The sequence below is a fragment of the Talpa europaea genome, assembly GCF_964194135.1.
Source record: "Talpa europaea genome assembly, chromosome: 16".
In the NCBI taxonomy this organism is placed as follows: domain Eukaryota; kingdom Metazoa; phylum Chordata; class Mammalia; order Eulipotyphla; family Talpidae; genus Talpa; species Talpa europaea.
In genome coordinates this window covers 49,932,969-49,993,916 of record NC_140084.1, presented here as the reverse complement: position 1 = coordinate 49,993,916, position 60,948 = coordinate 49,932,969, and the positions used below count along the sequence as shown (strand labels likewise).

Here is a 60,948-nt window from a genome sequence, read left to right as displayed (position 1 = left end):
TGCTCGTGTGTCAGCCACTCTCAGGGGTGTGCGTCTACCTCTCGGCCCCCTGTGCCTCCCCCGCCCCAGGCTGCTGTGTGTATCTTCTCTCGCTGATGGGTCTTTTGTGCTTCCCCTTCTCTCTGCCGCCATCTCCCCCCCCCCCCCGTCTCTTCATGGTTTTTTTTTTTCTATGTACAGTCACTTCCCACCTCCGCAGCCCCTTCATCTTCCAAGCCTAGAAGAAAACATCCAAACACTTCAGCATCAGCATCCCAAATTTATTCTCCAGCAGCGGTGGCCAGTGGGAGATGTAGAGAGTAGAGAAGAAGGGAGAGGGAGTCCCCAGAGGGGTGGCAGGCAGGGGTGGGTGGGGATGAGGGTCTGAGCAGGACTGAGCCATGCACCTGCAGGCGAGCAGGGATGGGTTTATGATGGGGAAGTCTAGACCAAAAGCTGATTGAGAACAGTTGGGGAAAGAGTCCTCCAGATCTCCCAGGAACCCCAGAGCCTAGAGGGGGGGGGGCACTGGAGCAGGAGGCACAGCCCCCCACTTGCTCCAGAATGTAGTGGAGGTGGGAGGGGCCTCAAAGTTGGGTAGGGGGCTGGTTCTGGAAACCCAGTCTGGAACAGCCTACCCCACAAGACTATTTCCCAGAAAGGAAAAAAAGAGAGAGGCATTGAATCTACCAAGACGGAGTCTAGAACCCCATGGGGCTGGGATGGAGGAGGTGGTTCTGGCACCTGGTGGAGTAGAGTCCAGAACCCTGAGGTGGATGAGACTATTCAGCACAGCAGAATCCAGAACACGGGAAGGCTCTAGACACTGTATGGAGTTTAGAATGCCAAGAGCGCTTGGGTGGGCATCTAGCACCCACAGGGCAGAGGCCAGACTATTGGGGAGCAAGATAGAGAATCAGAAAGGGGTGGCAGTGGGGTTAAACCGGTGTGGCGGCGGGGGCGATGGCGACACCTAGCGGCTGCAGGTGAGATTACATGACTGGCACAGGCACTGGGCTGATGGGGCTGCGGGCGTCTGGGTGCACGAAATCGGGGTTCACGTAGGTGAAGCCTTGGAAATCCGCCTGGTCGATGCTAGCAAGAACTAGGCGATCTGGGGGCGTCAGTGCAGGCGCTGCCCGCGTGAAAAACTTGTCGAAATTCTCGCCGCTGCGGCCACACTGTGGAAAATACCCAGAGGACAACCTGAGAAGTTCTGCCCCCTCCTTGGGTGTCCATCTATGTACCCCGTATTCACCTCCTGTCTCCTTTGGGCCTCTGCACATCCCTCATAACCTTTGCCTCTCCCTTTAGGGGGTCTCCCCACAAGGAACCCCAGGCCACCTCCACATGCAGGTACTGGAGCTCACTGCCCCTGCCCCCCCACCCCGAACTAAAGGGCGAGAAAGGTGACTGACCGGGCGGGGTCTGAATGGAGGCGCAATCTCCAGCCGCTCCAGACGTTCCCAGTCGATCCAGCGGAAAAAGCCATGGGCACGAATGGTGGGTTCCCCGTCGGGCCCTGAGCCCAGGCGCTTTGCTGGGTGCTTGGTTAGGAACTGTGGAAAACACAGAGAAAGACGGACAGACGGACAGAATCCCAGACAGGGAGGCCCAGAGAATGAGAAAAAGAAAGACAAGGATAGAGAGACACCCACAAAGAGATCCAGAGAGGAAAAGACAGCAAGGGGGAGCAGGGGTGGGGGCAGGAGAAATTAGAAAGGGAAGGTGAAAGAGGTGAATACGGAGATGGGACAAGAGGGAGCCACACCCAGAGAGCAAGGGGCAGAGAAAGGGAGAGACCAGGACAGAGAAACCCAGACAGAGTGGAGGAGGACAGAGGGGAACACCAGAGGGGGATGGAGAGAGGTTGAGACCAGAAGAGGGGAACAGAGATTGAGTGAAGGAAAGAGACCCAGAGAAAGTAGGAGATGGAGGAGATTTGGGGGGGGGGGGTGTGCAGAGACCCAAAAAGAGAAGAGAATGAAGACCCAGCAGACAAACCCCCAGGGAGAAGCAAAAGAACAGATAAGAAGCAGAGATCAGAACAAAGAGCCCCCAAAAAAGAGGAGGAGAGAGATCCGGAGAGAGAAGGGCAAGACAGAGTGTGAGTGTATGTGTTTGGGCGTTGGGGGGAGGGGTAACATAGAGGCAGGGGACAGAGGTTCAGATTGTGGACAGAGATCCCAAAGGACACAGAGGACAGGCAGAGACACAGAAAGCCCCCATCATATAAATGTAGATGGAGGCACATGGACGAGACAGCAGCCCACAGAGACAGGAGCTAGAGGCAGACTGTGCTAACATCTCTTGAAAGCTGCTAGACTAGGCTCTTTCTCCTGAGTTAACCCCCAAAGAGGAAACTGAGGCTCCCAGAGTTTCAGAGACTCATCCAAGAAAAGTGGCAGAAGTTAGGCTCACTGGGCCCACCCTGTTTTGGGGAGACAGGCCCTAGCCTTCCTGCACTTCCCTGAGTAGTGGGAAAAGGAAAATGGGAGAGGGCCTCCCTGGTGGCGCAAGGGGTTAAGACGCAACTTATGAAGCTGTCCGCAGCCAGTGCAGCACAAGTTCGATCCCCAGCCAGGGAGACACCCACATGGCGCAGCAGACCTCTCCTGACTTGCCCGCTGCTCCCCCCAGCAGTGTATTTCAGTAGATATGCCTGTTCTGTTCCCTGCTCTGTCTCTGGTGAATCCTCTCACCCTCCACACCTCTGGCCTGTACCCCAGTTTTCTATGCATAAATAAATAAATTTAAAAAAAAAAAAAAGAAAATGGGAGAAGAGCAGCAGGGGCATATGCCGGCCCCAGCATGAGACAAGCTTTTCCAGCAGATGGAAGGAATGGGCACTTGCTCTAATGTGCACAGAGACACCACATGGGCTGTCCTGGAAGGGAGCAATGGGGTGCATTGGAGAATCTGGGAGTCGGGGGCTCTCACCCCCTTGCAGATGGCCACGGCTTCCCGGGACAGTGACTTGGGGTAGGTGACGGTTTGTTCCATGATGGCCTGAAACAGTTCTTCTTCATCCTCCCCATCAAAGGGGGGCTAGGAAGGAGAGGGTGATTAGTCAGAGACTTGGCAAGCTACCTGTTGACACCTTCCACACCCTCATCACCCACCATGAAATGAACACCCCCCCCCCCACTAACCACAGAGGAGAGTTTTATCTGTCTCCCTCTCAGATGCCCTCCTTTCTTATCTCAGATGCTTCAGCTCTCTGTACCTCTTTGCCGGCCTGTCTCTACCTGAGGTGTAAATCAGCAGGGTGTTAATGAGGCAATATGTCATTTAAATAGAAGAGAGGAAAAGCTGCAGGGGAAAACTGTAAAAGCATTTTCCCTGGTTGAATCAGTAGTCTCCAGTCTTTGGGGTTAGGGAAAGCAACCCAAGGCAAGGTTTCTTAATCTTTGGGAACTGAGGAGCTGGGTATACAATAGACGGGGTCTCTGATCTTGCTTGGGAATAATGCATCATCTTCATCTCTTAAAGTCTCTAAGTGGACATTTTCTTCAATTAAAAATATAGGCAACCCGCTCCACAGTAGCACTTGTGACTTTATTGCCAGCAGAAATCACAGATATTTTCTTATTGTATTAGAGATGCAGATACCTTAATATATCAGTAATCTCCACTTCAAAATTGCTGACAGACCTTCCTATTTACCTCCAATTACTGTTAAAACATATTATTTAATTCACTAATCATAAATCTCCTATATGTCCACCTCCCAATGTTTAATATTTTAGGCAACTCTATACCTTTCAATTAAACATATTTAATTGACATTTGTTACTTTTGGAAGTTTTAATAACCATACTCCAGTATGATCTATTTCTCCTTAAATCTTACCATTTTATTTGTGAATTTAAAAACTTTAAGGGGGGGGTCCCTAAACCTCACCAAATTACTACTGGGACCCATGGCACAAAACAAAGTTGCAGATCACCTGACCGGTGGGCAGAGAATGCTTCAGGACCAAGGACAGCGCTAGACGGGCCAGCGCTTCCCGGCAGATTAGCCCTACCTTCCTGATCTGCTCCATATCACAGATGGGACCCCATTCCTTGTTGCCTTTAGACAAGCCAGTTTCCCCCCCGCCCCGGCTTCCCTTACCTGTCCTGCCAACATCTCATACAGCAGGACTCCAAAGGACCACCAGTCCACAGACTTCCCGTAGGGCTGGTAGGCAATGATCTGTCAGGAACAAGGGATGAGAGGCAAAGAATCAGGATTTGTGCTCTAAGAAGCCCAGGACGCCTCTAGCCTTACACCCTGGACACCCTACCCACTGTGCTTTCAGCACAGACTCTTCCAACTCAGAATCCTTGGCCAGAGTTTCATCCTTTGGAAAATGTTGAAAACAAACTTTACTTACTTAGAGCATCTCGTGGTTGAAATCAAGAGACTATCTAAGGGTCAAGTCACATGCTCCCCTGTTCTTGAATATTTAGGTACCTGGACCCAGTCCTTACAATATCAGGTGCATAGGGCTAAATAGCAGAGACCAGAGCATCTTGAATCTGGATGCATTTCAGATTCATCTAGGAGGTTGTTTAAAAATAGATGTTCCCAGCCCTGAAGAATTTCAGCCTCAATAGGCAGGAATATGTGTGTGTTTCAAATTTTTCCCAGGTGGTTTTGATTTCCAGCTAGGTTTTGTAACCACTGACATTGATTCCTTGGACCCTAGCATTGAATCACCTGGGAAGAGCAAGGATGGCACCACCAATACCACCTCCTCTAACTGAGAAAAGTCAGGACACGCTCTCTACCCACTTATTTACGTTCAGATCATTAGCTCCACCCCCTTAACAAAAGCAGAGAACACTCCACCCACTTGCAAGAGTCAGGAGACAGCCTCCACACACTTAGTGTTCTAGGGAGACAGCCCCACGCATGCAGAGTACACTGGAAATCGCTCCACTCTGCACCCCATCCTAGAATAGTCCAGTATCAGGCTCTGAGCTCTAGAATCCTTATTAATTGGTCCTGCCCACTTTGCCTATTTAGAGACCTAGCTCCCCCCACACACACACTTAGAATGCTAGGCGCACAGGCCTCTGCCCAGCCAGAAAGCCCACGCTAGATCGCCCACCATGCACGTAAAGACCCCAGGACCAGCCCCCCAGTTACTAGAGATACACAGAATACTAGACAACCAACCACAGTCACTCAGCGAACATGGAAAGCACCAAGGGCATCGGAATCCAGGTTACCTCGGGGGCTATGTAGTCTGGGGTGCCGCAGAAGGTGCGGGTGGTGGTCCCGGGGAAGACGTTCTCCTTACACATGCCAAAGTCAGTGATTTTGATGTGCCCTTCTGCATCCAGCATCACATTGTCCAGTTTCAGGTCCCTAGGACAGGGCAGGGGAGTGGGGGCAGAGGTTGCAGAAAGGGTTGAGTTCAGCCAGTTTGAGCTGTGAGTTTGAATCCCTTCCCCTCTAGGTGACCAACAGGTCCACGGCTGCTCACCGGTAGATGATGCCCTGATTGTGAAGGAAGAAGAGGCCGATGGCGATTTCGGCTGCGTAGAAACTGGAAGAGAGTGGGGGGGGAAGTCAGAGGTCAGTGGTTGGATCCCTCCCCCGCTTTCCCCGTCATAGTCCCTCGCACCCCCCTCCCACGCCACCAACCCCTCTCCTGGCTGGGACTCACGCTGCGTGGGGCTCCTTAAACTTGCCCAACTGCTGAATGTGGTACATCAAGTCGCCCCCGGTGACATACTCCATCACAAAATACAGGCGATCCTGGGGAGGAGTGGGCAGGGCTTAGAGGCGAGGACATGCCCACCAGGGAGTGGGACCCCCTTGGGACACACGTGGGGGGCTCCAGATTCACCCAGTCAGAAATCCAGAGGCCTGGTCACGCCTACGGGGAGGCCCTGGCGATTCTAGGCCGGCCACTCTGAATCTTCCTCCATCCCATCCCCACACACTGAATTATCAGCTGGTTCGGTTCTGCGCCCTCAGCATTGAAGACTGAGACCCTTCACTCATTAAAAATCCTGGGGATAGGAGGCCTCCCTGGTGGCGCAGGGGTTAGGACGCAACCTACGAAGCTATCCGCAGCCTCTGCAGCACAAGTTCGATCCCCGGCCAGGGAGCTGCCCACATGGCGCGGCAGACCTCTCCTGCCTCGCCCGCTGCTCCCCTCAGCACTGGATTTCAGTCAGTCTGCCTGTTCTGTTCCCCACTCTCTCGCTGGTGAATCCTCTCACCCCCCCACACCTCTGGCCTGTACCCCAGTTCTTGTTCGTATAAATAAATAAATCTTGGGCCTCCCCTGGTGGCGCAGCGGTTGAGCGCTGGGCTGCCCGCAGACTCTGCCACGCCGGTTCGATCCCCGGCCGCCAGCGAGGGTCCCACAAAAAAAAAAAGAAAGAAAGAAAGAAAGAAAGTCCTGGGGATACAACTTCTTCCACACCCACCCACTCATACATGCAATTCTGGTCATCAAACCAAAGCCGCCCTCGACAACAATAATTTATTTTAACCTGGGGAGCTGGCTGTGCCCTTTTGGAAGTGGAGACACAGCCTCTCAACCCCCTCAGGGTTCTGACTCCTGTCCCATCCCACAATCCTGGGGAAACGCCCCATTTCTCATGAGTCCTACACTCAGAAGCCAAGAGTGAGCACCTCGGAGCTCAACTGTAGGCATTCCCACTCACAGCCATTCTCCACACGCCTTCTTATACTCAAAATCCTTTACTCAAAAAACACCCACTCAAGGGCCTCCCTGGTGGCGCAAGGGGTTAAGCACCACACTATGAAGCAATCCGCAGCCTCTGCAGCACGAGTTTGATCCCCGGCCAGGGAGAAACCCACATGGCGCAGCAGACCTCTCCTGACTCGCCCGCTGCTCCCCTCAGCAGCGTATTTCAGTCAGTCTGCCTGTTCTGTTCCCCACTCTGTCTCTGGGGAATCCTCTCATCCCCCCACACCTCTGGTCTGTACCCCAGTTCTTGTATGCATAAATAAATAAATCTTAAAAAAAAAAACCCACTCAAGACCAAGCTCACTCAGGCCACGCCCACCGAGGGGCCTAGCCTTCAGGCCACGCCCCTGCAGTGCACCTGCATGCTGACCACACCCACCGAGGGGCCCAGCCTTCCGGCCACGCCCCTGCAGCGCACCTGCATGCTGGCCGCGCCCACCGAGCGCCCAGGCCCGCCCATGCCCAGGCTGAGCGCATAAGAGTCTCAGACTTTTTGCCTTGAGCGGAGACCCCTGAAGCTGAGCCCTGGCCTATCCACGCGACATGAGGCAGGACTCTGGAGTCCGCCTCAGTTTCCTCCTTCCTTACCGGGGTCTGGAAGGTGGAGTGGAGCTGGGTGAGAAAGTGGGGCCTGCCTCCCGGGCCTCGGCCCCCCAGGGCCAGCACGCGTTTCTCCACCAGGGTACAGTCCACGTCGTCATCCTGGACGATCACGTCTTTCTTCAGGATCTTGATGGCGTAGAGCTCGTCGGAGCCCCTGCGCTCGGCCAGCATCACCTACGGATTCAGGCGCACGGAGAAACAGAACCCTAGGACTTTCCTTTCTCTCGGGGCACCGGGCTTCCCCACTTTGCCAACCCCTGCCTCTGGGTGGTTCTCCCCAGAGACCCTGGGGCCTTGGTAGCCTGGTGCTGAGCCTGGCCCTGGCCATCTTCTCCAAGGGTCAGAAATAGGACCTTCCCCACACTGCTTCCACGCCCCCCCCAGAGCCCCAGAATCCAACCTTCCCAAAGCTGCCTTTTCCTAGAACCATGAGGAAACTGAAGTCAGAGATGTGCAGCCGTCCAGGGCCGGCCCCGAAGAAGCAGCGCTTGGAGTCGGTGGGACTAGGGGATGGGGAGGGGATTGGAGAAGACGAGGGGCCCATCCGGACCCGCTGCGAGAGAAATGAGAGAAGGGGGAGTTGTCAGACCCCAGACAGGAATAAGGCGACGCCCCTGAGAGGGAATATCCAAGAATGAAAGGCTTGGGGAGAAACGGACAGGGAAAACCACTGTCCCCACCCCTGCTCCTTGGTTCAACAACCTTCTCCGATTTACAGAGCCAAGAGGGTTTATTTACTTGGCCAACACTTAGCTAGCTACTCTCTGACCTTGTCTTTGAAAAATCCACCTCCCTTTAGAGAAGAAGAAACTGGCACAGAGATGTTAATTAACTATCCCAAAGTCAGTGAAAAGTGCGTGAAAAGCAGAGCCAGGAAAAAAAAAAATGCAAAAAGTTCAATTCCAGGGTCTCCGTGCTCCAAATTGCTAAGCTGGAATTCCTGAGAATGTTCCCCCACCCCCAGACTTTATGTTCCCTTAAATCTGAGGTGCAGTCTGAGAATCTGCATCTGTTAGGAATTCCTGGATGACGCTCACTTGGCTTTAAGTTCCAGGCCTTTGCTGTGTCCTCAGGAGGGCGTCCTGTGATACCGCCCCTAGGGGACTTGCTGGGCTAGCGTCCACACTTGTACGTGATGGCTACCCTTTCTAAGGCATGCTCTACTGAGGGGTCAATTTAAAAATAAATAAACTGGGTCATGTGTCCCCTGTGCCCCTACACCTAAGTCCTCAAACAGCCCTGCATTAAGATTTTATTCCATATGGTTTGCAAAACCAGGCACAAATGGACCCTGCAGGTTGCTGTCCTGCCTCCCTCCATGGTCCAGTCATCCTGATCTAGACACCCTGCCCTCCCTCCTGCCCCAGGGCCCTTGACGTGCTCCTCCTCGCTGGAAAGCTCACCCCTCCAATTTCCTCCTAGTCCCCAGCTCCTCATGCTTTAGACCTTGACTCCAGAGTCACCTCATAGACGCTTTCTTAACCAGGTCAGTTGCCTCTCTCACTGCCCCCTGCCACCACTGAGAGCTCCATTGTCACTCTTTTCTTAGTCATCTACATCTATTTGATTGCTGTGAGTTCCCTAAGGCTGGGGTCTGTTTTGTTCTCTGAAACACAGTAATGGTGCATGGGGAAGAGCTGGGGCTTAATGGGTTTTTATCAAACGCTGCAATCTTGTGGAGAAAAGCAGTCTCGCCACCTGGATACAGATTCCATATCCTCAACTACAAGGCAGGGATAATAGCAGTAGCTCCCACATAGGGACCTGGCGAAGATGAAATAAATTAGCATGCACAGTGCTTCGGACAGTTTCCAGAGCGCAGCGTGATAAGGGCCATTTCTGTTTGCTTTTCTTCTAGACACATACTGAGTGCTGGGCTAGCGCTGTGTCATTAATACTTGTAGATGAAGGAATTCATCAATGACATCCATGAAGAATGGCAAGAAAATGAAGGCACTATCATTGAGCGCTGGGTTGCGAAGCTGCCCGCAGCCTCTGCAGCACCAGTTCGATCCCTGGCCGCCGGCGAGGGTCCCACATGGTGCGCAGACCTCTCCTGCCGCCCGCTGCTCCCCTCAGCAGTGTCCTTCGGTCCATCTGCCTGCTCTGTTCCCCGCTCTGGCTCTGGTGAATTCTCTCACCCTCCCGCACTTCTGACTGTACCCAGTGCTTGTATAAATAAATAAATAAATCTTTAAAAAAAAAAAAAAGGCACTATCATGTGCATCTATTTTGTTTTGTTTTGTTTTCTTGGAAAACATAATCCCTAGTTTCCAAAGGAGCCTGTTAAGCCCCAAAAGATTGCGGGTGCAAGACAACACCCCAGCTTCTCAATAGTGGACATTTCAGGACCAGCCACCAGCAGCCATGCTGTTACTCAAAAACACTCCACATCAGACACCTAATCCTATGGTCCCCCCCTTCCTGCCTCCAGATCTTTACCCACTGTCTTCCAGGTCTTCGCGGCCAAGCCTCTGTCGGGTAAGAGCTCAGGAATGTCACCTCTGCTGCAGAAGTGGTGAAAAACTGGGCAAAAGGCTATACCTCTGCACCTGAATTTCCTCCCTGCGTATCCCAGCTCCAAGCAGCCAGCTCTCATTCAAAACAGCCACCTCAGGGATTTGGTGGTATGTAGGTGCTTGAGCCGGCAGCGAGACCCCTGAAATGTTTTGTTTTTTCTCTCTCCGGCAAACGCTCCTGAGGACGCCAAACTGGGCCTGAAAACCCCAGTGCGCGTTTCTGCATTCTTCTTCCTTTCCTGGAGAAAGGAAGCCCACTGGTGTTTGCTTACTCCTGGCGATTCCTCAGCTGGTCCCTGTCCTTGGGGTTGCGAAGGTCACCGCCCTGGATAGCCTCCAAGTTGGGGGCTAAAGGCTCCTGTGGCCCCCGCAATGCCTGTAAGGCCTCCACTCTTGTGGAAATTCCCTGCTGAGATGACTTGTGTTTCCAGGTTCTGTGTGACACAGACCTGAGCTACTTAAAGCCGGAGACTGTGTCTCCACCCTTCCTGTCTCCCCACTGTCACCCAGCAGCTGGCAGGAACACAGATCTCATCAAGAGGGTGTGCAGCGGACCGAGGGCTGGGAGAAGAGGGCTGCTGGCTACCAAGGGTGCCCAGCTCTCCCTGGGGTCTTCGCTGTCGCCCTCTTCCTCCTTCCACCAGTGCCCTCTACCCTCCCTCTCTGCCCACAGGCGGTCATCTAGCTCAAATCTAAATCACCTCAGGTACCCTTGATGTCCTCCCATCTTACTTGGTCTGAAAGTCAAATTCCTTCCAAGCAGTCAAGGTACCCTCTGACATCACCTGCTTCTTACCCTTCGGCCTCCCTGTCCTCCACGCTGTGCTGCAGAAACCCCTGCCCAGCTCCTACCCCAGGGCCTTTGCACTTGCATCTGACAGTGATCTTCACAGGCTCGTCCATGCGAGGGGGACAGTGGCTGCACCACCCAGCCCAGGAGAGCGGAGGCCCCATGTGGGATTACACCCTAGACTTTGCCTGCTGAGGAAATGGCCTCAGGATGCGTTTCAGCACTGATGGGATGCCTGTCTGCATTAGCATTTACTTCATTCTCTGATTTTCTTCCACTTCCTCTGACTGTAAGTCCCAGGAGAGCAGGGATTTTTTTTTTTTCCTGTCTTGCCTGCTGTTGTATCCTCTGTGGCTTAAACCACGCCTTGCACATGGAGGGAGCTCAACAAATTGGTTTTTGAAAGAATAAGTTAGCGAGAGAGCTTTTCTTCCTAGGGTCTGGAGTCTGGCTTCCCTCCCCTTTGCCAGGGACTTGCTGTACTCCCTCCAGGACTGGCCCCCCTAGGAAGCTGCCTCCCATTCCCCCAGAAGGAGCTAGGGGCTTTGGGACTCCCTGCAGCCTGATGTTATCTCCATTATCCAACACGTTTCTTAGGCGATGTTATCTCCATTATCCAACACATTTCTTAGGCGTGAGTGTCTCTAGCTATAATTTTCTCCTACATGGAAAGAGGAGCTCCCCAGGGAATGGCCTGGTTCTGCTCCCAGAACAGGGCTTGGCTTAGGTAACGCTTCAGAAATAGGTGAGAACATGAGTTGCAGAAAGTCCAGGGAGATAAATAGACAGGACAACGCAAGGATCCATTCAGGTGTCACCTCCTAAGTGGAGTCCTCCCTGATGCCTTCCCCCGAGCGATTAGCACCTCCTCTATTCCTCTTCTTCGGTGCCCTGGGCTACTTCTAATAGAACACATCATCCTGGCATTTAAGAATCTGGAACTGTGTCCCTACTTTGGGGAGTTGCTTGAGGCTCCAACCCCAGTTGGAGCTATAGGGCTACTGAGCAAGCACAAGAACCACGGCAAACAAGTGCGTGGAAATAGAGACAGAGCAGGGGATGGAGAGGTGCAGAGGGAGAAACAGACCACAGGGACAAAACTCTCCATTCACAGCCTCTACTTACCTCATACAGTTCCAGGGGGTAGTTACAGGCCTGGGGAGGGGAAAGGCAGAGTCAGAGCCCCCAAAGAGATAGCAGCTTGCCCTAGAGTGTGGGGTGAGAGGCCCCAAAACTCCCAAGCCATGAGATGGGTAGGAATTACAATTTCCATCAAACCCTAGGGCAGGAGGCCCTTAGAAAAGGAGGCGCAGGAACCTTCCTGGTGGCACAAGGGGTAAAATCTCAGCAGTCTGAAGCTATCGCCAACCACTATGGCCTGAATTCAATCCCTGGCCAGGGAGCTGACCCACATGGCACAGCAGACCTCTCTCCTGTCTCCCCGCTGCTCCCCTCAGCAGTGGATTTCAGTCAACCCACCTGTTCTGCTCCCCACTCTGTCTCCTGTGAATCCTCTCACCCCACACCTCTGACCTACATCCCAGCTCTTGTATGCATAAATAAAATAAATCTTTAATAAAAGAAAAGGAGGCGAAGTAGCTGCAGGGTCTCTCAGGAATGGTAACTCCAGGCCCAGTGGGCACTGAGGAGGCTGAGGACCTGGCCAGCCCTGAACTGGGGGCGCTAGGGACTCTCCCAGTGGGCAGCCACACTCTGGGTACCTCAAACTTCTGGAGGAGGCTGCAGTTGTCAGCATCAGCCACCGGCACATTGTAATACTCGCCCTCCTCCTGGTTCAGTAACTTGTACCTGACACGCAGACAGAGAGCAGAGCGGGGAGGGGCACCCAGCGGGACAGGCAGAGACAAGGAGGGAGGAGAGAGACACCAAGAAGGACACAGAGATGGAGAGAGAAAGAGTGAGATAAGGAGAGGGAGGCGCAGGGAGGTAGTAAGAAAGATGGTCGCCTGAGGGGAGACCACACGCAGACACAGAGTGGGGTACCAGGCCCCGCCACTCACCAGCCATCCACAGGTGCCTTCAGCAGCTCCGAGACCCCAAAGGACATGGCACCCATGAAGTCGTTGCGGGAGGTCCTGTCCCAGTCCCATACCTCCACGCTGAGCCGGCGCTCCACGTCCCCGGGCTTCAGGTTGCTGCAGGCGGGATGAATGGGTCAGGGCCCCAGCTCCCGGCGTCCCCCTTGTGTTGGAGGAGGCGTGCAGGCCCTGCGGGCTGGGCCTGTGTCTCCCCACCTCTGACCTTCCTGAAGGGGGGCTCTCTCCCCATGTCAGGGCCTAAGTAGACTTGGACAGCTTTCTCCCTCCCTCTATCCCTGGCCTTTCCCTCCACAGCTCTCTTCTCCCTCTGGGTCTCTGTCCTGCTATCTCTGCACCACTTGGCTTCTTTTTCTCTCCCTCCCATCCGTCCACCCACCATCACCGCCACCATCCTTCTGCCTGCATCCCTCCACCATTCCATCTGAGTCTCTCTGGCTTTGTTCCTCTTCTGAGGAACAAGCTCTTTCTCTCTCTCTGTCTCTCTCTCCCCACCCCCAATCTGTCTTCCTCTAAAGTGAGTCCCTCATTCACTCCATCCCCTTTACCCACCATTCACTTCTGCCCAGAGGACGCCTCTGTCCTAACACCTGTTCTCTAGGGCCTTGTGGGTCATGGGACCCTCAGATCATTCTCTCTCAGTCATCAAGGTCCGCCCTGGCCCTGGACTCACAACACAAAGGTCTCGTTCCACACAGGGTTTAGCGTGGCTTTCACAGTCCGGGTCTTCTGCTTTGTCAAATTCCGAGGGTCTGGGATGAGCTTCAGCTTCACATAGGGGTCAGACAGACCATTGGGGTCCATGGGGATGAGGTTGCGGGCCTCTCCAACTGAGGGGAGAGGGAAGGAAGGTGGATTGAGTCAGAGATGCAGGAAGAGGCCCCTCACTCTCTCTTCCAGTCAGTATGTTCTCTTGGGCCGCCCTGGTGGTGCAGGGGTTGAAGTCTCAGTGCCATGAAGCTATGGCCAGCCACTGCAACAACAGCTTGATCTCTGAGCAGGGAGCTGACCCACATGGCACAGCAGACCAGCCCTGTCTCCCCGCTGCTCCCCTCAGCAATGTTTCCTTAGATCCACCTGTTCTGCTCCCCACTCTGTCTGTGGTGAATCCTCTCGGTCCCTGCACCTCTTGGCCTATACCCCAGTTCTTATGCACACAGATAAAAATTAAATAAAAAAAAAAAAAGAGGGTCCTCTCTGGTGGCGCAAGGGGTTAAGCACCGCACTATGAAGCAATCCGCAGACTCTGCAGCAGGAGTTTGATCCCTGGGAGGCCAAGGAGCAACCCACATGACACAGCAGACCCCTTCTGACTCGCCCGCTGATCCCCTCAGCAGTGTATTTTAGTCAGTCTGCCTGTTCTGTTCCCCACTCTGTTGCTGGTGAATCCTCTCACTCCCTGCATCTCTGGCCTGTACCCCAGCTCTTGTATGCATAAATAAATAAATCTTTAACAAATAAATTAATTAATTTAAAAAAAGAAGTGCATGTTCTCAGCTGTGTTTTTCAGGATCTACAGGTCTGATCTCTTACCTCTCTGATAGCCAGAGGACAGGGAGGGCCGACAGCACTTTCCTCCTCCAGAGAAGCAGAAATCAGACTCAAAGCAATCAAAATGACTTTCCTGCCCAAATTTAGCACAACCCCCATCAAAACAGCAGCAATATTTTTCAAGGAAACTGAACACAAAATATTGAAATTTATGTGGAACTACTATAGGTCTCAAACTGCAAAAGCCATCCTAAGAAAATAGGAGAGAAATGGAGGTTCTCCATTTACCTGACTTCAAACTTTATTTTAAAGCAAGAGTATTAAAAACAACGCAGTATCAGCACAAAAATACATGCATGGACCAATGGAACAGACTCAAAAGTCTAGAAATAGATCCACATACATGCCAGCACCTCATCTATGGTAAAGCACCTCTGATCATAAATTAAGGCAAAGACAGTCTTTTTAATAAATGGTGCTGGGGCCTCCCTGGTAGCCTGAGCGTTAAGTCTCAGTGCTACCTCTGCAACGGCCCACCACAACAGCCTGAGTTCGATCCCAGGCCAAGGAGCTAAGCCACAAATGGCACAGCAGACCTCTCCTGTTTCACCCACGGCTCCCCTCAGCAGTGTATTTCAGTACATCCACCTGTTCTGTTCCCCGCTCTGTCTCTGGTGAATCCTCACACACACACCCCACACACACACCTCTGGCCTACACCCCAGTTTTTCTATGCAAAAATAAATAAAATCTCTTTAAATAAATAAATGGTGCTGGAAAAATTGGAAAGCCACACCAAGAATCCAGTTGGAGTACTTGCTAACTCCATACACAAAAATAAATTCCAAACTGGCTAGAGATTTAGATATAAGAACTGCAACGACCAAATACTTAGGAGAAAACATAGGCGATACATTCCATGATATCAACAATAGAGATATTTTGAGAGACTCGACCCCTATGGCAAGAGAATGAAAAAGAAAAATAAACAATTGGGATTACTTCAAGGAGATTAAATAGACACCCCGCTGGGTGAGAGAAAATATCTGCACACTACACAACTGATAAAGAAACAACATCCAAGACACATAAAAACGGCATGCAATTCAACAGTAAAAATTCCAAATAACCCAATTAATGAATGGGCCCCAGAAATGAAGAGAGAATTCACCAAAGAGGACATGCAGAGGGTCAAAAATGTTCATTGTCACTTCTAAAGTGAGAGATGCAGATGAAAACTCCAATGAGATACTATTTCACACCCTTGACAAGGGCACGTATTCAAAAGACCCCCAACAAGAGTGCAGGAAAGGATGCCCAGAAAAAGGAGCTGTATTACACTGTTGGTGGGAGTGCGAACCGGCGCAGCCATATGGAAAGCGATCTGGATTTACCTTAAAAACTAAAGAGTGAAATACCGCAGGACCCTGCAATCCCACTCTTGGGCATCTAGCCACAGAACATGAAACTATCAACAAAAAAACCTGTATCTTCCACCAGGTTCACAGCAGCATTTTTTACAGTGGCCGGGCCTTGGGGGGAGCCTAATGTCCACTGAGGAATGATTGGATCAATGTAGAGTATTATTATGTAGCCATAAGAAAGGGTGAAATGCAGTTATTTTCAAAAAGTGGAGGAAATTTTTCAAAACGTAGTGGACATTAATAAACATTCTAAGTGGGCCTCCCTCGTGGCGCAAGGGGTTAAGCACCGCACTATGAAGCAATCCACAGCCTCTGCAGCACGAGTTCGATCCCCGGCCAGGCCAGGGAGCAACCCACATGGCGCAGCAGACCTCTCCTGTCTCGCCGCTGCTCCCCTCAGCAGTGTGATTCAGTCAGTCTGCCTGTTCTGTTCCCCGCTCTGCCTCTGGTGAATCCTCTCACCCCCTGCATCTCTGGCCTGTACCCCAGCTCTTGTATGCATAAATACATAAATCTTTAAAAAAAATAAACACTCTAAGAGCTGAGGGAGGTATAAGAGGACACAAGGAATGGGGGTGGGGGGAGAGATTAGACCCAAAGCCCCTTCCTCCCTTGGCGTCCAGGTGTCAGGACTGGCCACATCACCAGTGGTAAGCCCTCCCTCTCAAGCACCATGAGGCCTGGAAAGGCCATTAAGAGGCTCTGAAAGTTGCCAGAGGTGCTATGAAGGGGGCGTGGCCAGGGAATGTCCAGCCCTTAGAGGTGGGGTGAGGAGTATGGGGGTGTGGTCTTTGCGTGGGCATGGCCTTCCCGGGTGGCCGGCGCACGAGAGTTCAACCGACAGTTCAACCGGCGCTGCCCACTGGGGTGAAAGGCGTAGCCAGACCAGGGCCGAGGCCTCACCTGTGACGTGGATCTCATCTGCGGTGGGAGCCCGGATCTCCAGCTGCAGGCGCCCGCGGCGCTCCGTGTGGTCCACGCCGCACAGAGAGGGCACGCTGCGCACACAGCGCCGGTGCACGTTCATCTCGCAGCCTGCGGAGACAAACCCGGGATGGGCCTGCAGCCCTTGCGCCCAAGCCCAGACTCCATCCCCTCCTGCTTCCGAAACCTAGCCGCTACGCCTTTGGAGGGGCTCCGCAAGCGCCCAGTTCTGGGGTGCGCAGCCAGTGTAGACTCACAGGAGCATTTCATGCCCTGGTGCACCAGCCCGTAAAGGAGGGAGCCGCAGTGGTCGCAGAAGGTGGGACTGCTGTAGCTGTGCAGGCGGAATTTGTGCTTGTTCCGGGGGTCCTGGGGGCAGAGAAGAATAGGTCAGAAAGGCTGCAGCCTCCACTGATGACCCAAGAGCCCCTTAATGAGATTTTAACAGGGGCCTCCCTGGTGGCGAAGGGGTTAAAGGCGGGGTTATCAAGCCATCAAGCTAGCACCAGGCACTGTAGCACGAGTTCGATCCCCGGCCAGGGAGCTGACCCACAGGGCACAGCAGACCTCTCCTGTCTCCCTCCTGCTCCCCTCAGCAGTGGATTTCAGTCAGTCCTCCTGTTCTGCTCCCCACTCTGTCTCTGGTGAATCCTCTCACCCTTCCCCCGGACTTCTGGCCAACACCCCAGCTCTTGTATGCATAAATAAATAAATAAATAAATCTTTAAAAAAAGAAGAAGACTTTAACCACAGGTACCCAGCCTCTGCAGCTCCACGGTGCATTCTTCAGAAGACCAAAAATCACCCCCAGCCTTTGCCCTCCTTTGCACATAGATAGCATCAACCTACCTTTAGGTCAAGATAACTTAGGAAATGGAAAAGCTCAACTTGTAAATGAAAACCCCTGTCAAGAATAATGACTTTTTTTTTTTTATGGTCAGTGACTCATCATTCTTTTCCTTCTGCATGTGTGCTACTCCGTAACAAGTATATAAACTGACTCAAAATTACAATTGTCAGAGCGGTTCTCAGAGAAAAAAAATCTGCGACTGTCTCCCAGCTTCGAATGCTCACTTTGATTACCTAATAAACTCCTGGAGTAACTAGCATTAAGACTTTTATTTCAGCAGCTCTCTGACCATCTGTGTCTATGCAGAAGTCTCTCCTTTTTCTCTTTCCGTAATAACTTGCCAAGTGCTGAGGAACGGGGGAAAAAGACTTTTGTTTCATTTAACAGCATGGTGGATGGTGATAGAGTTCTGGAAGAAACATGAGGCAGGAGAGAGGATGCCAGCACAGTGAGGGGGCTGAGATTTGAAGCAGAGGGACCCACCAACTAGGTGGTGTTTGGGCAGAACCTGCAGGGGGGGGTGGCTTCCAAGGATCCTTAGTTCCTATCGGCCCCACCGCCCATTAAAGCTATTCTCTGAAGACTTGTGGTCCACCACGAACCCCAGAGCATCCACTGTGGCCTCTGCCAATGTGGGCTTGCTGATGGTCCACTTCCTCTGAGTCCCTGGCGGGATGGACAGTATGAAATGACCTCGCAGGCATGGGGAGCCAGGTGAGGAAGTGAAAGCTGGAGAGTTGCAGCGTGTGCTGGGTCCTGGCGTGTGAAATGTGCTCGCTCAGTACTCTCGCTCCCGCTGCTATTGTTACTGCTCTAGTTATTATTAGTGATTTTATTGCAGTCCCACATAATCCCAGGTTTAATAAGAGCGAGGCCATCTCCCAGCTGTGTGATTTTGGGCTCATCCATTCCCAGTTTTGAGCCTCAGTGTCGTCCTCTGCCCAGTGGAAATAAACAATCTCTGTCTTGAAACAGTGCTAAATGTCCGGCATCCAATGAAACATGAATTTAGGGCACCAGATAAAGTCTTCCTCCCTCCACCCCCAGCGATGACTGAGTGTTCACTAATTTGATATTTGCCTTTTTCTAAGAATGTATTGCAAGAGTTACCCTAGGGTGAAAATTCAGGACACTCTTCAACTTTTGTTTTACACTCCCCAGTGGGGGGAGTGGGGGGGAATTGGAAGTTGCCACGATCTCTTTCAAGGCTCTGGGCCTCAAAAGATCACCAGCTGCCCCTAAGGACCCACTCTAACATGGAGGGTTGTGGTAGCCGGAAATGAGATCCTGGGTGTGAAAGCCCCAGCAGGGTACCTGGCACACACTTGGCCACAGGACCCATGGATAGAAGCTTGGTCCAAATCTTTACTGTGCCAACTAACCCAGATGTGTGTGTCTCCCCTGCCCCCCACGCACATACCACCCTTTACTGAAACTTGGTTTCTTCTGGTAAAATGAGAGCCACAAGCCGTCCCTGGAAAGGGGCCCCTTAGGAAGATGAAATAAAGCCCTGCTCTAAGCCCTTAGCCCATCCTAAGCCCTGGATCCGTGTTCCTTACAATAAGATCAAAAGCATTAAGTAGAGAAAAGAAGCGACGTGACCAAGAGGAAATACTTCCCTCCCTTCACTAGTCACCTGTTTTATCGCTGGCAATAGTAGTAATTTTAACAATATTAACAGTCCATCTTTTGTCTCTTGTTATATGTCAGCTACTGTCCCAACTATGGGACTCATTGAGCCCTCAGAAGAATCTGATGAGGTGGGCATGCTAAGTACCCCCATTTTAGAGGTGAGGCATTCCAGAGGTGCAAAGAAGGGCAAAGGCCATTTGGAAGGTCATAGAACCCCTTTGCAGGATTTTAATCAGGTATCCACCTCAGGAGCCTCCATTCAGATGGAGACGGGAACAATGCTGAACCTCACCATACGCTGTGGTGAGGTTCAGTCTATGCTGGTACAAGGTACCCGGTGAGAGCCCGCGATCAGCACTGGGTCAGCCGGAGGCAGTGCTGGCATGGAAGTGGGCAGGTGAGGTGGCCAGTCAATTACAGGCACGGGTGCTGGTGGCTGGGAGGCTCAGGATAGATTCTCTGAAGTCACACCTTCTCTGCAAACTTCGATGTTCAGCTGCCAAGCTGGTGAAATGGCTCATGGATTTCTGTGGCTCCTCTGTCTCTCTGTCTCTCGCCCTGTTGATCCTTAAACTGTCTCCAAACCTGTATCACGCCCTGGGCTAGACCCTTAACCCATAACCCACCTGACTTCCTAGCACAGTCAGAACAAGCCTGGGGATGTCCAGTTGGAAGCTGGCTCGTGGGTACCCAGGAACCAGGTGTGACCATCTAAATTTAAATTAATTGCAATTTAATGGAATTCAGATGTCCAGCCCTCCCACAACAAGTGCTAGCTGTGCATGGCTGCGGTGTTGGACTTGGGACAATGCAGAGAGAATAATTCCCATCACTGCAGGATGTTCTATCGGTCCACACTAGACTGTCAGCCCCATCTTCCGGAGGTGAGGTTCAGGGAGACGAGCCCTGACAGAGTGAAGGAGGGGACCAGGAGGGGTACAGGGAGGCTGACTATTGTTGTAAGTGCCCGATGGGGGAGGAGGGAGAGAGAGAGAGAGGTTGTGCGTGTCTGTGCATGGGGGTGTGTGTGTGCATGGGTGTGGGTGTGTGCATATGTGAGCCTGTGGCTTTGGGCTCTCTCTGGGCTTCTCTCTCCGGGCACCCCCAGGCTGGAGCTTTGCGCGTGCTAGTGTCTCCCTCTGGGCATCTGCTGTCTGCCTCTCTCCCCAGGTCTCCCCTTTACCTTTCTCCTGTGGGGCTCTCTCTGGCCCACCCCCTACCACCCCGTCTCTGGATCAGGGTCTCTCTTTTTCTGCATCTCTGACATTCTGTTTTATCTCAGGGTCTCTACAGAATCCACGTTTTTCTTTCTCTGTCCTGGCTGTTCCTTACATCTCTTGGCTCTTGGGTCACAGCCCACCCCCTTCAGTTCCCATCTTGGGTTCTCTCACCGCTGCCACCTCTGTCCCCTACCTGTGTCCCAGGCCTGCCTCAGTCCCCGTCCCCTTCCCCCTTTCCAGGCCAAGGGCAGGGGAATCTGGGCCAGACTAGCTCCCCCTCTCTCTCCAGCCCCCCTCCACGCCCAGCCATAAAAATAGCAGGAGAAATTGGGACGGACGCTGAGGGGGTGAGGGCGGGGGCGCGGCCCGAGGAGGGAGAACCAGGCGTCCGGGCACTCACGTCCGTCTGGGGGCCTTTCCCGGCACCTGGACACTCGAAGGTCACAAATTCGTGGCATCGTCGATGAACCACAAAGCTGCAGACTGAAGGTGAGAATCACAGAGACACCTCTGAGGACAGAAAGAGCCGGACAGGGACCCCACACAGACTTCCACAGAGAGAAGCAAAGGCGGGGTCTCAGCACGCAGAGTGGGGCCAGGAGATGGACAGGCAAGCGTGGACCCGAGGACAGAAAGAGACCCCCAGGGACACCCGCTACGCAGCCAGAGGGAGACAGAGAGACAGAGAGGGAGAGAGAGAGCGAGAGAGAAGAGGGTCTCATCGACAAACAGCCCGCAGGGAGGAGAAGAGAGAAGCAGGGGAAGGAAGCCAGCGCCGAGGAATGGAGGAAGCAGCAACTTGGGCAGAAGTGAGTCTGGGGGCCCCCGCTGCAGGCCCGCCCCCCTCCCTGACTCACTCTGTTCTCAGCAGTGGCAGCTGGTGCTTGAAGATTCGCCCCCCTCCTGCCCCTCATAACTGCCGGCCCCCTCCCGCCCATCAGTGACCCCACCCCGCCTGCCCCTGCCTAGGACGGTGGGTGTTGTCATGGTGACAGCAGCCTGGGTGGGGGGGCTCTGACTTTGCCTCTCCAGACCCCCCCACCCCCCCACCCCGCCTTTCAGCTCCCCTTTTCCAAATCGCCCTGTTCCCATAGCAACCGATTCTCCAAATATCTGTCCCCACCTGGAGCCGGCCGAGGGAGGGGCCCCCAGCACCACCTCCGCGGTGGCCCCTCCGCAGAGCTCCCTCCCAGGCTCAGGCTGTGTCTCTGCCACACCCCCCGCCCAGGGCTCCCCCGCGCCTCTCTGGGGACCAGGGAACACGTGTGTCAAGCAGCCTCGGCGGCGGGGCCCCAGCCTCCACCCTCCTGAGGGTCCCGGGAGCCCAGGCCCCAGCTCTTACCTTGACATTGCAGGCCCTGTTTTCCAATCCCCCTGCCGAGAGCCAAGGGTCTGCGGTCAGCGCGGAGACGGGGACGGACCCGCCTGCCAGCCCGGGTCCTCCCTCCCTCTCAGACCCGGGAGTCTGCGCCCAGCCACCTCCTCTTTCTAGGAGCTGGGAAGTCTGGCCCCCAGCCCCGTCCCTCAGAGTCTAGGCCCCCAGCCCTCCTCCCTCGCCGCTGGGCCCAGGCCCCGGCTCCCTCCGACTCCAGGGCTGGGCGGAGCCCAAGGCGCGGGGCTGCGGACCCTCTCCTGGGCTGCGGACCCTCTCCTGGGCTGCGGACCCTCTCCTGGGCTGCGGACCCTCTCCTGGGCTGCGGACCCTCTCCTGGGCTGCGGACCCTCTCCTGGGCTGCGGACCCTCTCCTGGCTGTGGCGGGAGCCGCTCCCCAGCCCCTGCCCTCACCAGATGAAATCGGTGCAGTGGCTGCAGAAGGTTGGCTGTTTGAAGAAGCGAGCGGTGAACTTGTGGCTCTTGACTTCGTGGACCACCTTCTGCCTCAGAGCCCCCTTTCTGCAAAACAGGGGCCGGGGTCCCCCCTCGGAATCTCCTCCGCCGGGGCCCAGGCCCGCCATGGCCCTAGGACCCGCGCCCGGACCGGGACCCGGCGTTGGGCAAACAGGTGGAGGGCGAGGCGCGGGGACTCCGGAGATCGCAGGAGCCCGCGAGCTCCCGCGGCGCGAGGAGAGGGGCGAGGCCCGCGGGGCGCCGAGCGCGCGGGGCAAAGGGCCGCACCCCGGGGCGCGCCCGCTCCGCCAGGGGGAGCGGGCGAGCGGGGCGAAGAGCCCAGGCCGGGGCGCGGGGAGCCGGAGGCACGGGCGGCGGCCGCGGGAGCTCCAGCGCCCGCACCTGCTGAAATGTGGGAGCCCCGGGTGGGGGGAGGCGTTGCCAGGACGACCGAGGGGCGGGGTTTCGGCTTAAAGGAGCCCCCCCTCCCCGGGACGCGGGACAGCGCCCGCCCCCCGCGCACGTGCGCACGCCCGCTCCGGGGCTGGCTGGAGGGGGGCAGCCGAGCCGCGCCATTCCCCCGCCCCTCCGCACCCCAGCCCCTGCCGGGTGCCGGGGGGCCTGTCAGCCCCCGCCCCGCGGCCGCCGCCGCGTCTCCGGGTCCGGCTGGGTCGTTGATTCGCCCCGCAAACTTTGGGTCCAGCGCGGCGGGCCCGACCGCGCCGGCGGGGCTGCTGCCCCGCTCCCCCGGGCCCGGCGCGTCCTGCCCGCGGCTCCCGCGGGGCCCTGCGCGCGCGTCCCTGGGGAGGGGCGGGCTGGGGGCGCCCCCCGCGCCCCCTCCCGGGGCGGCCGGCTCTGCCGCCGTCGAGGCTGGGGAGGGGCCGCCCCGCTCCGCGCCGAGAACGCCGGCTCCTGCCCCTCCGCAGGGGGGCGCCGCGGGCCGTCGGCCGGGCCCCTCGGGGCTGTCTCCGGAGGCTCCCCGCCGCCTCGCTGCCCGCCGCCGCCCTGCCTCGCCCGCCCCCCGGCCCCGGCCTCGCGGTGGGGCCGCCGCCCTCCCGCCCCGTCCCCCGAGCTGCGTCCGGGCCCGCCCCCCGCCAGCGGCGCCCCGCGCCCCGGCTCCGTCCGTCGGGGCCGCCGGGGGCGTCTCTCTGGACGTTGAAGCTGACCCGGCGCCCCACTCCGCTGCCCCCCGTCTGCCGTCGCCCCCCGCCCGCCCGCCCGCCCGCGGCCGCCAGTCTCCGAGGGTCTCCCTGTGCATCTGGGGGTCTCTGGGATTCAGTTGTGCCCCCCATTTGTCTCGAAGTTATGGCATCCTCTCCCCCCAGTGTCCGGGGAGGCAGGGTCTCCTGCGAGGCTCCCCTCCGCGGGGGCGACGTGCCCCCACCCCGGCCGCGCGCGGCCCCTCCCGCGCTCCCGAGCGCCTCCCCGTCTCCGGCGGCTCCCGAGCCCCGCCCGCTGGGAGCCGCGGCCCGCCCGGGCTGCGGGGGCAATGCATTCTGGGACTTGTAGTCTCGGCAAGCAGGACGGCCGCCCCCGGGTCGAGGGCGAGAACTTCCTCTCCCAGAATGCCCCGCGAAGCGAGGCGCCGCGCCGTGGCTGGGCCGCGCCCCTGAACGCTCGTCACACCTTCTCAGGGACGTTTTTGGGCTTGGGGGCGGCTTTCCGAGGCCGAGAGGGAGGTGAGAGAATCCGCGCCTTCCCCTGATCTCCCAAACGTGGGGTCCACCCGCCTTCCAGCCACCTCCAGGCGTCCGCTGCCCCCCAGGGCCCAGCATGGGGGGTGCGGCCGGCCCCCCGCATTCCATGCCAGCCCGCCCGAGACGGCTCGCCAGTCGCCAGCACCCGGGGCCCTCAGCTCTTTTCTTTCTCTGGTGCCTTCCGGAGGGGCTCAAGCATGGGGTGCAGGTGCAGAAAACGGACTGCGTGCGCCCCGCATTTACATTTATGTAGTTGTGATTGTCGGGTTGGAGAAACGGGCAAGATGCCCCTCAGTGGGAGGCTCAAGGCAGGAGCGAGTCACTTAAGCTTTGTCAGGGTCTCCTGTTGGCTGAGAGTGTCGAGGAGGAAGCGGCGGAGGCAGCCCAGGGCAGTATTGCTCAGGTGAAGCCAAATGAAACCCGAGCTGGGTCAGGAACCTGGAGAAGGGGACGGATAGCAAAGTCTTTTTTTTTTTTTTTTTTTTGTGGGACCCTCGCCGGGCGGCCGGAAATTAAACCGGCGCTGCAGAGGCCGCGGGCAGCCTCGCAACCCAGCGCTCAACCGCTGTGCCACCAGGGGAGGCCCAGATAGCAAAGTCTTTAGGAGGGAGAATAGCCAAGTGTTTGTTGCGCCTTTGGTGCGTTCAAGTGTTTGAACTGACACAAAGACGTGTTCTCTGCCTGGAGAGGCTAATTATTGAGATGGGGAGCCCGGAAGAGTTGATTTTAGGGATGCTGCACTCCACTGGACACTGTTTATCTGAGGTGCTCCGAGTTGCTCATGGGACACGGTGGAGAGAGGTCTTCCTTTCTGTCCTAACCAGCTCTCCTGGCTTGAGAAGCAAACTTGAGAGATCCAGACTCAGCTCTATTTTCTGACGAGGCCAGAGTTATCTTGGCCTCCTTCAATCCCCTTCTCCAACCAGACTCAGGAATCCAGGCCTTGTTTTCTATCCTGGAGACCTTCCCAGTAATAAAGCAAGCAGTTTTTCTTTTATCTTTATATTGAGGTAAAAAAAAAAAAAAAACAACAACATTATGAATGTGGAAGTGGTCCCAAAGCTGTTTTCTCTGGTGCCTTCCAGAGGGGCTGCTTGGAACTAGAAGCTCCAGGGAATTAAAAAAAAATAAAATATATATTTATACATTTATATATATCACATTATGCGTGAGTCCCAGAGAAGCAAGCAGCAGCAGGAAGCAACTAGCACACAGAAACACCCCTGTATGTTCCATCCACTCACTCAAGCAGTGCAATTGTAACTACGGCAGCAACAGTTCCCCCCCACCCAACAACAAAAAAATTTTTTTAAGAACTTTCCCCACAGTCATGTTTGCCTTTGAGTTCAGGACTAAGAAAAAAAAAAAACATAACCCCTTGGCCAACGTTGCCTTTAAGGCCAGCAGTGGCCATTTTCTTTTCTCCCTACAGAGGAGGGACAAGCTACTTATAACACATAGGCTGGGGGACCTTCCCACAGCCCCTCACAAATACTTCAGGCCATTGTCTTCAAGATCATGTGGTTCTTTGTCAGCTTTTTTGATGCATCCCCCTGCCCCTTCTGCTAAAATGGCTTCTATGCAGTGGGTTTTTGTAAGCCAGGCAAAACTTCCGGACATGGCCAGCCAGGAGGAGGCCTGGGGACCTAGGGTCTGTGCTTGAAGCCTCCCGCCCATTGGAAATGATGGTCCTCCAGAGAGTGTTTTATTTTAACTTAAAGGGAGGTGCACTGTGCACTCCCCCTCCCCTGGGAGAAAGGGGGTCCAATCCATAGCTCCCTACCCCCACCCCCCCAAAAAACACACATACACACTAACTAAGGCACAGCCGGGGCGGGCAGGCATGCTTTGGCAAGGAGGCCCCCTGGGAGGCCCAGGGCATGAACAGCTGAAAAGAGGGGTGTGTGGCGTGGAGCTCAGCACCTTTGGAGGTAGGGGGGTGGGAGGAGAGAAGAAAGTCGTCTCAGGGCTCTGGAGGAGGAAGTCAGAAATCAGAGGAGGAGGCGGTCAGCAAACTGGCAGAGGAGAAAAAAGCTACGAAGATCCACCAGGAGACAAAAAGCAGAACCAGTGGAAGAGAAGTGGAGGGGAAATAGTAACAGGCCGGAGGCCACCCTGGATCTCAGGTCACCGGGCAAAACAGGGAGGCAAGGAGAGAACTCCAGAAAGGAGGGAAGCGAGCAGAGGCGTGGGAAAAGGAGAGAGAGGGGGAGACAGAAAGAGGACATCAAACTCAGGAAAGCCAACTCAGGAGAAGAATAAAGGTGGAGGGAGCCAGGATCCCAGGGCCTGGCCTCAGACCCTGACAAACACCAGGTGGGCCGAGTGCACCAGGTCAGCCACATAGGCCAGCAGGTTGATGGCGGTGAGGATGGCCACGGCTAGGCGGCGGTCCCAGTTGCACACGTAGTACGTGTGGCTTGTGCCACAGCTCCTGTCGTTGGACCGCCATGGCTGACCGCCGTACTTCTCATCAAATTGGTAGAGGGGCCAGAGGACCAGGGCGATGGCGTAGAAGAGGACGGAGAGCAGGGCCAGCCCGGACAAGAAGGTGGGGAAGGGGGTGGGCAGCATGTTGGTGCACTCCCCCAGGTTCAGCAGGATCGCCACGGCGGCCAGGATGAAGCAGATGGCGTAGATGGCCACACACCACTCCAGGGCTGGTTGGTGCTGGTACAGCCTGGAGCCGCTGATGAAGGCGAAGATGACGCAGGCCACGAAGGTCTCCAGCACCTTGAGCAGCCCTGGCACGGTGGCCATGTAGCCGGTGATCTCGCCGGGCCTTGCCCGGGTCCAGGCCACCTCAGTGGCATAAGCCACGCAGGCAATGCACGAGAAGACGGTGGCGGCGATGGCATGGTCCCGGGAGCGGCCATGTGACAGGAACTGGACGTAGGTGGTAGGGTAGATGATAGAAGACGAGAGGCAGAAGAGGGTGGCATAGCAGGCGTAGGTGATGGGGAAGTTGCGCCAGGACAGGGGGAAGCGGGCCTGGAGACCCCCTAGCTCCACCATGAGGATGACCAGGGTCACGGCAAAGCAGAAGCACCAGGTGAACATGGACCAGTTGCCCATGGGCCCTATCCAGGCACCCACGCTGGCCACCAGTGAGAAGGCCACACAGGTGGACAGCAACTGCAGCAGGCGGAGGAGACCCAGGGGCTGCGTCAGGGCCCGAGGGGACCCCACGATAGTCGGGCCTGAGGATGTCGTGGTGGTCGTGACGGTGCGGGTCACTGTCACCGGCATGGCTGGAGGGAGGGGAAGAACAGGTCCTAAGAAGATTCCCAGGGGAGAAGGCAGGCAACCCCCCCACCTCCCTTAGGGGAACAAAGTCACCCGGACTCTAGCTGGATTGAGGGGAGGAGGCCCCCAGTCTGCAAGCTTGAATAGCGGCAGGCCTCTGGATAGTAGTCACCATTCCTCCCCACCCAAGTCAGCACTCAGTAGTCAGGCCCCTGTCTCGCCTTCCCAAACAATCCTTTCTCTCCCAGTAAACCCACCTGTCCTTCTGCCCACTCTGCACACTCAGCGTCTCAAGACTGCTCCAAAGCATCCCCTCCCTGGTATCCCATAAGCTCTTAAAAACCCCCTCCCTCTGGGTACCCACAGCTCTGCACCCCACACCCTGCACCCAACTTCCTTCTTTTACCTCAAGGGCCTAGGCATTGCCAACCCCCACCCAAACATTCAAGTGTTCACCCTCCATGAGTGCACATTCTGGGGGCCACACATCTGTTCAGAACTTCCAAGTCCCCAGCTTGTCTCCTGTCTGAGCATCACATTGCTCCCAGCTTCTGGAAGACTATGTGCTTCCCACTCCCCCTGCTGGGATGGGGTTAGCCCCCTCTGCTGTCAGCAGCCCCCTTCCTCTGCCCATTCCCCCCTCAAGGTCGAGAGTGGGCCTGCACCCTCCAGTGCACCCACCATCTGGGATGTAGGCCTGGTGGCTCAACTTCCGCCTCTCTACAGCCCCTCCCCCCAGGAGCCAACCCCCTTCAGAACCCAACCAGCTAGTTCCCCAACTTCAGAGGATCTCAGCTGCCCCGATTCCTCACTGGCCTGTGCTCAGCTTGCCCCCACCCCCCAAGTCCCGAGCCTGGTAGGTTCTGTTACAGTTTCAGAGCCCAGGATCCTGGGGCAATCTCCTTGAACTTGCCCACAGCCCTGCTCTGGGCACCAGCTGCTGGTCCTAAAGGCCCTCAGGAATGCTGCGTCCAGTCTCCACACCTGACCAGGGGTCCTCCCTCGGGCCCCCAGACACCTAATCCCTTAATCACTACCCCTCATGAACTCAGAAGACCTTTCTTAGCCGTGGGGAGGAATACCTCCTTCCAGGGCGGGGCACACAAGAGGCAGCAGCTGGGCAGGCTGGAGCTTCTCCCTGCGGTCTGGTGGTCCAGCCAAGCGTCTTCCTCAGACACCCACCTCCCCGTGCTCTCCTCGGACCCAAGCGACCAGGCACTTCTGCCCCCCACCCCCAGCCAGCCAGGTACCCCCCTCCGCTCCTCTCTCACGCCCGGGAGGGCGTCCAGGCCCTCAGCACCCCCTCCCTCAGGTCCCGGAGATCAGCCCCAGCGCCTCGGATCTCCCCAGTCTCCCCGGATCCGGGAGACCCAACCTGCTGCCACTCACCTGCGGCCTCGGCTGAGGGCCCCGGCGGGGAGGGGAGAGCGCGGGCTGGGGCGGCGGCGGCTCACGGCGGGCACCCGGCCGACGGCGCTAGGGCACAGGGGAGAGGACGTCAGCTCCGGCCCGGGCCGCGCTCCGCCCTCCGGCCCGCCGGGCGCCCGGACCGGCGTGGAGGCCCCGCCGGGGGCTCCGCGCGCCCAGCCCGGGGTCCGGAGGGCCCCAGGGGCCGCCCCTCGCGGTCCGCACCCGCCGCGGGCAGGCGGCTGGGGGCGGCGCGGCCCGGGCCGGGGCGGCTGGGGGCGGCGGCCGCGGGGCGGGAGGCGGCGGCCCCGGCCTTATAAGGCCCGAAGCCGGCGCGGCCGGGCGGAATGTGCGGAGCCCTGGAGGCGGCGCCGGGCCCCGCGCGGGGACTTCAGAATTGGGGGAGCCGCGGAGTCCCGCACCCTGGTCCTGGGGAAGCCCGCGTTTCTGGGACCCTGGCACGAGTCTGGGGCGCCTCGGGAGGGTCTGGGCCGCCCGGCCCCGCCCCCCGGTCTCGGAGGAAGGACGCGCAGGGAGCCACGAACCCGGGGTCACCGGCGGAGGCGCGCCCCCGGGCGCTGAAGCTGTGCCAGCCCGGGCTCCGGGCCAGCGGGAAGCGGCCACACCTCGCACCCCTCCCGGAGGCAGCGTGGGCTCCCCGGCGCCGGGGGTGCCGCGCGGGAAGCTGTCACCGGCCCCCGGGGGTCCGTTAGGAGGAAGCCGCGCGGAGGGCGGGGCGGGGCCTCGCTCGGGGCTCGCGGCGGGCGGGCTCGCGGGGACCACCGGCGAGAAGGGGTCTCCACCCCGAGCCCCCCCCCCACCCCCGCCGGCGCCTGAGGTCAGAGCTCAGGAATGCACGACCTGGGAGGGAGGGGGAGGGGGGCCAGCGAGCGCCTCTTCCGCTCGGCCAGCTCGGCACCCCCTCCCCGGCCACACCCCAGTGCTCCCTCCTCCCGCTCACTTCCAACACACCCATCTCCCGCCGGCTCCGCAGAGCTCCCCTGCCCTCCACGCCCGGGAGCGCTGCTGGGGGCCCGCCCCCCCCCCCGCTTCCCAGCTCTGTCCTCACTTTGGGGGGACAGCTGCGGGGTGTCAGCCACGCACGGCCCAGGCGCGCACACGCGCCGCCTTTCCAGTCCGAAGTTCGACTTCGGTCCCCTAGAGGGGGAGGAGGCCGCCGGCAGCTCCCAGCCGCTCTCCGCCGGCGGGCCTCCAGCTCCAAGGCGTGCCCCCCAGGACCCACATTCAGACTCCCGCCCGGGCAGCCCCAGGCCCCGGCGTCCTGTCCCGCCCCGCACGGACGCGCGAGTCCAGGCCCCAGCCCCTGCTCCCCAGACCGGGCGTCCCGGCCCCAGCCTGCTCCCTCGGCCGGGCCAGACCCCAGCCCCCGTCCCCCGGAGCCCAGGCGCAGCCCCGCCGCGTTCAGGGCGCGACCGGCGGGGCGCGCACCAGCCCCCGCTCCCGAGCCCGCTCCGGCCCGGCCCGGCCCGGCCTTCCAGGGACGCAGACACGGATTCCCGCCCCATCCCCCGCGGCTTTCGGGAGCCCGGGCCGCCTTCCCCCGCGGGGTCCCGCAGCCTCACCTACGCGGCCCGCGCACCGGCAGGAGGGACCAGGAGGGACGGCGGCAGCTGCGCGCGGACCGCGGGGGCTGCGGCCGGGTGGGGTGGGCGGCTCCGGGGGGCGGGGGCGGGGCGGGGCCGAGTCCCGGCTGGCGCTTGGGGCGCGGGCCCGGCCGCCTCCCCCGGCGGGGGCTCCCCCAGCCCCGCCCCGGGTGGGGCCGAGACGAGGCCCCCCACCCCCCCCCACCCCGCGCGGGCGCAGCTCCCGGCGCCGGGTGGGCGCGGAGGGCTGAGGTCACCGTTGTCCTGGTGACAAAACAGGAAGACACAACAGCCGAAGGGGGGCCGGGGGCTGCCTCCCGCCCCGCCCCCGCAGCTCCGCGGGGCCGGCGTTGCCATGCCAACCCGCCCGCCGGGCGTTTGTTTGGGACGGCGGCGCCCCCAGCCCGGGCCGCCCTAGACGCCCCCGCTCTCTCCTCGCTCCTGCCCGCCGCCCTCCTCGTCTGCTCCCGCCCTGCTCTGGGGGGTCGCGTCTGGACGGCAGACTGTTGGGGGGTGCGGCCTCGGGTTATGGGGGGACGGTGGACGAGGGTACCTGGGCCCTGCAAGAGGAAGGGTGTCCTGGGCTGCGGGCCCCGCCTCCGCCCCGGGAGGAGCGCGAGGCTCCCTGCCCGGGGGACCTGGGGGAGGGGCAAATGGGGCCGCATCCTCCCTGAGCTGGGGTTGGGGCGCCCAGGAGTGGGGCGCGGGACTGCTGGGTCCCAGCTGTGCCCGTAGACGGAGGCGTGGGGGGGGGTCAGCAAATGCCCCGGCGTCCAGGGCGGTGGGGGTCAGGGGCACGGACCCCCGGGGTCCACAGGATGCCGGGGGCGGGGTGGGGGCCGAGGCTCGGCTCCAGGAGCCCTCGCTGCTCAGCCTCAGGGTTTCCAGCGCAGATGTGGCCGCCAGCCTCGTCTCCTGGGTCTGGCCGAGCTATTTCTGGCCCGCATTCCTGGCTCCCAGATGAGGGAGGGGCTCCCTGAGCTTAATGAGGACGCGCCGGGGGCCAGGAACTCCGGGTTCCAGGCTGCAGCCCGGGGCGCCGGGACGCCCGCCGGGCCCCCCAATAGGCGGCGGTGGGGCGGAGGGACTGCGGGTCCCTGCGGGTGGGGCGGCCCCCGAAACCCATCGGCGGAGCCGGGAAGCTAGCGGGAGGCGACGCTGGGGGTGCCGGGCCCCGGGAGGGCGGGGCGGGCGGCGGGACTCGGGGTGCCTCCCGCCGGCCGAGCTCACTCACCCCTCTCTGCAGTCGTCCCCTGCGAGGCCTCACTGGCCGCGGCCGCCGGGCGGGGCCTGGCGGCGGCTGCGGCTGCTCCGCGGCGCTGAGCTAACGGGTCCTGGGCGCCCTCCAGGCGACAACGGAGGAGGCTTGGAGGCCGAGTCCTGGGGTGTCAGCACGCGCGACGCGAGGCGGGGGTGGGGGTCCGCAGGGGTCCGCGAGCTCCTCCGCCCGGGCTACGTGCCCTACGGAGGTGGGAGGGGCGGGTGGAGGCCGCGCTCTGCAAAAGTGGGGGTAGGGGTGGGGTGGGAGGGATGAGGAGCTCAAAGGCCCACATCTGTGTCCCTGCAAAGGAGTAGCCACAGACCCTCTGTGCTTCTGCGACCTGCCAGGGGAGGGGGTCTCGACTCCTGAATGAGGGGCCACCCGAGGACGCAGAGTGTCGGGAGGGTCCCTGAGGACGTTGCCAAGTTCTGCCCCCACATCTCCTGGGGCACTGTGTAGCCGCAGCCGCCTGGTCCCACAGCCCGCAACAGCCCCTCTCTGCCTGACCGGGAAGAGGCACACTTGAGATATCCCATCCTTCCCGGGAGCCCTACACACACACAGCTCACTAAGTTGTGGCCTCTGTGGCCAGTGTTTGTTCCTAGGCACCGGAACCCCAAAACCACGGAGTTCAGGGTTGGGGCAACAGAAGCAAACATTTACAGCCTGAGTCATCCGCCGGGTGTGACACCTTGGACTTTCCAGGTGTGTGTAATCTGACAGGCGTCTGTGCTGAGGCAGCCACTCTCCTACCTGGCTCTGTCGCCTCCACTCAAACAGGCGGTGCCTCTGTTCCCTGAGGCTGGAGGCTTTGGGGACCTGGATCCACAGGCCCTCCCATTGACTTCCTCATAAACCGTCGCCCTTGATCAGAAGCGATACTGTGTGGGTAAACTTGCCGGTGAATAGGACCATTCAGCGTGCACACAGATGCAGCTCTTGGCAGACATGTGAAAGGCAGGGAAAGCAAATACCCCAGAGTTCAGTATTCCAGGGAGGAAAAAGTCACTGGCCAGTCCATGATGGAGAGGTCCTGTGTAATCCCCCGCCGCCCAGGTAAGCGGCTGATCTCCCACACCATGCACCGCTGGCTGCTGCCCGGAGGTGGACATTTGACAGGTCACAGCTGCTAAGCTTCTATCTGGCTCTGTTGAACAAGCAATGTGAGGCCGGGGAGCTACTGAGGGGTCACTGACCCTTCCAGAATGACTTACTAGCATGGAAATTTGGGGGGAGAGGTCACTTACCATGCATCTTGTCAACTGTTTTTCACTCCCAACATGCCCAACACCAAATGTGTGTTTTGTTTTGTTTTTCACACTAAGAGTCAGTTCTCCAGCCCTTGGGGCTCCAACAGAGTGTCCATTCTGAATGTGGATACACAACCACCAGCACATGCTCTCACACCCCACGGGGTAAGGGTCTCTTTCCACAGGACTGCCCCCCACTTCAGAGTCTAATCGCTAGTGCCAGGCCTCAGGGGCTTCTGCCACTCAGCTAGAAATCAGGGGTTCCTAGGAGCCGCTCCTCGGGTTCCTAATTTGCCGGAATGACTCACAGAACTCAGGAGAGCGCTGCACTGTGCATTACTGATTTATTACAAAGGATACACAGTCAAATAGGAGAGAAGCACTGGGCAAGGGCTGGGGGAAGGAGACAGAACTTCCATGTCCTCCGGGCGCTTTAGCATGGAGCACCTTGATGCTTTCACCCACCTGCAAGTCCCCTGAGACTTGGTTAGCGTTTTTTACTGAAGTTCCTTTATGTAGACACAGCGGATTGAATATTGGCCCTAGGTGACTAAGTTATTCATTCGGACTAAAAGTCCCAGCCCTCTAATCCTATGACTGATCCCTCTATTGAAATGGACACCCCCTCCTTGGTCTATGACTACAACACTGTTTTGTTCTCTACCACCTCCTGGTCACTTACCCTCACTTTCCACATAGTTTCTGGAATTCTCTAAAGGGTTTCCCAGCCAACATGCTATGGACAGGTCATAGGTGGGCCATGAGGATCAATATACCCTCAGCAGGGTGCTCTGGATGCCACAGGCTTGCCCTTCAACCTTAGAGCACTGCCAAAATACTGTGGTGTTGGGGCCTCCCCAGTGGCTCAAGAGGTTAAGCACCGCACTGTGAATCAATTCGCAGCTACTTGATCCCCCAGCACCAGTTCGATCCCCCAGCATGAGTTCGAATCCCCTGGCCAGCCAGGGAGCAACCCACACCTCCAGCCAGCCAGGGAGCAGCCCACATGGTGCATCAGACCTCTCCTGACTGACCCGCTGCTCCCCTTGGCAGTGTACTTCGGTCAATCTGCCTGTTCTGTTCCTTACTCTGTCTCTGGTAAATCCTCTTACCTCCCGCATCCCTGGCTTGTACCCCAGCTCTTGTATGCATAAATAAATAAATCTTTAAAAAAAATACTGCTGTGTTTTCGTTCATCCAGGGACATAGACGTGGTTGGGAGGCACCTATTTCAAAGATCTGAAGCATCAACATTACTCGGCACTCATCCATTCACTCAGCTCTCTGGAATCAGTCACTCCTATCACATCGCTTTCTCAGCAACTTCCTCAGGACTTTTTCACGATCCCCAGCCCCCTTTTCTTCACTTCCCTCCTGTTAAGGTCAGAATCTATGACCAATCATTTCACTGACACTCTTGCCATATTAGGGTAACTTTTTTAAAAAATTATTTATTCATGCAAGAGCTGAGGAGTAGGTCAGAAGTGCAAGGGGTGAGAGGATCCACCAGAGACACAGTAAGGAGCAGAACAGGTGGATCTACTGAAATCCACTGCTGAGGGAAGCAGCGGGAGACAGGAGAGGTCTGCTGTGCCACATGGGTAGCTCCCTGGCCAGGGATCAAATCAGGGATACAGGTGGTAATAACCCCTACCTACCAGGGAGGCCCTTTTTATTTTTTTTTTTTAAGATTTATTTATTTATTTATACAAGCACTGGGTACAGTCAGAAGCGCAGGAGGGTGAGAGAATTCACCAGAGCCAGAGCAGAGCAGGCAGAAGGACCGAGGTACACTGCTGAGGGTAGCAGCGGGCGGCAGGAGAGGTCTGCGCGTCATGTGGGTCCCTCCTCCGGTGGCCAGGGAGCAGCCGGGGATCAAACCGGCGCTGCAGAGGCTGCGGGCAGCTTCGCAACCCAGCGCTCAACCACTGCACCACCGGGGAGGCCCCCCTTTTATTCTTAAATACATCCTTCTCCTAGCTTTATGACAGCTACTGCAATTCTTCTTTTTGGATAGTCAGTATCTTATACTCAGAGAATATTTCATTGGCTTTTAAGGAAAGGATAGTTATCTTTAATTGAGATAAATACATGTAACACAAAATTCACCTTTGTGACCATTTTTAACTGCACAGTTCTGTGGCATCAAGTACTCTCCACACCATGACCCTATGACAGGAGACAGGAGAGGTCTGCTGCACCATGTGGGCAGCTCCCTGGCCGGGAATCAAACTTGTGTTGCAGAGGCTGCATCTCAACCCCTTGTGCCACCAGCGAGGCCCCTGCTTTGGTTCTTTATAATCCACATGAGTGAAATCTTCCAGTGTGTCTTTCTCCTGACTTAATTTGCTTAGCATCATCCATTCTGCTTCCTTCCATGCTGTCACAAATGACAAGATTTCACTTTTTTTTTTTTTTTTTTTTAGTTGTTGAGCAGTACCCCATTGTGTGTGTGCCACATCTTCTTGATCCACTTGTGTGTTTCTGAGCACTTAAGTGTGTCCACAGCGTGGCTGTTGTAAATAGTTCTGTAGCGACCACAGAGTGCCTGCATCCCTCTGAATCAGGGTCTTGCTCTTCTTGGGGTAGATACCTAGGAGTGGGATTTCTGGATCATATGGTAGATCTATTTTTAATATTTTGAGAAACTGCTGTACTGCAAACCTTCCTGTTTTATAGGAATGAAATTCTGATACATGCCACAGCACAGATGAATCTTAAAAAACATTATGCTAAGTGAAATAAGCCAGGCTCAAAACTATACAGACTGTATGATTCCATTTTGATGATGTGCCTAGAGAGATAATTTCATAAACATATAATAGAGGGCCTCCCCGGTGGCGCAGCGGTTGAGCGCTGGGTTGCGAAGCTGCCCGCGGCCTCTGCGGCGCAGGTTCGATCCCCGGCTGCTCCCCGGCCACCGGAGGAGGATCCCACATGGCGCGCAGACCTCTCCTGCCGCCCGCTGCTCCCCTCAGCAGTGTACTTCGGTCCTTCTGCCTGCTCTGCTCCCCGCTCTGGCTCTGGTGAATTCTCTCACCCTCCCGCGCTTCTGACTGTACCCAGTGCATGTATAAACAAAACAAACAAACAAATATAATAAAAAATAAATAAATAAAAACATGCCTCTATTAAAAAAAAAAAAAAAAACATATAATAGAAACTAGAACAGTGATTACCAGGGCCTGGGCGGAGGGGAAATGGGAGGTAGCATTTAGTGGATACAGACTTTTAGTTTGGGTTGATGAAAAAATTCTGGAGATGGATAGTGTGAGGATGACATTATGACATCAGCGGGAATGTAATTAATGCCACCGAATTTTACAGTCAAGAATGGTTAAAATAGGGCTTCCCTGGTGGCCTAGGGGTTAAGTCTCAGCACTATCACCCCTACCGCCTGATCCCCGACCAGGGAGCCCACCCACATATGGCGCAGCAGACCTCTCCTGTCTCCCTGCTGCTCCCCTCGGCAGTGGATTTCAGTAGATCTGCCTGTTCTGCTTCCCACTCTGTCTCTGGTGAATCCTCTTAGCCCTGCACCTCTGGCCTGCACCCCAGTTCTTGTATGCATAAATAAATGAATCTTTAACAACAAAAAAAGTAAGTACACCTGTCCAGGTTATCTGAATGTTCTTAAAAGTTATCTAATCACTGGGCCAAGTATCAACCTTTGGACTTAAATTAGTAAAAGGTAAAAAAATTTAACATCCAGCTTCTCAGTCCCACCAACTCTTACAGGGCAGCCCTGAAATAAAATGGGTTGTCTGGCTGTGGGTCCTCACCCGTGTACTTAAAAGGGACTTATTAATACTCCACTGCAGGCACACACAAAAGGTTAACAAAAGGTTTATTTACAAGGGAAGGGGAAATAAGGAAGTGTACAACTCAGGGAGAAAATAGGGAAATAAAGTCTTAAATGCGTCCTGCCCATTCCACCGACCTGGAATCCCAATGGCACTCTGAGAGCTGGCCGTCAGCCAAGAGCCTTGAAGCCAAAAAGCCCCCCCAAGACCCACATGTCTGGTTTTATACCAAACCTGGCTGCTTAACTCCAACCTCAGGTCACAGCAATCTTCCCTTTGGTGGTGATGGGATGTGTCTTTCCCAATGTCCTGATGGCTTTGGTCTGGAGTGGGGGTGGCGTCCACAAAGCCTGTATAGAATTAGCCGAGGACATCCTTTCTCCCTAACAGCCACATTTTGAGCACTCAGGGTGTCTCTCCCTGAACTCCAGAGCAATACATCACACCCAAGTAGACTTTATTCCAGGAAGCAAGGAAGGCTAATATTTGGAGACCATTTATGAGCTTTATCATATTAACAGAGCAAAGTAGAAAAAAAAATATGCAGTCATCCCATATATACTAAGAGTACTTGAAAAAAATGTAATGCCTATACCTATTTTTTTCACAATTTAAAAGGACGGTTTCAGGGCCTCCCCGGTGGCGCAGTTGGTTGAGCGCAGTGCGGTGAAGCTGTCCGCAGCCTCTGCAGCACCCGGTTCGATTCCTGACCAGCCAGGGATATAACACATGGCGAGGCAGACCTCTCCTATCTTGCCCGCTGCTCCCCTCAGCAGTGTTTTCAGTCCATCTGCCAGTTCTGCTCGCTACTCTGTCTCTGGTGAATTCTCTCACCTTCCCGAGCCTCTGGTCTATACCCCTGTTCTAGTATAAATAAAAATCAATCTTGAAAAAAAAGGACAGGTTCATTAGGAAAAGAAAAGAAGGGGACTCTTGCATAGACCCAGTGGGTAGAGAAAAAAGCTACCTATTCATATATTTTTCAAAAACACAGGGCCTCCCTGGTGACGCAGGGGTTAAGTCTCAGCACTATCAAGCTATCGCCAGCCACTGCAGCCTGAGTTCCATCCCCAGCCAGGGAGCTACCCAGATGGCGCGGCAGACCTCTCCTGTCTCCCCGCTGCTCCCCTGAACAGTGTGTTTCAGTAGATCCACCTGTTCTGTTCCCCACTCTGTCTCTGGTGACTTCTCTCACCCTGGGCACCTCTGTCCCACACCCCAGTCCTTGTATCCATAAATAAATAAAAATAAATCTTTTAAAAAATTAAAAATAAATAAAAACACAGAATAGGTAGGAAATGATTGTTTGAAAGCTGTTACACAGCTGGGGTGCTCCACTGTTCCTTCTCTGAGCGTGGATTTCTCTGGCTTCTGGTGTTGGGGTGTATAAAGTCTCTACTTCCCAACGCTCTAGGGAAGGGAAGAGTTCAGCTTATTTAAACATTATTGACCGTGTATGAAATTTACGGGAATTTCCTGCATTAAACCCTCACATTATTGGGGGGAGCTAAGTCCACACGTGCGCACGCTGCTGGGAGCTGGTGTCTGATTTATTAGGAAGCTTCAGGGAGCTGCATGTGGCTCCTTCCCACCCCCTAGAAGATGGGCGAGGTGACTGAACGGTCCTCCAAGGGCTTTGAATGGGGCTGGAGAGGCGAGGCAGCTGGGAAGGGAGCAGCAGGGGTGGGGGCCTCGGGTGCGGAGAGGAGTGAGCGTCGCTGGGCGGCGGCGGGCAGCCTCCCAAGCCCGCTGCAGTTGCTTAGACTTAAGGAACATTCTCTCCGGCTCTCTCCTTGGCTCCCTGCCAAATTCCTGAGGCCGGTTCTCCAAGCTCCCCGGGCTTTGTGTGATTTACTCGGTGTCCTGCCAGCACTTTCTTGCCTCCTCGGCTTCTCGGGTGCGGAGTGCGTCCTGATCCGCACCCCAAGATTTTGCCTTTCCTGCTGCCACCTCGGAGACCCTCGGGAATTCCCCTTCCTGCAGCCGGAGGGGAGGTTTCTCGCCCAGGAGATGATTTTCCTTTTCCTCATGGGGGCAGATTGGTTTAACAGATGGTGACTTTCATCGTCCTCAAGCAAAATAGACTGTTTTTGAAGACGTGGGCTGCATTTTCAGGAGGAACAAGGAAGGAAATCTACTTGATTTGTAAAACTCCCCTGCTAAATATGCTTATCAGATGGGGGGGGCGGGGTAAGCAAATCTTCTTCTATAAGGGCCTGGGTAAATAAAGAATGGTACCAGATAATGTGCATGTCCAAAAAATTAGGAAGCTCTATTTCCCTAAATGGAAAATCTTCCAGGATATGATCCTACAGTGGGAAAGTCAAGATGCAAAACAATCTACCAGGATGTAACCTTTTTCGTGAGAAAATGTCAAACTCAGAGAATGTATTGCTGTCTTGTCATTTTGTTTGCATAAATACTGCAAAGATATAAAAGAAACTCCTGGAAGTGGTGTCCTGCAAGGAAGGGCAGGTGTGGGGCTGAAATGTCTCCATGTGTGCCTATACATAAATTTAAAATTTTAAGTGTATTAATGTATTACTTACTTAAAATCACATCTATATATAGATTTTATGACTCAATGGATGTCAGATACTTAGAACAAAGGCTGTACATGCTAATTATCATACAATGTATAATATACACTGATATTATATAAACTATGCAATAGAGAGTTCTGGAAAGATGCAAAAAGAAGGCTAAGGTTAAGACCAGAGAAGTAAGAGAACTGGGTGACCAGGAAATTTATTTTTCACCTCTTTTGTGTGTGTGTCAGTCCTCTGCCGTGGTAAACATACTCCCAGATCAAAACATAACTGTGCATGCATTTTAACCAGTTTTTTACAATCAGCCAGGCAAGGGGCCTTGTGACAAATGAATACAGATGCCTTTTCTTACTGAGCTCTTGGAGGAAACAGAGCGAGCCCCTCACTGGCCAAAGGCCACAACTCCTTTTCACAGATATCTAAAACAGTAGCCGGTAGCTCAGTGGTTGAGTGCTGGGCTGCAAAGCTGCCCGCACCCACTGCAGCACCGGTTCAATGCCTGGTGAGGGTCCCACATGGGGCGCAGACCTCTCCAGCCACACCCACTGCTCCCCTCAGCAGTGTCCTTCGGTCCTTCTGCCTGTTTTGCTCCCTCTCTGGCTCTGGTGAATTCTCACATCCTCCTGTGCTTCTGACTGTACCCAGTGCTTGTATAAATAAATAAATAAATGTTTTTTAAAAAATAAAAACAGTAGGGATCAAGACACACAGTTTGAAGGCTTGAAGGCCAAGATTGACTGATGTGCTGCCCCGACCTGACCGGAGGGCAGGAATTGCATGTACCTGTTGAGGAGACCAGTGCCTGGGGCCCCAGAGGCAGCCACCTGCCAGCTAGAGCTGGCCACGATGACCTCTGGCATGCGTCCAGGAATGCTGGCAACTCCCATACAAATATCTCACTTCAGGGAACCTAGGGCTGAACTGAGACTTTCACCACTTGCGGTCTCTCTAAATTTGAAATAAAAAGCCTAATTCATACTGGCAAAACCACTCAGGATGGGGCACAGAGCAGACCCTGTGGGGGTGATGTAGGTGGGTGCACCCAAGGGGCCAGTGAGGGGACAGGACTCTCCTCCTAGACTAGGGTGGGGATGTTTTGTCTTCCTTTCTTTCCCTTTTATTCCAAGCAAATGCCCTGCACGGTGTGAATCACAGGGCACATGACAAGAGGACAAGACACAAGGTCATCTCAAGGTCATCAGTGATCTGTACACACACATTCAAGGCAGAGAAGAGGAATGTGTAAACACAGCCTAGAGCAGTTTTGCATAGACAAATAAAAGGATGCAGGAAGGTTATGGGAGGGAGGGATGTTAGACTGAGTGGAAAGACTTTGAGGGAATCACATTTGAGCTGAAACCAAAAGGAGGAGAGACTAGACCCGCAAGGAGCAGGCACGAATGCCCCAAGGGGAGGGGCTGAGAACAGTGTCAGTTGGTGGCACAAGGGTTAAGTCTCAGCTTAAGAAGTTATCTGCAATCTGAGTTCGATCCCTGGCCAGGGAGATGACCCACATGACACAGTAGACCTCTCCTGTCTCCCTGCTGCTCTCCTCATCAGTGTATTTCAGTGGATCCCCAGCTCTTGTATGCATAAATAAATCTTTAAAGAAGAAGAAGAACCCAGGCAGGAAATGAGGCTTATCAGGTGACTGATAATTTAATGTTACCGAGATGACCGCATAAAAGGAGGAAACAAAACACACAGGCAGCCTGTTGGTTTAGGAACACAAGCTTAAGTGCTGCAGCGGAGAAAGGATCTGCTCTTGTTTCTTTTTCAAGTTTTTGGAGTCCTGCTACTTCAGTGCCTCACACCATATGCCCAAATAAAATGTGAGATATGTTCACCAGTGAATTTCTGAAGAAAGATATAAGAATGTGGTAGGGGCGGGGGATTGAAACTCAGTCTAAGCCTGAAAAGCAAAACAATCAATGTTCAAGAATAAGACATCGGGGAAACAGCTTTGGGATACTGAGCTTGGGGGAGAATTCTTAAACAGGACACGGAGGCAGTGTGTGCAAATGGAAAGCAGTAAATGGGACTATCTTAAAGCAGACTTTCTGTTGCTGAAAAGTGAATGTTTGCCCCACACACATACAGCACCCCCAAATTCATATATTGCAAGCAAATCCCCAAGGAGATAGTGTCTGGAGGTGGGGGCTTTGGGGATGATGAGGGCGTGGAGGTGGAGTCCCGAAGAATGGGATCAGTGCCTTTATAAAGGAGACAGAGAGACCCTCCTCCTTCTGCCAGGTGAGGATGTTACAGGGCAACCCCGATATAAAACGTGTTGCCTGATTGTGGGTCCTCACCCGTGCGCTTAAAAGGGACTTATTAATACTCCACTGCAGGCACACACAAAAGGTTAATAAAGGGTTTATTTACAGGGGAAGGGGAAATGAGGAAATGTACAACTCAGGGAGAAAATAGGGAAATAAAGCGTTAAATGCATCCTACCGTTCTGCTGTCCTTGAACCCCACTGGCATGCTGAGAGCTGGCAAAGAGCCAAGAGCCCTGAAGCCAAGAGCAGCCCTGAGGCCCTCGTGTCCAGTTTTATACCAAACCTGGCAGCTTCGCCCCACCCTCTGGTCCCAGCCCCCTCCCGTTGGTGACAACGGGATTTGTCATTTCCAGTGTCCTGATGGCTTGGTCTGGAGTGGGGGTGGAGACCACCAAGCCTGTATGGAATTAGCTCAGGACATCCTTTCCTCCTAACAAGGACACTGTGAAGTTGGCCATTGAGAACCAGAAAGTGGGTGTCACCAGACACTGTGGGGTGGGCAGGTGGTTGAGCGAGTGCTGTGAAGCTGTCCGCAGCCTCTGCAGTGCTGGTTCGATCCCAGCTGGCTGGCGAGGGTCCCACATGGCGCGGCAGACCTCTCCCGTCTCGCCTGCTGCTTCCCTCAGCAGTGTATTTCTTCAGTCTGCTTGTTCTGTTCCCCACTCTGTCTCTGGTGAATCCTCTCACCCTCCTGCACATCTGGCCTGTACCCCGGTTCTTGTATAAATAGATAAAATAAATCTTTTTTTTAAAGATTTATTTATTTATACATATAAGAACTGGAGTACAGACCAGAAGTGCGGGGGGGGGTAAGAGGATTCATCAGAGACAGAGTGGGGAGCAGAACAGGCAGATCTACTGCAATTGCCTGCTGAGGGGAGCAGCAGGCAAGATAGGAGAGGTCTGCTGTGCCATGTGGGTCAGCTCCCTGGCCCGGGATAGAACTCGCTACAGAGGCTGCTGAGAGCTTCATAGCACTGAGACTTAACCCCTGCACCACCAGGGAGGCCCCTGGACATTTTTTTTTTAGCCCTATCATTCCCAAGTAAACGTAGGTTTTGCCTACAAGTATCTACCTACTTCACATTGGTCTTCCTCTTTTGTGTGGTTTTCTTTTTTGATTTTTTAAATTTCTGCGTTGCTTTTATCATTAAAGTCTATCACTTCTTGAGATGATGTTGGTTGATGACACTGTATGAGATTTAGGGGTGTAGGTTCACACCCCTTCAGTAGGTCACCACACTGCATCTACCAACAGAGCACCCATAAGCCTCCACCACAGTCCATGTGGCACCCTCCCCACATTGCTTCCCAACCTCCACTCTGCCCCTCCGCTGGCCTCAGTTCTGCAGTCAGATTTCAGTGTGTTTGGTTCGGCTTTGTTCCACACATCACTGAAATCATCCCCCACTCTGTCTGTGTGGTAGCTGAATAGCCTCCCCTCATGCATATGTCCCTTCAAATTAGTGTTTGGGGGGACCTCCCTGGTGGTGCAGGGGTTAAATCTCAGCACTATGAAGCTATCAGCAGCCTCTGAAGCAAAAGTTGAATCTCCAGCCAGGGAGCTGACCCACATGGCTCAGCAGACCCCTCCTGTCTACCTGCTGCTCCCCGCAACAGTGAATTTCAGTGGATCCACCTGTTCTGCTCCCCACTCTGTCTCTCTGGTGACTCCTCTCACCCCCACACCTCTGGCCTGCTCCCCATATCTTGTATGCATAAATAAATAAACCTTTAAAAAAAGAAACTGGAAAATTGAACTGGGTTGTCATCTTTTTTTAAAGTTTTTTTTTATTGTGATCTAGTGGACACGTGACACTGTGCAAGCTAAAGGTGTGCAACCTGCTGATTTGCTACATTTATACACAGGGACGTTGCTAGTTGCTATAATCATCATGCCTTGCCATAGATTCCCACAACTTGTTTATCTACTAACTGCCAGCTTGTACCACCTTAAAGACATTGCCGTAATCTCCCAACCCCCAGATCCTGGAAACCACTGTTCTTGTCTTTGTTTCTATTCGGTGGATTTTTGCTTTTTTGTTGTTATTTTTAAGATTCCACATATAAATGAGATCTTACGGTAATTCTCGTCCTCCGTCAGGTTTATCCCATGTAGCACACTGCCCTCAAGGGCCATCCATGTTATCATTTTCTCTCCTTAGATGTCCACCACTCACAAAAGTACTTTGCACCTTGCAATCTACAGCACTGATATGCCTGAGCCCGGAACCAGGCACGAAATTTCCTGTGGCCGCTGGGGAACCTGATGATGGCGATGAAGGCAGACACTCATCCGTCACCCAGCAAGGAGACCTCACAGAGCTGCTCCAGACCACTCAGCAGAGACAGAGAGCCCAGGGAGCCGTGAGCAAACAACCACTATTGACTTAGTCCTGACCAACCAGCAGCTACAAAGAAGGGAGGCGTTGAACCTGCTTCCATGACCTCCCACCTACTGCTGGCCCCAGGTTTGATGAGTCAGGCTGTGTCCACCCCACTAGCTGGAAGCCATTCCAGGGCTGACACCATGTCCAGCTTCCCTCTGGAATGGGGATCACAGGACATTTCATTTCCCAGATAAGCTCAGACCCCGTGCTCTTAGCCCTCGTGATGTCTGTACATTCTCAGAAGGGGCCTGGGGCTGGGCGGTCAGGAGCGACTGGGCAAGGTTTTGTGTGTGAATCAGGCCCCCTGGGGACTCTTGCCAGCTGAGATCTCCCTCTCGGGAGGTGGGGGGGCCTCTGACGGGGAACATGTATTTATGTCCCAAGGCGATGAAGACAAGAGTGAGTCTGACTTTCATTCTTTCCCTCGGGGTCTTGTCTGCTGACTGTGTCTGTTGTCACACAGGCCGGGGGTGTGGAAGCGCAGAAGACAAACCCTGTCCCTTCAAGGACACGCACGGCAAAGGTATGAGCAACAGGTTTTCAAGTAGGAGAGGTGCTCCCTTAGCAGCCAATGTAAGGGTGGGCCAGAGTCTGGGGAGGATGGGGCCCCTGGTCCCAGGCCAAACTGGCCTGGCAGGGAAGGGTAGAACTAAGCAGAGAGCCCAGGAGTGTGGAGCAGCCTTGTACCTACAGACCTTAAGGGAGCTCGAGCATTTCAGACACAGGGGAGAGATGGCCTGAGGCCCAACATAAAAGGCATGCAATTGAAGTGTACATAAAAGGGATGCAATTGAAGTGTACATAAAAGGGATGCAATTGAAGTGTACAGAAAGAGCCCCAAGGTTAATGTAGGGGTCCAAGAGAGACTAGGAGCTGGGAGGTAGGAAGTGCAGCAGCCTAGGTTACCAAGGAGCTAGGTCCTAGAAGGTGTTGATTTTTTTTTTAAAGATTTATTTATTTATGCATACAAGAGCTAGGATGTAGGCCAGAGATGCAGGAGATGAGAGGATTCACCAGAGACAGAGCGGGGATCAGAACAGGCAGATTGACTGAAATCCACTGCTGAGGGGAGCAGCGGGGAGACAGGAGAGGTCTGCTGCGCCCTATGGGTCAGCTCCCTGGCCGGAGATCGAACTCATGCTGCAGTAGCTGCTGCGGATAGCTTCATAGTGCTGTGCTTAACCCCTTGCCCTGGAAGGTGCTTTTTAGGACTTGATAAAGACTGGCTCTTGTTCAAAGGGGAAAGGGAAGCAATTAGAGGCTTTTAAAACTGGAAATGACATAATCTGATTTCTGCATTTAAGAAAATCTTGTTGGGCAGAGAAGATAGCAGAGCAGCGATGAATGTAAAGATAGGAAGCCCAGAGGAGATGGGGGACCGCAGGAAGATGCTGGGGGTCCTCGGTGAACCAGGCAGAGGACACCTCGGAGGCACCTTGGTTGCGTGAGGAGATGACATCTCCCAGTGAGTGTCTGTAGGGCGCACTGTGCCCTGAACCCCACTATAGATGAAGTCACGAGGCAGCAGAGGCCTGGGCTGGGGGCACCTCTGCTAGGAGGGGAGACTGAGAAGTCACCACCTGAGCCCATAGACGTGATGCCAGGGGACTTAAAGCTGAGGGAGTCCAGCTGATTAGAAGTGGCCTGTTCGGCCACCGTCCCAAGTCCAGTGGGTTCATCATTGGTTCAGGCAGCTTGAAAGAGAATCTTGGAGCCCTCGGCATCATCCTCACAGGTTAGGGGGGACAGGCCAGCAGGGAGACAGCAGCTTGGGCCCCCTGCAAATCCTTAGACCTCCCTTTGCTCTCTTAGCTGTTCTCTGACACTCTCCACCGCTCTCCACCATGCTCCCCACACTCCTCGCCCACGGTCTCTGTGGCCACATCTTATGTGCAGGGTCTCTCTGCTCAGGTGTGCCCACTCACGCACACCCACAAAACACTCCATGTGTCCACCGTCAGGAACGTAACACCACAGGTGTCAATCATTGATGCTAATTGCAGGAGGGCAGAAAAAACCTGATCACTTCCATTTCCCCCCCCCATGTTCCCTCTGGGGATGACACTGGGGCTGCAGCCTCTGAGAGCGCTCCTGGAAGAGGGAGGAGCCTGATCTGAACATCAGGGAGACCAAGCCTTCCACTGGATGGCGGGCCCATATCAGGTACACTGCCAGGTAGGTGCAATGAGCTAGTCCCGAAAGGGTGCCCCCTCAGGGTCAGCATGGCCCTAATCTATCAAAGCATCAAAAAATGCAGAAGAGGGGCCTCTCTGGTGGCCAAGGGGTTAAGCACAGCACTGTGAAGCGGTCCGCAGCCTCTGCAGGACAAGTTTGATCCCCGGCCAGCCAGGCTTCTACCCACATGGTGCAGCAGACCTCTCCTGTCTCCCTGCTGCTCCCCTCAGCAGTGGATTTCAGTAGATCTGCCTGTTCTACTCCTTTTCTGCTCTGGCATGCGGTGGACAGGGGCCAGGGATGCTGCTGAGCACCCTACAGTGCTCCAGATTCCACACCCCCAACAATGAGGAATGACCCACCCCTAAGTCAGCGGTGCCAAGAGTGAGAAAACTTGATTGAGAACAAAATAGAAAACGTTGCTTTTCCATAGCTGATTTATTAAACAGCTTCTTGAGACTTCCTGTATCCCAGGCTTGGGGCTGGGAGGCGGTAGCAGGCCCACACTGGTAACTTAGAGAGCCTCCATCGGCTACAACTGGCTAACTCCCAACCCAGATGTTCTGAATGCACTGGGAAGCCCGAATGCCAACTGTTTATGTTCCTCTTCCTGAGCCTTTGATTTGATGAGAAAACATGAGTAATTGTTTTGCCCTGCAATGCACATGCAGCATCTGCTGTATATTCCGAGCCCCCGCCTGGATCTTGCAAGCATTCAATATGTATTTGTCGATCGCGGCATACATGCACATAGGAGTGACAATGCATTTGGTGGGTGTGTGAGTATTCAAGGGACACAAGATTGAGTGAATGAATGGATGGAAATAATGAATATGTTTACAGAGAAGTAAGAATGACCTGCTTTTGAATCTTCCTAATTCCCTAACTTAAAAAAAAAACAGAACAACAAACACAGCAAAGAAAAATAACTTAAAAATAGATCAGTCATATGATCCAGCAATCCCATTCCTTGGTATTTATCCAAGAGCAAAAACACTAATTCAAAGGAATACATGTTCACTGCAGCACTGTTTAGAACAGCCAAGCTATGGAAACAGCCTAAGTGCCCAAGGACAGATGAATGGATTAAGAAGATGTGGTCTGTATACACAGTGGAATATTACTCAGCTATGAAAAAGAGGAAATCTTGCCATTTGTGACAGCATGGATGGAACTGGAAGGGATGATGCAAAGCAAAATAAGTCAGAAAGAGAAATACCAGATGATTTCATTCATCTGTGGAATACAAGGGAACAAAACAAAGAGACAGACAAAACAAAAGCAAAACCCAAGAAATCTGACAGCAGAATTGAGGCTACCAGACAGAGAGGATGGAGGATGTAGAACAAATGGGGGAGGAGCCCAGAGGACTAGGGCAGAGGAATTTTTTTAAGATTTATTTATTTATGCATACAAGAGGGTCTCCCTGGTGGCGCAAGGGGTTAAGCACCGCACTATGAAGCAATCCACAGCCTCTACAGCGTGAATTCAATCCCCGGCCAGCCAGAGAGCAACCCACATGGCGAGGCAGATCTCTCCTACCTTGCCCGCTGCTCCCCTCAGCAGTGTATTTCAGTCAGTCTGCCTGTTCTGTTCCCCACTCTGTCTCTGGTGAATCCTCTCACCTCCCACATCTCTGGCCTATACACCGGCTCTTGTATGCATAAATAAATAAATCTTAAAAAAAAAAAGAGTATTGTTAAAAAAAAGGGTATGCACTAATGGTGTTTTGGTGGAGTGTGTGGAGGGAGAACATACACCTGGTACAGGTGTGTACCATTCACGGCACAGAATCATTTAGAGTGGGGTAAAGTAGTGTTACCTCAATAAGTAATAATGATACAGTTTTTGAAAGTACTTGTGAGCAACATATTTGATAAGAACTAGATGAGCAAGTGACCTGTGAATCTCAGAATGCAAGCAGATGGGATGCAACCAAATTTATAATTCTTATTCTAAATCACAAAATTACAGGAAGAAAACAATAGCAGTTATGAACCAATGTTATATACAATTAGGAAATCTCAGAAATCAAATGAAAGCGACCTGACAAAGAGTCAGAAAAGAACTAGAAATTTAACAAATATATTTAAAAAAAAAATTAAGAATCATAAATATGAACAGATCCACAGAAAACATAGTAAGTGAAATTGAGAACGGGGCCTCCCTAGTGGTGCAGGGATAAAATCTCAGTGCTAGCAAGCTATCCCAGCTACCATGGCCTGAGTTCCATCCCCAGCCAGGTTGCTGACCCACACCGCACAGCAGACCTCTCTTATCTTGCCTGCTGCTCCCCTCAGCAGTAAATTTCAGTAGATCCACCTGTTCTGCTGCCCCTTCTGTCTCTGGTGAATCCTCTCGCCCCCCACACCTCTGGCCTACACCCCAGCTCTTGTGTGCATAAATAAATAAATATTTAAAAATCAGGAACAAGGAGGCCTCCCTGGGGGCGCAGCGGTTGAGCGCTGGGTTAGGAAGCTGCCCGCAGCCTCTGCAGCACCGGTTCGATCCCCGGCTGCTCCCCGGCCACCGGAGGAGGGTCCCACATGGTGCGCAGACTTCTCCTGCCGCCCGCTGCTCCCCTCAGCAGTGTCCTTCGGTCCTTCTGCCTGCTCTGCTCTGGCTCTGGTGAATCCTCTCACCCTCCCGGGCTTCTGACTGTACCCAGTGCTTGTATAAATAAATAAATAAATCTTAAAAAAAAAATCAGGAACAAGATAAAACTACTGAACACTGCAGAAACCATGTCTGTGGCGTCTGTGTATGTCAGGATCGCCATTGGAGATCTGCTGAAATCTCACCATTTGCCATGTGGCATTTACACGTCTCGTAGAGCCAACAGGGCCCATGAAGCCAGCGTCAAATGACTTGGGATGTATGTTTGCCAAATATCCTTTGCATAACTACAGTTAGGTGCTGTTTTTTTGTTCCCATGACATCAGAGAGAACAGATGCATCAGGACCTGGGGCCAGACTCACAGTCTCCCCCAAATTCCTCCTGGGGCCCTAATGGGGTTGTCAGTACACACAGCAGCTGCCTTCTCACAGACTCCAACGGAACTGTCCCCACTGTACCCAGTGCATGTATAAACAAAACAAACAAACAAACCAGCAAACAAATAAATAAAGCATGCCTCTATAAAAAAAAAATTTAAAAAAAATAATAAAAAAAAAATAAATGACTCACCTGAAACCTACAGAATGTAATAAACCACTTACTTTATCAATTTTTTCAAATTTTCTCGAAAAAGAAAAAGAAGGCAGACTTGCTTCATGGCAGGTTCCTGCTCGCTTGGTTCTTCCTTCCCTCCTCTGCTCAGGGCCCACCCCAACCCCCTACGTCTCTTCCTCCTTCCTTGATTTTATTTTATTTTATTTTTTCTTCCTTGATTTTAAATTGAATGAATGCAAGCAGGTCCTGCGTTCAAGTCCAGCTTTACCCGGTGGCACCGAGCGCACCTGCCACCTTCCCCAGAGCGGACCACCTGCCAGAGTCACCTCCACTACACTCGCCAAATCATCCCTCGGGCCCTGCAACCAGCGTCCTGTTCCTTTGCAAAAACACCTCCGCTCCAGGCACTGGCATTTCTGAGTGTTTGGCGATCTTATCTAAGCTTTGCAGCTTCTCTAACTGGTGCGGAAGGTCACGCCTTTTGGAGGCCATTTCTATTTGCATTCACTTGCTCAAATTCCCGCAGGGGTGAGTCATTTGAAGATTTTTGGGCAGCACCGGGCTCACTCCCCCCTCCAGGCTGGCTGTTTGCTCTTGCTGCCTTGCAGCGCCCTCTACTGGCGGTCCCAGCCCTCTGCAGCCCTCGGTGGGCCCACCGAGACCTGGCCCCGAGACGGAGGTCAGAGGTCAGTGCGTTTTCCTGGTCCCCCTAGGAAAACGACTCGAAATTTGCTGACCACCCTCCACCGATACGCCATTAAAAGAGTGTTTTTCTCTTGCTCTACTTGGCTACTGGGCAATTAACTTTCAGACCAAATTGTTTATGATTTTTTTTTTAAAGATGTATTTATGCATACAAGAACTGGGGTACAGGCCAGAGGGGCGTGGCCGGGGTGGGGGTGATTCACCAGAGAACGGAGTGGGTAACAGAACAGGCAGATTGAGCAGCGGGCAAGTCTGGAGAGGTCAGTTGCCCCATGTGGATATCTCCCTGGCCGGGGATCGAACTTGTGCTGCAGAGGCTGTGTATTGCTTCATAGGTTTTGTCTTAACCCCTTGCGCCACCATGGAGGCCCAAATTGTTTATGATTTTCAATTGCCATTAACTCTGGACACTGAGCCCTCATTTTCTCAGCTGTGAAAGATGATTCCTGCCACCAGGGTGTGTGTTTGAATTTGCTCAAGTACATTCATATGTGGGGCCCAAGATAGTTAACAGGACAGCTGGCTTTTATTTACAGCTTGGACCAGGGAATTGTTCCTGAAACTCGCTGGCTGGGAGAGTTCCTCTGTAGAAATCTATCTCCACTTGGCACTAAAACCAGGGTACTTTCTATTTGAAATCTAAATGGAGACTGTACTACGTTTTGGATGAGATGACTCGATGCTTTTAGAATGTATGTTTATAGCACCAACTATACTTTTCTCCTAAAAAATAGAAAGAAAAAGGGAAAAAAGGAACAAAGGGGGGTAAAACACAAATAAAAACCAAAAAGGAAATGAAAAATGACCAGAAAGACAGAAAAGGCTACATTTTTTCCTCATCTGTTGGGCTGAAATGATACAGACCTTCATTTGGTTTGAGAGACACGTTTCTCTCTTTTGTAGCCACAGACATTCTGATGAACAGAGCAAGGGAGTGAAGAGTGGGTGCTGGGACCCTAAGGGGCAGGAGGGCACGCTGGTTGAACGCTTACTCGCTTAGATATTTTGCTATAACAAAATATCAGAGGGACCTCCCTGGTGGCTCAGGGGTTACATCTCAGTACTGTGAAGCTATTGGTAGCCACTGTGACCTGAATTCGATCCCCAGCCAGGGAGCTGACCCGAAAGGCACAGCAGACCTCTCCTGTCTCCCTGCTGCTCCTCTCCGCAGTGGATTTCAGTAGATCTGCCTGTTCTGCTCCCTACTCTGTCTCTGGGGAATCCTCTCACTTCCTGCACCTCTGGCCTGCACCACAGCTCTCATATGCATAAATAAATAAATCTTTAAAAAAATATTAACGTAGTTTTTAAAAATATGTATTTATTTATGCACACAAGAATGGGGGTACAGGCCAGAGGTGCAGAGGTTGAGAGGATTCCCCAGAGACAGAGCTGGGAACAGAACAGGCCGAATGACTGTGATACACTGCTGAGGGGCGCAGCAGACGAGTCAGGAGAGATGTGCTGTGCCTTGTGGGTGTCTCCCTGGCTGGGGATCAAACTTGTGCTGCACTGGCTGCGGTCAGCTTCATAGGTTACCTCTCAACCCCTTGCGCCACCAGGGAGGCCCAGAATGTTAATGGATTAACGGGACAGACAAACATTCAGGTCTTATCCCTAACTATGTGCTTTTAGGAATTTTATATTCAGTGTTGTTGATAGGTTCTTGGAAAGTACAGCTTTATTTCATAAATATTTTAAATATTTTAATAGCAAGTAATATTTTAATAGCAAGTAATTTTGTATATAACTGACCATTTAAAATTAGATGAAGGAAATGACCATTTATAAAGTATTCACACTACATGCCAGGCATAGAAATATTTTTTTATCTCTATTTATATTTGGGTAACGGACTTATTTTGAGTTTTGATTTTGATTTTGGGTTACATTTTTCCTCTTCCATACGTGCATTTATTCCAGTCACCCCCCACCAAACCACGGGTGCCAGCCCCCCTCAGCCTCCCTCCCCGCTCCCCTCCTCCCTCCCCCTCCCCCTCTCCTCTTTCCCCAGCCCCTCTCCCCTCCTCCCTGGTAACCACTGAAGCAAAAGGAAAATTGGAAAAAAAAAAAAAAAACAGTTTGACCCCAGCTACACGACATAAACAAAAATTAAATTCCTCAGACAGATTTCTGGTCTCAAAACCACCAAACTTCTAAATAAAGACCCCAAACACTTAGAATATTAAACAATCACTCATGTTCACTGTTCAGTCACTCCTTTTCCCACCCCCTGAGCTGGAGTCTGGGTAGCCTGAGCCCACCCCAGCCCAGGCCCACCCAGACAGGACATCAGTCCATCCTGGGCACATCACAGACACACTCAGCCCAGAACTACTTGGGCGTCTGAATTGGACCCCAGTGAATCTTGGGGCACATCTTTGGGACATGGGGGGAAACCACAGTCCTCAAGAAGGCTCACACAGATCAGGGAGAACGCGCCAGCTCCTCCAGACAGTGGCCCTGGCTGGGAACTGATTTTGTCTCCCTCACAACATTATACAGAAACTGCTTGCATGAAATGAAGTTATTTGGTGACCTGCTTTACAAACTCTTTTAGTGCTATTAGCGTGCAGGCTGAGGAACACCCCAGGACTCCCAAACCTGCCCACTCTAAATAGATTCTGCCATCTGTCACATAAAACCTTTAATAGAAAAGAACTTCAATGGAATTAGTTTGCCATAGAGAGAAGAGGAAGAATATAAGTAAAATAGTTTGAAAGGAAACACCCAGAGTTAGCCATCCCCTCGTGGGTAAATGCCCAGCCAAACAGGGCTGGCCCAGAGCAGGCCCCCTGAGGCCCCAAAGCCTGCCACATGTCTATTGTGCCACCAGGGAGGCCCTGAGGTTGAGGTGAATCTTAAAGTGGAGGGCACGTTCCTCCTGGCATTCATGGGGGTGGCTGTGCGGTGGGTGTCACAGCCTGAGCACGGCCTGGCTCACCCCATACCTGACTACATGCGGTGCTATTTTAAAGCAGTTTTTTCCAACAGAATATAATGCAAGCCACGTGTGTTAAAGTTTTCTAGTAGCCACAATATAAAAGGAAAAAAGAAAGAGATGAAAATAATTTTAACCTTATGTTCTATTTAAAAGGTACTGTTTGGTGAGTAAGATTGCTAATAGCGCTGCAGTGAACATAAGCGTCCCTTCAAATGACTGTTTTTGTGTTCCTCAGACAGATACCTAAGAGCAGAACTACTGGATCTTAAGGTAGATCTACTTTTTTTTTTTTTAAGATTTATTTTATTTATTTATGCACACAAGAGCCGGGGTATAGGCCAGAGGTTCGGGGAGTGAGAGGATTCACCAGAGAGAGTGGGGAGCAGAACAGGCAGATGTACCGAAATACACTGCTGAGGGGAGCAGCAGGGAGACCGGAGAGGTCTGCTGTGCCATGTGGATATCTCCCCGGCCGGTGGGATTGAACCCTCACTGAAGAGGCCGTGGACAGCTTCACAGCCCTGCACTCAACCACCTGCGCCACCAGGAAGGCCCCCTTATGTTAACTTTTAATGTCATTGACCAATGGCTGCATCTGCTGGTGGGCGGGGGCAGGAATGATGAGAACCTGGAGGCCTAGGAACTCCCCGAAGATCACTGAAGCCGGATGAGGAAGGGGCCACCTAGCTGGGGACTTCCTGCAGGGTGTGCCGTAAGTGGGGTGAGGACACAGCTGGGCAGGAAGTTTCACAAGCCCTGTGCCCAGACCCCAGGGGCGGCCTAACTCTGACCGAGACACAGTAATATTATGACAAGGGTAGAGGGAGCTGCCTCTGGCTGTGGCCGGCAGCTCTGGGATGGGTCTGCAGGTGACTTCATTTCTTTGGGCCTCAGTTTACCTTTTTTTCAAATCAGAGGATTGACCCCAGGTGGGTCTCTAAGTGTCCTTCCAGCTGATGAGGGTTCAAAAGCTTGGACTTTGGAGCCAGACACACCTAGGTTTGAAAGTTGTTTCCACCATTTTCTAGCACTGCTCTTGGCTGACACTCTCTGGTCCTATTGGGAATGATGGGCCTCCCTGGTTGAGCGGTTGGGCAGGTGGTTGAGCGCTGCACTGTGAAGCTGTCCATAGCCTATGCAGCGCGGGTTCAATCCCGGCCGGCCGGTGAGAATCCCACATGGCAAAGCAGACCTCTCCTGGCTCACCCGCTGCTCCCCTCAGCAGTGTATTTCTTCAGTCTGCCTGTTCTGTTCCCCACTCTGTCTCTGGTGAATCCTCTCACCCTCCTGCACATCTGGCCTATACCCCGGTTCTTGTATAAAAATAAATAAATCTTAAAGAAAAATAAGTTGGGAATGATGATTTCCACTTGGGACCAGTTGTCTCTGAGCTTATGCTGCTGGTGCTAGCAGCAGTGTAGGGTCCTTGAAGGGGGTAGACACGTGTTCTCTGTAGGTATGTGTGAACTCCCCTGGGCAGCTCTGGCTCCCCCAGGGCACCTGAGGACTCAGCATTTCCCACAACTCATGGAGATGCACCAGGTGTGATCACAGCGTAGATCACACCACTGGTGGGAGTGAGTGGGGAACCACTCAGCAGAACCTCCCAGCACCACTGGACGTCCTCACAAGGACTGACCTTTCCCATTTCTTTTCCCTCTGGTTTTCCCCATGTGGCTTCTAAAATTCCCTTTTTGGTGACACTTTTCACTCTTTCATTCATCCACTCTCATCTGTTTCATTAATTCATTCATACTTATATTCTCGTAGTTATTATGTTCATGTTTAATTATATCCATAATTATTCATATATTGCCTGAGCGCCTCCTGTATGTCTGGCCCTGGGAATACAGATGGAACCAGGGCAGGCGCCATTTTCTTCTCCCATCCTAGACGTGCTAAGTCTGAACCACATTAGAGACCAACCCTGCCTGCACCCCACGGCATGGGTCCCAGCAAGCCCTACCGCCTGCCATTTAGAAGGGAGCAATGACATTAGTTCACTGGAGTCCCACAATGAAACTAAAAGGGGGCCTCCCTGGTGGCACAGGGGTTAAGTCTCAGCACTATGGAGCTACAGCAGCCACTGCAACAGGAGATCTATCTCCTGACCCACTTGGTGCGGCAGACCTCTCCTGCCGCCCGCTGCTCCCCTCAGCAGTGCTTTCAGTCTGTCTGCCTGTTCTGCTCCCCGCTCTGGCTCTGGTGAATCCTCTCACACTCCCGCGACTCTGCCCTGTGTCCCAGCTCTTGTACAAATAAAATAAATCTTGAAAAAAATAAATAAATATTTTTAAAAAAAGAAAGACAAACTTGTTTCAGCAGCAACTTATTAATCTGTATAAGCAAAAACGCAAATGTGTGTAATTTTCTTGCTCCTTTGTTCATCTCTTTGATAAAAACTTGGGCTGGGAGAGTGAGAGGCAAAGCTGCTCTCTAACCCTAACCCTAACCCTAACCCCAGCCTCCCCCTAATGCAAATTCATTCAGACTAGAGTCTTCCTTGATAGCAGAGAACTTCCTCGGCTGTCTGGCTGTCCGCGTCACCAAACAAGGCAGGGGCAGAGACCAGGGTGGGAAGACCTGGCAAAATCATTCATGGGTTGAAATCACCGCTTCCTTCCAATCCGCAGAGCATCCTCATCGGCAAGTGGTGTGAACCCTGCCTTGCAGACCAGAGAGAAGTGGGGGAGGTGGAGAAGGGGGGAGGGGTGGGGGAGATGCCCCAGCACCCAAGTTCTGGGCCATGAAATGTCAGTTGCCTTCTGAGAAGAGCATTTCCTTCGCTGCTTCCCTGTGGATGGCTGTGCCAGCCACCTGTGACCACGTGGTGTCAGGCAGGACAGTGCAAGTGCATGACGGGGTGAGAGCAGAAGTGGGGAGAGCCTGGGTGCTGAGCACCCACTGCCCAGCCGTACACCTTACCTGCAGATTTGCTGCAGCCGCAGAACTAATCCCACTTGGACTGACAGCTGACTACTGAAAATGTATAAATCACCAAAGTGTTGCATCCACTCAGACAAAGCAGGAAACACATGATTTTGGACATATTTAAAAGCAGCTCTAACCGGATGGTGGGTGATATTCTTTTTAAATACATATATATATATATATATATATATATATATATATATATAAAACTTCATTTTTATCATATTATCTCATTGCCTAAATATCTCACTTATGTTGCATTTATAGTCAGATTATTTTCTCACATTAACTCACATAGCATAAATCCACTCTTTGAAGGCGTGTGTGTTTGTGCAGCAGGGGTTGGGGTGAAGGTGGGGGGAGGCTTGTATATTTGCGAAGTTGTGCAAATGTGGACCTGGGCCAGCAGCCTCGCCACCAGCTGGGAGCCTGCTGGGCACCTGGCCTGCATGCCCTGTTCCAGGCACTGTCTTAGTTGCCGGTGTGGGGTTAGTCCCCCCAGAGGGGTCAGATAGGATTTTCTTAATGGGTCCAGTCTGGGGGTGAGAGCGGTGAGGACCCAAGGGGAAGGGAAGCTTCTGTCCTTGTCCACACCAGAGACCAGAAACGATAGCATCACATCCCAAGCTCCTACCGTCAACCCAATCGAAAGAGCCATCACTGCTCTCTTTGATGACCTAGAGGAATGTAGTTCAGGGGGCTCCAGCCAGTTCTAGGTTTATCAGTAAATATGTCTTCTCTATATAATCATCTCTAACAGTCTCATCTTTTCTCTCAGAGTGAGGATGAGGTCACCCCCTCCTTGTCAGTCCTGTCCTGGAGGCCTCAGGTCCCAAAATGCAGAATAAACACCCCTGGTCGGCTCCGTTGTGCTTTAGAATCTACAAGCATGTAGCTGCTCCACCCCTGAGTTTTCCATTCACTGTTTTTCTACTGCTCACCCATCTGATGCTGTTCCGAAGAGGCGTCCAGTTCGAGACGCACCCAGACGGACGCAACAGAAAGAGAGTACCCGACTACCAAGGTAGAGGAAGCAGAAATGAAATGCTTTTGGGCCTCCCTGGTGGCGCAGGGGTTAAGTCTCAGCACTACGAAGCTATCACCAGCCTCTGCAGCAGGAGTTGGATCCCTGACCAGGGAGCTGACCCACAAGGACACAGCAGATCTCTCCTGTCTCCCCGCTGCTCCCCTCAGCAGTGAATTTCAGTGAACCCACTTGTTCTCCCCACTCTCACTGGTGATTCCTCTCACCCCCGCACCTCTGGCCTGTACCGCAGTTCTTGTATGCATAGATAAATAAATTAAATCTTTTAAATAAATAAATAAAATTTATTTTAAAAAAAGAAGTGGGATGCTTTCTTTTGAGATTTCCTAACCTCTCGCCACTTCCTCTTCTTGAGTGAACACGTGTCAGGCAGCTGGGCAGGCGGGAACTGAGGGATGAGAAAGCAACTATTTCATCAGCAGGGCTTTCCTCCCGCACCATCCTGCAGCCTCTGCCTGTGAACAGCTGGACAGTAGGCATGTCGGGATTGTCTGTCCTGGTCTCCAGCTTCTCTTCTTTGGGGTTCACGACGCCCCCATGCCCCGCACCCCAGTCAGGGATGGCCTCTGTCTCCTGTCCACCTACTTGGAAGAACTGGAGGCTGTGGACCTGAAGAAGTTCAAGTTCTACCTGGGGGCTGTGGCCGAGCTAGGGCGGGGCAGGATCCCTTGGGGGCGCATGGAGACCGCAGGCCCCCTGGAGATGGCCCAGCTGCTGGTGGCCCACTGTGGGGCCAGGGACGCCTGGCGGCTGGCTCTGAGCCTCTTTGAGCGGATCAACAGGAAGGACCTATGCGAGAGAGGACAGAGAGAGGACCTGGTGAGGGGTAAGGAGGTGATGGGACAGGCAAGGGTACAATTCCCCTCTCCTCGGTGGTAATCCCTGAGACTGGGATTACTATTTTCATCCTTTTTCACGTAGCCTGTTTAATTTTTTTAAAGATTTATTTATGCATACAAGAACTGGGGTACAGGCCAGAGGTGTGGAGGGTGAGAGGACTCACCAGAGACAGAGTGGGGAGCAGAACAGGCGGATCTACTGAAATCCACTGCTGAGGGGAGCAGCGGGGAGACAGGAGAGATCTGCTGCGCCATGTGGGTAGCTCCCTGGATAGCGTCACAGTGTGTAGACTTAACGCCTTGTACCTCCAGAGAGGCCCTAGCATGGTTAGTTTTAGACAGTCTTCATCATCATCTCAGAGGTTATGTGGGTCACACATCTTATGCAAACATTATATGGTGTTCATTTTGTGTGTACTGAACTCTCCACACACCGTTAGAATGTAAGGTCCATGCAGTGCGGACCTGGTGTGTTGTTTATCCCTCTATATCTAATGCCTAGAAAAATGTCTGGATAACATTGGCCCACACACAGAGCTTCAGATTTCTTTTATTATTAAATTGTGTGTGTGTGTGTGAGAGTGTGTGAGTGTGTAAATGGAATGGAATGAAGGGAATGAACACATGGATGATGGATGGGACATGGGACATGGCCATGGGAGGGGATAACCCAAACTGATTCAGAACTTGTCGGCTGAATTGGCTGACGTGGGTAGATGGAGGTGCCGGGCCTCTTGATGAATATTCAGGAAAGAAAGTGAGTTATGAAGAATGCTGACTGCACGTGACTGCTGAACATTCTGGCGTGTGAGTTCTCATGGGGACAGTTTGACGTAACAGTAGCTAATATTACTGAGTCAGATACCTGTTAGCTGATTTACAAAATTTCTCTTCCAGACACCCCGCCTGGAGGCCAGTCCCCCTTGGGGCACCAGTCAGGATGGGTGGCCGTTCTGCCCCAAACTCCCAGGAAAGGTGAGCCCCGAGCCACGCGCCTGCTCGAATGAATTTGTCATATGTACCAGACTCTCCTACCGAGGGTATTTAAGCAAAAAAAGGCATTTCTTTAAGGCTTGCTTATAAGAAAATGTTTTGATCCTTTTCCGGTTCATAAGCATGATGATTGGGTGCTCACGCGGCTGTGTGAGATGTGCCTCCCTTAAACCTTGTTACGACGTCGGCACATTACCCTTCTGACGTGAAAAAAAAAAGAAAAAAAAAATGTTTTGGGATGGGCGTTTGCAGAATTAATGTAGTGGATTTGTGCCAAATCCCAACCTCTTCCTAATTTTCAGTTCCATCGACCTCTCTACAGAGGAGACACTGGAGTGTCGCCCTTAGACTTGTCACCTTCTGACTGGCTTTAAAAAGGGATGACATTCTGATATTTGGTGCAACATGGATGAACTTTGCAAATATTCTGCTAAAGGAAATGAAGCAAAAATACAGGACACATATAACTCCAATATCTGCCCACAGATATTGGAGTTATATGTGTCCTGTATTTTTGCTTCATTTCCTAATTGTCCTGTATTTTTGCTTCAATACCCTAACTCCAATAACTCCACTCCACAGGCCCCTAAAGCCGTCACATTCCTAGAGACAAGGAAGCAGACTGGGGTGGCCACCACGGACTCAGGGCAGAGAGGAGAACGGGGCGTTACTGTGTAGTCGGTATGGAGTTTCTGTTGAGGAGGATGAAAAAGTCCTGGAGATTATGTGGTGACGGAGCACAGTGCTGTGGATGCACTTCGAGCCACTGAGTCTGGGGCTTAAAGCAGTCAAAATGGCAAATAATCAAGTTATGGATCTGTTTTCCATGCCTTCGTTTTGATACAGTCCTGGAATCACCTTCAGATCTTTTTTACCTTCCTGTGGGCAGATATTCTGGGCCTGTGATGACATCTGAATGCAAGAGGATCCATTGTGTTTAAATCAGAGTTTCTCCCCCTTGGCAAACTGGGTGCTGCGACGGGACCCCTCCTGTGAGCGATGCCCAGTCTGCAAGGCCCATATATGCCCACTAGGTGGCAGTCGCCACTCCCAGTCCCAGACCTTGCAGATGTGCCCAGGCTGGGGAAGGGTCGATTCCTGGGCATTTATACCAAGCCCCCTCTAGTCAGGCTTTTCCAAGCAGGTCAAGCAAAAGATTTATAGAACAGATAATTCTTCAGCGCAGACTTGCATCTACCCTTTTTCAGAGGAGGCAGAGAAAACTTGCTATCTCCTAATTTAACGTGCAGCCATTTTGATACAGATGCATTTCTGGCCGAGTCCATGGGGAGTGGGGCTCAAGATTTTGCATTTGCAACCAGCTCATTTGAGATGGGTGGGTTACTTCAATAGGAGGAGCCGAGCATGCCGCTGGGGAGGTGGGCTTTTCCTCTAAGCGCAAGTCACCACTTTCCATCTTCCAGAAAGTGGTGATGTGCCTGGCCTTTTTTTTTTTTTTTAGATTTATTTTATTTATACAAGAGCTGGGGTACAGGCCAGATGCACGGGAGGGTGAGAGTGTTACAGGGCAGGGAGAGGGGCAGCCCAAACCCTGCAGGAAACCTGGAACCTCCCCCTTTTCTGGGGACCATGCTGTTACAATAGGATTCACCAGAGACAGAGCGAGGAACAGAACAGGCAGACTGACGAAACAGCAGACTGCTGAGGGGAGCAGCAGGTGAGACGGGCGAGGTCTGCTCACCATGTGGGTTGCTCCGGGGCTGGTGGGGATCGAACCAGCACTGCAGAGACTGCAGACAGCTTCACAGCGCTGCACTCAACCACCTGTGCCACCAGGGAGGCCCCTACACCCCAGTTCTTGTATGCATAAATAAATCTTTAAAAAAAAAACAAAGTTGCTGACTCTTCCACTCATCCTTCATTCCTCTCCATCAGACCCCGGGGAAGCCTACAGGGACTACGTGCGCAGGAAATTCCGGCTCATGGAGGACCGCAATGCACGCCTGGGCGAGTGTGTCAACCTCAGCCACCGATATACCCGGCTCCTGCTGGTGAAAGAACACTCCAGTCCCCTGTGGGCCCAGCAGAAACTTTTGAACACAGACCGGGGACACCACACGAGCCTCATCCAGATGGAGACCCTCTTCGAGCCGGACGAGGAGCGCCCTGAGCCTCCACGCACCGTGGTCCTGCAGGGCGCAGCGGGGATGGGCAAGTCCATGTTGGCCCACAAGGTGATGCTGGACTGGGCCGACGGGAAGCTCTTCCAAGACAGGTTTGATTATCTCTTCTACATCAACTGCAGGGAGATGAACCAGGGTAGCGCTGAGCGCAGCGCCCAAGACCTCATCTCCAGCTGCTGGCCGGAGCCCACCGTGCCCCTCCGGGACCTCGTCCGCCTTCCCGAGCGCCTGCTGTTCATCATCGACGGCTTCGATGAGCTCAAGCCATCCTTCCACGACCCGCAAGGTCCCTGTTGCTTCTGCTGGGAGACGAAGCAGCCCCCGGAGCTTCTCCTGAGCAGCCTGATTCAGAAGAAGGTGCTGCCTGAGCTATCTTTGCTTATCACCACCAGGCCCACGGCTCTGCAGAAACTCCAGCGCATGCTGGAGCACCCCAGGCACGTGGAGATCCTGGGTTTCTCCCAAGCAGAACGGAA

The 60,948-nt window shown here is 53.7% G+C and overlaps 3 protein-coding genes across 6 annotated transcripts in view; 1 reads left to right on the top strand and 2 right to left on the bottom strand.

The window, feature by feature from the left end:
* Nucleotides 1-971: 971 nt before the first annotated feature.
* PRKCG (protein kinase C gamma) lies at nt 972-22,163 on the bottom strand (the record flags this gene model as incomplete). 2 transcript variants are annotated; one of them, XM_084257134.1, is made up of 18 exons in its annotated part: nt 972-1,160; nt 1,398-1,538; nt 2,920-3,027; nt 4,096-4,176; nt 5,199-5,337; nt 5,456-5,518; nt 5,639-5,730; nt 7,286-7,474; nt 7,701-7,853; nt 11,735-11,764; nt 12,331-12,418; nt 12,631-12,765; nt 13,340-13,496; nt 16,485-16,616; nt 16,763-16,874; nt 20,608-20,690; nt 21,550-21,581; nt 21,994-22,163. In XM_084257134.1, 18 exons carry the CDS (start codon nt 22,161-22,163, stop codon nt 972-974), a joined length of 2,094 nt encoding a protein of 697 aa, XP_084113260.1. The 2 variants fall into 2 exon arrangements, with proteins under 2 accessions (XP_084113260.1, XP_084113261.1); XM_084257135.1 differs by lacking the exon at nt 7,701-7,853.
* A 3,864-nt stretch (nt 22,164-26,027) lies between these two features.
* On the bottom strand, nt 26,028-26,981 carry MYADM (myeloid associated differentiation marker; the record flags this gene model as incomplete). The annotated part of the gene is made up of 1 exon (XM_084257766.1): nt 26,028-26,981. One exon carries the CDS (start codon nt 26,979-26,981, stop codon nt 26,028-26,030), a length of 954 nt encoding a protein of 317 aa, XP_084113892.1.
* A 30,052-nt stretch (nt 26,982-57,033) lies between these two features.
* The window catches only part of NLRP12 (NLR family pyrin domain containing 12), a gene marked incomplete at its 5' end in the record, with an annotated part of 15,686 nt that continues 11,771 nt past the window's right edge, over nt 57,034-60,948 (top strand). For 2 of the 3 annotated variants that reach the window (XM_084257761.1, XM_084257760.1), the window contains 3 exons: nt 57,034-57,322; nt 58,233-58,310; nt 60,225-60,948. The exon at nt 60,225-60,948 is cut by the window's right edge and continues 939 nt beyond it. In XM_084257761.1, the coding sequence (XP_084113887.1) occupies nt 57,034-57,322; nt 58,233-58,310; nt 60,225-60,948 (1,091 nt within the window). Of the gene's footprint in view, nt 57,323-58,232; nt 58,311-60,167 lie in introns of all 3 variants that reach the window. The other variant, XM_084257759.1, reaches the window with a different exon arrangement.